The 60948-nt window shown below is 42.8% G+C and overlaps 4 protein-coding genes and 1 pseudogene across 6 annotated transcripts in view; 1 reads left to right on the top strand and 4 right to left on the bottom strand.

Annotated features, from left to right (window-relative positions):
- Positions 1 to 3643: 3643 nt before the first annotated feature.
- Positions 3644 to 7025, top strand: LOC110509406 (high choriolytic enzyme 1-like; annotated as a pseudogene). Its single transcript, XR_016493258.1, has 4 exons — positions 3644 to 3892; positions 4026 to 4228; positions 4349 to 4458; positions 4555 to 7025. The product of XR_016493258.1 is annotated as a high choriolytic enzyme 1-like (transcript).
- Positions 7026 to 7850: 825 nt separating this feature from the next.
- LOC110509976 (potassium channel subfamily K member 4) lies at positions 7851 to 20949 on the bottom strand. Its single transcript, XM_021591229.3, has 9 exons — positions 20713 to 20949; positions 18825 to 18951; positions 15914 to 16178; positions 11863 to 11980; positions 11606 to 11766; positions 11303 to 11489; positions 9725 to 9867; positions 8892 to 9524; positions 7851 to 8784 (listed from the first exon to the last, which is right to left on the bottom strand). Exons 3-8 carry the CDS (start codon positions 16100 to 16102, stop codon positions 8907 to 8909), a joined length of 1416 nt encoding a protein of 471 aa, XP_021446904.2. The 5' UTR covers positions 16103 to 16178; positions 18825 to 18951; positions 20713 to 20949; the 3' UTR covers positions 7851 to 8784; positions 8892 to 8906.
- A 7178-nt stretch (positions 20950 to 28127) lies between these two features.
- Positions 28128 to 36337, bottom strand: stx5al (syntaxin 5A, like). Of its 2 annotated transcripts, none has more exons than XM_021591235.3 (11): positions 36225 to 36337; positions 33434 to 33668; positions 31538 to 31608; positions 31342 to 31397; positions 31192 to 31262; positions 30921 to 31037; positions 30751 to 30807; positions 30529 to 30610; positions 30187 to 30287; positions 29840 to 29961; positions 28128 to 29644 (listed from the first exon to the last, which is right to left on the bottom strand). In XM_021591235.3, the coding sequence occupies exons 2-11, from the start codon at positions 33647 to 33649 to the stop codon at positions 29485 to 29487; spliced, it is 1053 nt and encodes a 350-aa protein (XP_021446910.3). In that variant the 5' UTR covers positions 33650 to 33668; positions 36225 to 36337; the 3' UTR covers positions 28128 to 29484. The 2 variants fall into 2 exon arrangements, with proteins under 2 accessions (XP_021446910.3, XP_021446909.3); XM_021591234.3 differs by having other exon boundaries at positions 33434 to 33671; positions 36225 to 36325.
- Positions 36338 to 37110: 773 nt separating this feature from the next.
- On the bottom strand, positions 37111 to 46058 carry LOC110509981 (adenylosuccinate synthetase isozyme 2). Its single transcript, XM_090226697.1, has 13 exons — positions 45263 to 46058; positions 44128 to 44230; positions 43966 to 44034; positions 43816 to 43866; positions 43654 to 43720; positions 43293 to 43400; positions 43079 to 43160; positions 39725 to 39851; positions 39470 to 39624; positions 39181 to 39305; positions 38908 to 39005; positions 38632 to 38781; positions 37111 to 38525 (listed from the first exon to the last, which is right to left on the bottom strand). The coding sequence occupies exons 1-13, from the start codon at positions 45485 to 45487 to the stop codon at positions 38473 to 38475; spliced, it is 1413 nt and encodes a 470-aa protein (XP_090082823.1). The 5' UTR covers positions 45488 to 46058; the 3' UTR covers positions 37111 to 38472.
- Positions 46059 to 55531: 9473 nt separating this feature from the next.
- LOC110509982 (EH domain-containing protein 1) overlaps positions 55532 to 60948 on the bottom strand; it is a 31792-nt gene continuing 26375 nt past the window's right edge. The window contains exons 3-5 of the mRNA XM_021591238.3: positions 56846 to 57258; positions 56520 to 56684; positions 55532 to 56364 (exon numbers count right to left, since the gene is read on the bottom strand). Of these exons, the coding sequence (XP_021446913.1) occupies positions 55843 to 56364; positions 56520 to 56684; positions 56846 to 57258 (1100 nt within the window). The 3' untranslated portion in view covers positions 55532 to 55842. The remainder of the gene's footprint in view (positions 56365 to 56519; positions 56685 to 56845; positions 57259 to 60948) is intronic.

Here is a 60948-nt window from a genome sequence, read left to right as displayed (position 1 = left end):
TATAAAGGGAGTTAATTATTTAGGGTGTCCTCAGCCTGTTCTTGTCCATCTAAGGTTAAGTAACCAAGAGTGAACTGAACAAATAGGGAAACGGGACATGGTCGAAATGAGAGAAGGGGTGAAAGAGAGACCCTCAGTGAAGTAAAAAGTAAGCCTTGTCATATCAGGAAATGTTCCACCAGCCAGCCGAACATTACATTCTAGTACTGCCATTCTTCCGTGGCATTGCATCTCTGAAAACCAACACCCTCTATATAGTAGACAACCCTATTCTGTCTGAATGGTGAAAGCATAGTGGGATCTTAATTTTACTCATCCAATAGCCAAACACACATAACTGTTAGGCCGCATGGCATGTCACATGACGTGTTAGTTATTGTGTTAGTTATTACTGGGTCATTGTGGAATAGGACACCTGTCACCTGTTAGCACTGGTTTTGAGTGGCAATATTTTAGCATACATAAATGGTATAGATTTAGAAAGAGGACAGACATATTTGATCAATATACATTTCTTTTTTAGCTTTTCAATGTTGGGAATCTGAATTGTCGCATTTCATTAGTTGTTGTATTGTAGCGCTCTCTAGTGGTGTTTTTATTACATTGCCAATTACAGTATGTGCCTGCCTGTCTGTGGTGACGTCTGCTTTCGTCTCCTCGAGCACAAGGTCACAGAGTCAACTGCGCATGCAGGCTTGATGGTTTATCAGAGCCATAGGTGTAGGCGACAGCCGATTGACTGATCTACAAATCACCTTACATCATAAATAAATACTCATTATTATTTGTAGATGAGTCAGTCAGTCACAATTTATCAATACAGTGCTTGACTTGGACTGGAATAGCTGCCAGTACTCATTTTGGGTGCCGGTATGCCTACTGTTTATATTTAGGTGCAGGAACACCACAATTCTTTTGAGCTAATATTCTATAAGAGGAACAGGAGCTCAAGCAGAAGAACATTTGAGGTGCTGGTACTCAGCTCTGGTGAGCTCCTGCCCAAGTCAAGCACTGGATATATCACAGTTTGATGCTCTCAAACTCGCCTGCACTGCAATGTAGAATAAGCTCATTGAGATCCTATTGAATTACTAGAGAGGCTATGTCATGACCCCTCAAAGTTCCAGAATGGTATGAACATAGCAACCATAGATGCGGTAAAGGAGTGTAGACTGTTCCATTGACCAGATTGGAGCACATTCCACACATCTGATGTAAAAATATTGGATATTCATCAAATCCGTCATGATTGATGTATTGTAACAGGCCCACAATGCGGTTACTAAAGTCTGATTTGGATATATTTGGCTGTACAAGTTGTCCCTTTTCAGGTTTAGAAGTGACTGCTAAATGCAAAGTCCTGTTTATGTAAAGTGGTTAGTATACAGAACTCGGTGGTGGTAGTCAGTCGCCTTTTACTGTAATGCAGTTGATTGAGAAAGGTGATAGTCAGTTGGACAACTGAATGCATTCAACCTAAATGCTTCTTCCGCATTTAAGCTCTGAGTCAGAGAGGTGTGGGGGGCGGCCTTAATCAACATCATTGGCACAGTTGTTGTTAACTGCCTTGCTCAAGGGCACAATGGCCAATTTTTCCACCTAGCCGGCTCAGGGATTCAAACAAGCAACCTTTTGGTTACTGGCCCAACGCTCTTAACCACTAGGCTACCTGCCACCCCAGAGGACGATGAACATGTGTTGGGGTTGACATCTATACAAGCATTATACTCAGCTTTTTACCGCAACATGTGAAATACACATATGAACAATAGCCTAAATGTAGGCACATTTTTCTGGAGGGCAATGAGGAGACTCAGGAACATTCCCCCACGGCCCTTTCTCCCATGCGATTCCATGGCAATTCCGTTGTTTTGGTCGAGTTTGATTAACCTCTCTACCTTATCTAAATGGCTGACCTATGATACCGTCATCCGGTGCATAGGAACAGGTGTGTGAGACTGTCAGAGACCCACATAGGGAGGTGCTACCAGTCAGGCTTCTGCTTTTTATCATCACTTTGGGTCAACATGCCTTTTAGCAGAGGGATTACTGCAGCAACCTCACCCAGTGTGTCAGATTACATGGTTATGGGATCAAAACTATTTTCTATATATGTTAAACAATGTAATACAATAAACTATAATTTAACTATAGTAAACTAACTATTATCTGTAGTTTATTATTTACTATTTATAAACAACTGTAGACTCTTTATAAATGGTACCTTTGAGGAATCTACTTTGAAGAATCTAAAATATATTTTGATTTGTTTAAAACTTTTTTGGTCACTACATGATTCCATATGTGTTATTTCATAGTTTTGATGTCTTCACTATTAATCTACAATGTAGAAAATAAAGAAAACCCTTGAATGAGTAGGTGTGTCCAAATTTTTGACAGGTACTGTATATATTTTTTGTACTTTTACCCCTTTTTTCTCCCCAATTTGGTGTTATTCTATAAATTTACTCTTTGAGTGATATTTTAATGTCTTAGTATGGGAGCTTTGCCAACTCCGTACTCCCATATGTCCAGCTTGACTTATACATTGTAGATGCCTAGGCCTACTATCTGTAATCAGATGAAGATTAATTAGAGCTAAGATTATTCATGAAAAACATAGCTATCACAACTCTACCTGCCCTTGTAGATGTATCATGAGTCAGTGACTGAATGGATGGGCGAGGTTACTGTACTAATCCCTCTTCTAAACACTTGTTTTAGGCTCCTCGTGTTGACATATGGCCTGGTGGTCCCTCCCTGTGTGGCTGTATAAAAACTATGCTCTGACTCACTCACACACCTGCTTCCACCTTGAGCATCTCCACCCGCTAAAGGAGCACGAGCCAGAGCCTCAACTTTGCCATATTCGCCTTGCTCCTGCTTGGTCTCTCCCAGGCCCACTCTCCGCTTGTAAAAGCTGGAGCCCTCGGCACGGCTGAGCTCCTATCTAAACTCTCAACTCACTGTAGTGTTCAGAATCACTCACGCAGTGATTGTCTCCTCTGCAAGAATGGCCTGTTGAGGATGGTAAGTTTTCACTTTAAATGCACAATACTGTGCAGTGCTATATAATAATCAAGTCTACTGTATATTGAAAAGGTACATATTATTTGTGCAATTTACAACACTAGCTAGAAACAATGCTGAACTAGCAAGAAACAAAGGTACATAAGATAGATTTATAAACTCACAAGTCAGTATCTGATTAACATAACATCTATAATCCATATCTTCGTTATGTGATCCACTTGACTCTGCACTAAGGGATGAGCCATCCACTTGACTGCACTAAGGAATGAGCCATCCACTTGACTCTTTGCACTTAGGGATGAGCCATCCACTTGACTCTTTGCACTAAGGAATGAGCCATCCACTTGACTCTTTGCACTAAGGGATGAGCCATCCACTTGACTCTTTGCACTAAGGGATGAGCCATCCACTTGACTCTTTGCACTAAAGGATGAGCCATCCACTTGACTCTTTGCACTTAGATATGAGCCATCCACTTGACTCTGCACTAAGGGATGAGCCATCCACTTGACTCTGCACTAAGGGATGAGCCATCCACTTGACTCTGCCCTAAGGGATGAGCCATCCACTTGACTGCACTAAGGAATGAGCCATCCACTTGACTCTTTGCACTTAGGGATAAGCCATCCACTTGACTCTGCACTAAGGGATGAGCCATCCACTTGACTCTGCCCTAAGGGATGAGCCATCCACTTGACTCTGCACTAAGGGATGAGCCAGATGCTGATGGAGGGAGATGTAGCTGTACTCAGGACCAGAAACGCCATGAAGTGTTGGGGCAACAGTAACTACTGCAGATGGACCAAATCCTCCTCTGGACTGGTGGAGGTGTTGTATCATAAGACAATTACTTCTGTAAGTGAAAATAATTATTTTATTTATAAATTGACATAGCACATTCATTATTTATTCTTAAGCCATGAACACATATAATCTGATGTTATGATGCGATAACGCAAGTGAGACAGAAGTCTTATTGGTCTTCATCACAGATGACTCCGAAAAGGCTATGATTGAGACGTCCATGAAATCGTTTCACACAAGAACCTGCATTCGATTTGGTCCCTGGAGTGGCCAGTCAGACTACATTGACATTCAGAGTAAAACTGGATGAGTTTTACTCACATGTCCACACACTGGGCATCTACCATGAGCACAACAGGAGTGACGGAGACCAGTATGTCAAGATCTATTGGTCAATTGGGGAAAACTATCCTCTCACTCATGGTCAAGTGCCCATATATCAAATCAAATTCATTGACACCTTTTAAGATTTGCGCTATCTTACCTCAACAAAATCAACAAGTATCAGAAGCACTTTCATATATACTCATATCCATCTATACTTCCAGAAACAGGACACCAACAATCCAAATACGCCATATGACAATTCATCTGTTATGCATTACCCAATTTGGATTTCAAGCTTTGTAAGACATGATGGCACACTTTTTAAGAGTCAACTGCCTACTGTTTTGATACTATTATTTTCTCATAAAATGTGTCCCTCTTCCATTTTAGGACCTGCCTTCTCAATTGAGAATGGGAAGGACACCATCACTCCTATTCCTAACCTGTCTGTGAAAATAGGATGTTGATGTTCAGAGGATCAAATCACATTTAATTCATCACATGCTTCATATACAACAAGTGTAGACTAACAGTAAAATGCTTGCTTGCAGGCCCTTCCCAACAATGCAGAGAGAAAGAAATGAGAGAAATAATAGAAAAGTAAAACACGTAATAATAAATACACAATGAGTAATGATAACTTAGCTATATACACGTGGTATCAGTCACGAGTGGATGTGCAGAGAAACGAGGTGATTGAGGTAGATATGTACATATAACTAGGAATAAAGGGACAGATAATAAACAGTAGCGGCAGCGTATGTGATGAGTCAAAACAGTTTGTGCAAAAAGGGTCAATGCAGATAGTCTACATAGCTATTTGTTTAACTATTTAGCAGTCTTATGGCTTGGGGGTAGAAGCTGTTCGGGGTCCTGTTGGTTATAGACTTGGTGCATCGGTGCCGCTTGCCGTGAGCTAGCAGAGAGAATAGTCTATGACTTGAGTGGCTGGAGTCTTTGAAAATGTTTAGGGCTTTTCTCTGACACCGACTGGAATAAAGGTCCTGGATGGCAGGGAGCTGTGATGTACTGGGCTGTACGCACTACCCTCTGTAGCGCCAAGCGGTCTTATGCCGAGCAGTTGTCATACAAAGCGGTGATGCAGCCAGTCAAGATGCTGTCAGTGGTGCAGCTGTAGAACTTTTTGAGGATCTGAGGGCCCATGCCAAATCCTTTCAGCATCCTGAGGGGGAAGAGGCATTGTAGTGCTCTCTTCATGACTGTGTTGGTGTGTGTGGACCAAGATAGATCCTTAGTGATGTGGACACCGAGGAACTTGAAGCTTTCGACCCACTCCACTATAGCCCTGTCGATGTGAATGGGGGCGTGCTCAGCCCTTCATTTCCTGTAGCCCACAATCAGTTCCTTTGTCTTGCTGATGTTGAAGGAGAAGTTGTTGTTCTGAAACCACACTGCCAGGTCTCTTACCTCCTCCCTATAGGCTGTCTCATCGTCGTCGGTGATCAGGCCTACCACTGTCGTGTTGTCAGCAAACTTAATGATGGTGTTGGAGTCGTGCATGGCCAGGCAGTCGTAGGTGAACAGGGAGTACAGTAGGGGACTAAGCACTAAGCATCCCTGAGGGCCCACCGTGTTGAGGGTCAGCAGTGGCGGATGTGTTGTTGCCTACCCTCAACACCTGGGGGAGGCCCGTCAGGAAGTCCAGGATTCAGTTGCAGAGGGAGGTGTTCAGTCCCAGGGTCCATAGCTTAGTGATGAGTTTTGAGGGCACTATGATGCTGTAGTCAATGAACAGCATTTTCACATTGGTGTTCCTTTTGTCCAGGTGGGTAAGGACATTGTGGAGTGCAATAGAGATTGTGTCATCTGTGGATCTGTTGGAGTGGTATGCAAATTGGAGTGGGTCCAGGGTGTTTGAGATGATGGTGTTGATGTGAGCCTTTCAAAAGCATTTCATGGCTACATACTGTATATGAGTGATATGGGGCAATAGTCATTTAGACAGGTTACTTTGGCGTTCTTGGGCCAGGGACTATGGTGGTCTGCTTGAAACATGTAGGTTTTACAGACTGGGTCAGGGAGAGGTTGAAAATGTCAGTGAAGACACTTCACAGACGCATGCTCTGAGTACGCATCCTGGTAATCTGTCTGGCCCTGCGCCTTGTGAATGTTAAACTGCTTAAAGGTCTTACGCACTTCGGCTACAGATAGCGTGATCTCACAGCCATCTGGAAAAGCTGGTGATCTCGTGGTTCAGTGTTGCTTGCCTCGAAGCGAGAAGGCATTTAGCTCGTTTGATAGTCTTGTGTAACTGGGCAGCTTGCGGCTGGGTTTCCCTTTGTAATCTGTGATAGTTTGGAAGTCCTGCCACAACCTACATGTTTCAAGAGGCCCCCGAATGGCGCAGCAGTCTAAGGCACTGCGTCTCAGTGCTAGAGGCGTTACTACAAACACCCTGGTTCGAATCCAGGCTGTATTACAACCAGCCATGATTGGAAGTCCCATAGGGAGGTGCACGATTGGCCCAACGTCGTCTGGTTTTGGCCGGTGTCGTCATTGTAAATAATAATTTGTTCTTAACTGACTCTATTGACTCTTTATCTGTTCGGAGAGCATAGTGGGATTTCTTATAAACGTCCGCATTAGTGTCCCACTCCTTGAAAGCGGCAGCCTTTAGCTCAGTGAGGATGTTGCCTGGCTTCTGGTTGTGATATGTAAGTACGGTCACTGTGGGGATGATGCCATCGATGCACTTATTAATACCACCCTGCATACCACTGCTGGCTTGCTTCTAAAGCTAAGCAGGGTTGGTCCTGGTCAGTCCCTGGATGGGAGACCAGATGCTACTGGAAGTGGTGTTGGAGGGCCAGTAGGAGGCACTCTTTCCTCTGGTCTAAAAAGTATCCCAATGCCCCAGGGTAGTGGTTGGGGACACTGCCCTGTGTAGGGTGCCGTCTTTCCGATGGGATGTTAAACGGGTGTCCTGACTTTCTGAGGTCATTAAAGATCCCATGGCACTTATTGTAAGAGTAGGGGTGTTAACCCTGGTGTCCTGGCTAAATTCCCAATCTGGCCCTCAAACCATCACAACCACCTAATAAACCCCTGTTTAAAATTGGCTCTTTCATCCCCCTCCTCTCCTCTGTAACTATTCCCCAGGTTGTTGCTGTAAATGAGAATGTGTTCTCAGTCAACTTACCTGGTAAAATAATGGATAAATGAAATCATGACTGATGTGGTAAACTCTATGCAATCGGATGAATCCTGGAACATAGTCCAGTCTGCGCTGGTGAAACAGTCTGACTACTTCCATAATGAGCGTGTCACTGGTACTTCCTGTTTGAGCATTTGCTTGTAAGCAAGAATCATGAGTATAGAGTTATGGTCAGATTTGCCAAATGATCAACAACCTGTGTCAGTGCAGTGAGTATGAACTTTTTTTACAATTTATTTCCCAATTTTAATTTCCTTAAGTGCAAAAGGTTGCAAAATGTGTTGATAAGACATATTACATGTTGTTTTTCTCATTTCAGGTATGTAGTTTGTTAATTGAAGAACTGAGAAAAGATGGTTGTATGCAATATAATTCTAAATGACTGTGTTATTCATTCTCAGTGTGCCACTGTATCTTCATTGTCCTTAATTTACTGACAGTCATCTTTCCGTTCCTCAGGAAAACACTGCAAATGCTGGAAAATCTCTCACACGCATGCACACACAAAATATTCGGATTATTTTAAAAATGTGTTGTTTATTTTACAGGACAGTTGTGTGTAATACATTCAAAGAATAATACTCAAAAATATATACAATGGCATATGCTGTACACAGTGCACACAGTAATGCTGTACACAGTGCACACAGTAATGCTGTACACAGTGCACACAGTAATGCTGTACACAGTGCACACAGTAATGCTGTACACAGTGCACACAGTAATGCTGTACACAGTGCACACAGTAAACCTGTACACAGTGCACACAGTAATGCTGTACACAGTGCACACAGTAATGCTGTACACAGTGCACACAGTAATGCTGTACACAGTGCACACAGTAATAACGTCACTAGTGTAATACTTAGGCTAAGGTCATGCAAGACCAGATGTGGTTATTGGCAGAGACTGGATTTACTCATGCCTTGAATTAGAACTTTCCTATTATATACACCAAAGCTTTGTTCTCTAAAGTTTGGGCTCTAGACGTTCAGGGACAAATTCATTATGGGAGAGTTATTGTCATAAGGCTTTTTTCCCCTAATGGCAAAAAAATCTAAATTGATTCAGAGTATTAAAAAAAATACAATGCATGTTGGTGTGCTTCACTGCTTATTATATCCAGAGAAAACAGGGCTTTGCAGTTTCATGATTGCCCAGTAGGGAGCGCTCACTCCATAAGCAAACATGGATAAATGGGGCACATAAGATTGTGTTCCTTATTAAAACACTACGAAGGCAACATCAGGTTAAAGAAGTGACATGGTTAAGTTTTGTTAGGATTATTTGAATAAGTCAATCTGCTATTACATCAAGGCTCACTCCCTATTTGAATCAGGCATACACACACTCAAACTATGTTTATGAAACATGAACAGTGTAGTGAATAAAACATAATCAATCAGGTTCAGTTCTTCCCACATAACTTCTTCTTCCCTTCACCCCTAAAAAGAGCAGAGTCAGGGGTTTTCTAGTTTGACAGTTTCATAATTTGTCTTTTTTTCCATATGTTTATCCATTTTCAACATGCTCTGAAAACATACAAACTCACCTTTGAGCATTTGGTTCATCTATCCTTCGGTGGCGGTGGATTTTCAGGGGGTTTTATGTCTCCATTGGGCTCTTTCTTCTCAGGCTTGGTAGGGCTAATTTTAGGGCTCTTCTCTGGGGGTGGCCTTCTGGGCCGTCTCCTCTTGGGCTTTCGTGAGCGTGTAGAGACGGGCTGTGTTGGATCCAACAGGGGATCCAAATGTAATTTTCCACTAACTGCATCTGAGGACTCATCAATGTATGCCAGGTTCTCTCCAAAGTAGTCCAGAGGCTGGGAATAAAGGGATTCTGGGAAGGCATTCTCCTTATCGACATCCTTCTCTTTTTCCTCTACTACTCGCTCATGCTGCGAGACCTCTGACCCTGACGCAGATCCAGACTCTGACTCGTTGGATGAGTAAGAGTATGAGGACGATCCAGTCTCTGATTGGCTGTTCAGCTGGCCATTCTCCATCACTCTGCCCCCCTTCCCAGGGGCCCCAGACACATGGCCTGCCCCATTGCCCCGGCTGCGAGGTCCATGTCGATGCTTTCGTCGTCGTCGTTTGAAGGGGTCGTCTGGCATGCGGAAGTCCACGGACATGTTCTGAATGTTCTGACCCCAGTCAGTGGTACGGGCTCTGAGCTCCTCCATCTGGGAAGAGAGCGGAAAGAGATCAAATCACTATTTAAAGAGAATCTATTGAAATCACAACACACTTGAGAGTTGATAAGAGAGGAAGGGAGGATCATTGAGAAATAGAACAGGTGGCTATAGGTGACAAAGTGTAGAGTGCAGCCCATTTGCTTGTAGGTTGTATTCTCCCATTTTGGGCCCAATCAGTTTTTACACACCTCAGCCCTGGTCTTCTTGGACAGGACCCGAAGCCAGTTTGCAACCATGGACAGGATGGAAGCAAAGTAGGCCAGGCCCAGCAGGATCCAGAACCACACCAGGGGCTTGTACCAGTGGTCTTTACCACCATCTCCACTATCACCTGACAGAGATAAGCAATATGATAGGTATAGATTTACAGGTGTAGACAATGGAGAATCAGCAACCTTACAGGTCTAAAGGTTGGTTTACACATGACAGATCTGCTGTTAAAACCCCCTAGAATCTAAGCCTGGGTGGGAACCAAATAGGGGTTTTCAAAGGGTTCTCCTATGGGGACAGCCAAATAACCATTTAAGGTTCTAGATAGCATCTTTTTTTCTAAGAGTGTACAGTCTAATTAGCATGAACCAATCACATCTCACTGGAGCAGACGAGCCTATTGCTGTTTTTTGGTGGCATCATGTTTTAAAATGATCATACCAAGGATAATTTAGCTATTTGATTTTGAATTTTAGGACCCCTTTAGGTATAAAAAAACATATTTGATGAAACATTGAATTTGGCCAATCTGTGATTAGCCCATAGAAACACATTGAATAACAGATTTATACATGGAAAAACAGTCTAATCTTTCCATAGCGGGGTCAATAGTTTGTAGGCCAAAACCGCTAAAGACGTTTTCGAGAGAAGACCGATTTTCGGGATGTCTCATGGTCTGCTCTGCCACCTTTCACTACAGATGCGGAAGGCCGACATCGGTGGATGAGGTGAATTAAGACGCAGCCCATGCAGAGAGATATCTCTAGATTAAACAGTTCTCCCGAGTGGCAGAGTGGTCTAAGGCATTGCAGTGTTAGAGGTGTCACTGCAGACCCTGGTTCGTTCCCAGGCTGTGCCACAACCAGCCGTGATTAGGGCGACGCACACATGGCCCAGCGTTGTCCGGGGTAGGGTTTGGCTGGGTAGGGTTTGAATGTGTTCTTAATTGACTTACCTGGTTAAATATCATATTTTATATGTTTTATTATGCTAATTCGATTTCAGCGGGGCGCAGACATCGACTCTAGGGGTTTATTAAATTAATCTCACATTAGTGAACATTACAGACTGAGCTGCCGGAAAACTCTATGGGGTTAATAATTAAACTTTCATTCAATGATTAAATTATTCACAAAGAGTAAAATAAATGTCCAGTTTAATGAGTGACTGTATTTTATCACTCAGGCCTCCTAAACTACATCAATCTGGAGTAGCAGGTGTTTGTGTCTGTTAATGTGTCTCAACACTGAAAGAGAGAGTTTCAACAATGAAAAGAGAGTTTCAACTAGGAAAAGAGAGTTTCAACTAGGAAAAGAGAGTTTCAACTAGGAAAAGAGAGTTTCAACAATGAAAAGAGAGTTTCAACTAGGAAAAGAGAGTTTCAACTAGGAAAATATCGTTTCAACTATGTAAAGAGAGTTTCAACTATGTAAAGAGAGTTTCAACCATGTAAAGAGAGTTTCAACCATGTAAAGAGAGTTTCAACAATGAAATGTGTGTTTTGACCTTTTGAGACAGATTCCTTGACCCAATCCTAAATGCAGTGGCGGAAGTACCTGCAACATAGTCTCCAAAACCCACTGTAGTCAGGGTGATGACAACAAAGTAGGACGCCTCCAGGAGAGTCCACTTCTCCACCTCCTGAAACACCAGCGTTGGCACTGCAACGAAGAGTGCTACCCCCAACAGGATGGAGAGTATGGCTGAGATGACTCGAACAATAGTAGGACTCACCTTCCATTTCTGAGAGGGAGACAGCAAAACATTAAAAAGAGGAAAGAAGGAAAGGGAGGGTCTGAAATACTGACTGGCCGAGAAAGACAGAGGAAACACATTAAACCAAATATTTAGTGTCTCACCGCTAAGAGAAATTCAATTTTGAGGATGGCCTTCCTCAGCCCGGTCCCCAGATGGTCTCCAACTCCAGCCAGCAGGATACCAAACAGAGGGATCCCCACCAGGGCATAAAAGATACAGAACAGCTGCCCCCCTTCTGTCTTTGGGGAGATGTTCCCAAAACCTGAGGATGATGGTTTGTAGAGCTTTAGGATTGGGATAGGTAGTGTCAGTGTGTAACAATGGATTAAACATTGGGGAGATCAGCCTGCTGATTTACCGATGGTGGTGACGATGGTCCCAGAGAAGAAAAAGGCGCTGGCCAGGTCCCATTGGCTGGTGAAGGTGGAGGAATTGCTGCTAGGATCCACACCCGCACCCACAGCATCTGCCACCTCCTGGGATGGGACAGTCAGAAAGTTAAAGTGATAAGAGAGAGAGACAAGAGAAACAGTGATTGTAGTGTTTGGACCTGAATATTTCTGTATTTGCATTGTACAACTTGTAGACTTGTTTACGTGCTGCTGTACGGTTGGTTGCTTACCTTACTTGCTACCTGCCAACTTTACGTTTCTTTATTTTGTATTACCATTTAGTTCCCTGAATTCCTATCGGACCTTGTAGTCATTGCAGATAATATTCTAATTTTTGGTGACTTTAATATTCACATGGAAAAGTCCACAGACCCACTCCAAAAGGTTTTCGGAGCCATCATCGACTCAGTGGGTTTTGGACAACATGTCTCCGGACCTACTCACTGCCACAGTCAAACACTATACCTAGTTTTACCCCGTGGAATAAATGTTGTGGATCTTAATGTTTTTCCTCATAATCCTGGACTATCGAACCACCATTTTATTACGTTTGCAATTGCAACAAATAATCTGCTCAGACCCCAACCAAGGATCATCAAAAGTCATGCTATAAATTCTCGTACAACCCAAAGATTCCTAGATGCCCTTCCAGACTCCCTCCACCTACCCAAGGACGTCAGAATACAAACATCAGTTAACCACCTAACTGAGGAACTTAATTTAACCTTGCGCAATACAATAGATGCAGTCGCACCCCAAAAAACATTTGTCATAAGTAACTAGCTCCCTGGTATACAGAAAATATCCGAGCTCTGAAGCAAGCTTCCAAAAATTGGAACGGAAATGGCGCTACACCAAACTGGAAGTCTTCCGACTAGTTTGGAAAGACAGTACCGTGCAGTATCGAAGAGCCCTCACTGCTCCTCGATCGTCCTATTTTTCCAACTTAATTGAGGAAAATAAGAACAATCCAAAATGTATTTTTGATACCGTCACAAAGCTAACTAAAAAGCAGCATTCCCCAAGAGAGGATGGCTTTCACTTCAGCAGTGATAAATTCATGAACTTTTTTGAGGAAAAAAAAAGATAATTAGAAAGCAAATGACGGACTCCTCTTTAAATCTGCACATTCCTCCACAGCTCAGTTGTCCTGAGTCTGCACAACTCTGCCAGGACATAGGATCAAGGGAGACACTCAAGTTTTTAGTACTATATCTCTTGACACATTGATGAAAATAATCATGACCTCTAAACCTTCAAGCTGCATACTGGACCCTATTCCAACTAAACTACTGAAAGAGCTACTTCCTGTGCTTGGCCCTCTTATGTTGAACATAATAAATGGCTCTCTATCCACCGGATGTGAACCAAACTCACTAAAAGTGGCAGTAATAAAACCTCTCTTGAAAAAGCCAAACCTTGACCCAGAAAATATAAAAAACTCCCATTCCTCTCAAATATGTTAGAAAAAGCTGTAGCGCAGCAACTCACTGCCTTCCTGAAGACAAACAATGTATACAAAACGCTTCAGTCTGGTTTTAGACCCCATCATAGCACTGACTGCACTTGTGAAGGTGATAAATTACCTTTTAATGGCGTCAGACCGAGGCACTGCATCTGTCCTCATGCTCCTAGACCTTCGTGCTGCTTTTGATACCATTGATCACCACATTCTTTTGGAGAGATTGGAAACCCAAATTGGTCTATAGGGACAAGTTCTGGCCTGGTTTAGATCTGTCAGAAAGATATCAGTTTCTCTCTGTGGATAATTTGTCCTCTGACAAATCAACTGTACATTTTGGTGTTCCTCAAGGCTCCGTTTTAGGACCACTATTGTTTTCACTATATATTTTACCTCTTGGTGATGTCATTCGGAAACAATGTTAACTTTCACTGCTATGCGGATGACACACAAGCTGTACATTTCGATGAAACATGGTTAAGCCCCAAAATTGCCCTCCCTGGAAGACTGTGTTTCAAACATCAGGAAGTAGATGTTGGCAAATGTTCTACTTTTAAACTCGGGCAAAACAGAGATGCTTGTTCTAGGTCCCAAGAAACAAAGAGATCTTATGTTGAATCTGACAATTATTCTTGATGGTTGTACAGTCGTCTCAAATAAAACTGTGAAGGACCTCGGGGTTACTCTGGATCTTGATCTCTCTTTTGACGAATATATCAAGACTGTTTCAAGGACAGTTTTTTTCCATCTACTTAACATTGCAAAAATCAGAAACTTTCTGTCCAAAAACGATGCAGAAAAATTAATTAATGCTTTTGTCACTTCTAGGTTAGACTACTGCAATGCTCTACTTTCCGGCTACCCAGATACAGCACTAAATAAATTTCAGTTAATGCTTAACATGGCTGCTAGAATCTTGACTAGAACCCAAAAAAACGATCATATTACTCCAGTGCTAGCCTCTCTACACTGGCTTCCTGTTAAGGCAAGGGCTAATTTCAAGTTTTTACTGCTAACATTACATGGGCTTGCTCCTACCTATCTTTCCGATTTGGTCCTGCCGTACATACCTACACGTACGCTACGGTCCCAAGACGCAGGCCTCCTTAAGGGAGCTGGAGGCAGGGCTTTCTTCTATAGAGCTCCATTTTTATGGAATGGTCTGTCTATCCATGTGAGAGACGCGGACTCGGTCTCAAACTTTAAGTCCTTTATTGAAGACTCATCTCTTCAGTAGGTCCTATGATTGAGTGTAGTCTGGCCCAGGAGTGTGAAAGTGAACGGAAAGGCACTGGAGTAACGAACCGCCCTTGCTGTCTCTGCCTGGCCGGTTCCCCTCTCTCCACTGGGATTCTCTGCCTCAAACCCTATTACAGGAGCTGAGTCACTGGCTTACTGGTACTCTTCCATGCTGTCCCTAGGAGAGGTGCGTCACTTGAATGGGTTGAGTCACTGATGTGATCTTCCTGTCTGGGTTGGCGCCCACCCTTGGGTTGTGCCGTGCTGGAGATCTTCGTGGGCTATTCTCGGCCTTGTCTCAGGATGGTAAGTTGGTGGTTGAAGATATCTCTCTAGTGGTGTGGGGGCTGTGTTTTGGCAAAGTGGGTGGGGTTATATCCTGCTTGTTTGGCCCTATCTGGACGGGGCCACAGTGTCTCCCGACAACTCCTGACTTAGCCTCCAGTGTTTATGCTGCAGTAGTTTATGTGTCAGGGGGCTAGGGTCAGTCTGTTATATCTGGAGTATTTATCCTGTCTTACCCGGTGTCCTGTGTGAATTTAAGTATACTCTCTAATTCTCTCTCTTTCTTTCTCTCTTTCTCGCCTTTCTTTCTTTCTCTCTCTCAGAGGACCTGAGCCCTAGGACCATGCCTCAGGACTACCTGGCCTGATGACTCCTTGCTGTCTCCAGTCCACCTGGCCGTGCTGCTGCTCCAGTTTCAACTGTTCTGCTTGGGGCTATGGAACCCTGACCTGTTCACCGGACGTGCTACCTGTCCCAGACCTGCTGTTTTCAACTCTCTAGAGACAGCAGGAGCGGTAGAGATACTCTGAATGATCGGCTATGAAAAGCCAACTGATATTTACTCCTGAGGTGCTGACCTGTTGCACCCTCGACAACCACTGTGATTATTATTATTATTATTATTTGACCCTGCTGGTCATCTATGAACATTTGAACATCTTGGCCATGTTCTGTTATAATCTCCACCTGGCACATCCAGAAGAGTACTGGCCACCCCTCATAGCCTGGTTCCTCTCTAGGTTTCATCCTAGGTTCTGGCCTTTCTAGGGAGTTTTTCCTAGCCACCGTGCTTCTACACCTGCATTGCTTGCTGTTTGGGGTTTTAGGCTGGGATTCCGTACAGCACTTTGTGACATCAGCTGAATTTAAATACATTTGATTGATTGATTGATTGTACTGCAACCCAACTATAGAGGTCTCATTGGATTTCATGACCGTTGCCTTGGACACCCCGAAAGTCTAATATCCCAGTCATTCAGTCATTTTAACCTGTTTGTTCTGTAGGTCTGTGTTTAGCCTATGTAGGGTACCTCTATGAGGGCCTGCAGGATGTCTGGGCTGACGCAGGTGTAGTTCTCCAGGAAGGCTCTGCGTGTGTCCTGCAGCTGTATGTGCTGGCCCTCCTCATGGGGAGCCTCCAGGGCCTGGAACACCACGGCCCCCAGCACTAGGTAGAGAAGCACCCCCGTCAGGATACACAGGAGGGTGGAGCAGCGCATGCTTGCACCTTCGTTAAGCCCCAAAGAAGCACGCTTCTTCCCCCCGCTGCCAGTGCTGGAGCGCTCTGGGGCCCAGCTGCAGAACAAACACACCAAACACAGACAGAAAGCCCATGAAAACAGATGTCACCCACATTAGCTAAACTGCAAGGTAATCATTAACCGGAAACTAAACGTAATACAGACTGTAGCCCCCACCATATTACTGACCGGAAACTAAACGTAATACAGACTGTAGCCCCCACCATATTACTGACTGGAAACTAAACGTAATACAGACTGTAGCCCCCACCATATTACTGACCGGAAACTAAACGTAATACAGACTGTAGCCCCCACCATATTACTGACCGGAAACTAAACGTAATACAGACTGTAGCCCCCACCATATTACTGACCGGAAACTAAACGTAATACAGACTGTAGCCCCCACCATATTACTGACCGGAAACTAAACGTAATACAGACTGTAGCCCCCACCATATTACTGACTGGAAACTAAACGTAATACAGACTGTAGCCCCCACCATATTACTGACTGGAAACTAAACGTAATGCAGACTGTAGCCCCCACCATATTACTGACTGGAAACTAAACGTAATACAGACTGTAGCCCCCACCATATTACTGACCGGAAACTAAACGTAATACAGACTGTAGCCCCCACCATATTACTGACTGGAAACTAAACGTAATACAGACTGTAGCCCCCACCATATTACTGACTGGAAACTAAACGTAATACAGACTGTAGCCCCCACCATATTACTGACTGGAAACTAAACGTAATACAGACTGTAGCCCCCACCATATTACTGACTGGAAACTAAACGTAATACAGACTGTAGCCCCCACCATATTACTGACTGGAAACTAAACGTAATACAGACTGTAGCCCCCACCATATTACTGACTGGAAACTAAACGTAATACAGACTGTAGCCCCCACCATATTACTGACTGGAAACTAAACGTAATACAGACTGTAGCCCCCACCATATTACTGACTGGAAACTAAACGTAATACAGACTGTAGCCCCCACCATATTACTGACTGGAAACTAAACGTAATGCAGACTGTAGCCCCCACCATATCACTGACCGGAAACTAAACGTAATACAGACTGTAGCCCCCACCATATTACTGACCGGAAACTAAACGTAATACAGACTGTAGCCCCCACCATATTACTGACTGGAAACTAAACGTAATACAGACTGTAGCCCCCACCATATTACTGACTGGAAACTAAACGTAATACAGACTGTAGCCCCCACCATATTACTGACTGGAAACTAAACGTAATACAGACTGTAGCCCCCACCATATTACTGACCGGAAACTAAACGTAATACAGACTGTAGCCCCCACCATATTACTGACCGGAAACTAAACGTAATACAGACTGTAGCCCCCACCATATTACTGACTGGAAACTAAACGTAATACAGACTGTAGCCCCCACCATATTACTGACCGGAAACTAAACGTAATACAGACTGTAGCCCCCACCATATTACTGACCAGAAACTAAACGTAATACAGACTGTAGCCCCCACCATATTACTGACCGGAAACTAAACGTAATACAGACTGTAGCCCCCACCATATTACTGACCGGAAACTAAACGTAATACAGACTGTAGCCCCCACCATATTACTGACCGGAAACTAAACGTAATACAGACTGTAGCCCCCACCATATTACTGACCTGAAACTAAACGTAATACAGACTGTAGCCCCCACCATATTACTGACCGGAAACTAAACGTAATACAGACTGTAGCCCCCACCATATTACTGACCGGAAACTAAACGTAATACAGACTGTAGCCCCCACCATATTACTGACCGGAAACTAAACGTAATACAGACTGTAGCCCCCACCATATTACTGACCGGAAACTAAACGTAATACAGACTGTAGCCCCCACCATATTACTGACCGGAAACTAAACGTAATACAGACTGTAGCCCCCACCATATTACTGACTGGAAACTAAACGTAATACAGACTGTAGCCCCCACCATATTACTGACCGGAAACTAAACGTAATACAGACTGTAGCCCCCACCATATTACTGACCGGAAACTAAACGTAATACAGACTGTAGCCCCCACCATATTACTGACTGGAAACTAAACGTAATACAGACTGTAGCCCCCACCATATTACTGACTGGAAACTAAACGTAATACAGACTGTAGCCCCCACCATATTACTGACTGGAAACTAAACGTAATACAGACTGTAGCCCCCACCATATTACTGACTGGAAACTAAACGTAATACAGACTGTAGCCCCCACCAGATTACTGACCGGAAACAGAAAACATGTTGCTGATGGTTACACTATATGTGTAGGCTGCACTCTTTTTAAAAAAATGGTTCCAAAGGGGTTATTCGGCTGTCCCCATAGGAGAACCCTTTTTGCTACCTGTAACCAAAAAGGGGTTTTCAAAGGGTTCTCCTATGGGGACAGCTGAAGAACCATGTAAGGTTCTAGACAGCATCTTTTTTCTAAGAGTGTACTGTATACAGTCTAATAAACATGAAGCAATCATGTCTCACAGGAGCAGACAAGCCTAGTGTTGTTTTTCGGTGGCATCATGGATGTGGTATGAGTTGAAACCAGGAATGGACTTGAATTCTACCAGAGATGTGTCTAAGTAAAGGATCATTACTATCTACCACACTACTCTTCATCACTTGGTTACCTCTCTCTCTCCTCTTCCTCCCTCTTCCTCCTCTTCCAGCTGCTCTTCCCTCTGCGGCTGAGGATGGAGATTCTGGACCCGTAGCTGCGGGGATGGCCGTCCTCCTCACAGCCCGAAGGTGGGGACACTGGGTGGGTTTTACCAAGACGTTGGTGTTGAACAAAATAACCATTGTTATTGGACCACTAGTTACTGGAGAGATTACTCATTAATGTTTGACAACATTACAAATATCATATTAAAGGTGAGTTATTATGTATGAGATCAATCAACTTTGAACACGACAATTCCCTGTTGTTCAGAATTATTTGTTGTTTGTTTTCCATTGATGAGAGTTTCCCTGTGTGACAATGAAACATGTGGTTCAGCACTGCTACATGACGCTTTTGATTGTAAACGTAACGTCACCAAAACGACAGAAAATGAGCTGTCAACCAAAATCCTGTGTGAGAGAGAGAACATACAACAGATGCACATCTCTAATGGATCACATTGGGGAGAGAAAAAAATCATCAAGGTGATATAATGGTGGATGGAGCAAGATACACAAACATACAGAATGCAGAGTCAATAAACATAAAAAAGGCTGTGTTCAAGACAACTCGCAAACTCTGAATCTCAGGTTAAAGTTAGATACGTTTTTGTGGCGTAGAGCTTCCTATTGGTTGACTCAGTTACTTTCCAAGTGGGAAATTATGACCTTATCTTTCTACAATGAACTTCCAAGTTCCGAGTCGTCTTGAACACGGCAATAGACAAATAGAGGTGTGCTTCAACCAGCAGAGTGGGTTAGAGCCCGAAAAAGGTGTGTGTGTGTATGTGTCTGCACGTGCATCCGGCCATGTCTGTCCATTAACACAGGGGAGAAACATTATTCTATACCAGATATACCACACTAGCAGGCTCGGCTGTGTGAAGAATTAATACCCCATGATTCTCAGGTCCCAGATGTGATGTGACTGAGCTGAATTACACATTCAGTGTAATGTCCTTTCCAAGCTGCTGAGTGATTGGGTAATTTAGTCCTTGACACAGCTTTAGATTTTTAGTCAGACCAGGTTCAAGACCCCAGGGACACACTAATGCTGTATATTTACATGTAGGTGTAATATTGTCTTCTGTCTGATTTTCTGTATTGATGTTGTGCAGTAGGCCTACACTGTATGTACTGTGAGTGTGTGACAGGTTACATCTGTGCTTTTTCTCACTCATCTAAGATATAACATTGCTTTTGCAGTCAGCAACTCCTCTGGGCCTGATTTAACCTGAGACCAATAACCTGTCACCCACACAGTGAAATTTACACTACCCAGCCAAACAACTTCAGCAGCTGCTCGGGATACACAAAAAAATGCATAGACAGACAAGCCTTTCATCCTAACGTGCAGCTATTTTGCACATGCTCTCAGATCAAAATAACTGCCCTTCAACCTCCCTTTTAGTCATGTGCATTAGCTGACATCAATCACTAGTGACAGTCAAGTTATGTTTTTATAAAATTACAAAAGCTGTCAAAAAGGCCTTTTCAGTGCCACCAAACAATAATTAGAAACTTTAACAAGGTTTAATTTGAATTGTTCTTAATTACAATCTCTCCACTGCACAGTTATAGAAAACCATGAACAGATTTAATTTAAACTGTCATATAAAGATGTCCTCCTTGAGATACCGATCACGCTCAAGTCATGGCCCTTCTAAGGTACAGATACTTCACACAACACAGTCAAAATGCCTGAGAATACATCCTTCGATTACACAGAATGAAGTTAATATGGGGTACTTTATCTGTAACAATGAAACAATTGCAATGTTCATTATCTCATCCAATGGAAGCAGGATTTGTGGTCTCTCTAACACACAGGGGGTGAAGCCTGTGGACATCTCTTACCTCAAAATGAACGATCTTAAAAATCCAGGATATCAGCAGCTATAGGAAGGGTCTCTTTCACACACTCACTCTAGACGCTAGGAGAGTAAACGTGCACGAGCGTGCATGTGCATGAGCGCGTGGGAGAGGCTGTTGCTGAGTGTCCAAGAAATGAAAAGCTACTCCATCAAATTGACTTTGAAGAGAGAGAGCTAGGGAGAGAGGTGGAATCAGAGGGAGAGGTGGAATGAGTGAGAGAAAGGGAGTGGGAGAGATGGAGGGAGGGGTCAATGCAGATACACTGAGCTAGAATTAGCTTATTGCTTTTTTTTTGTTTCCTCTACCCTGATTTGGATCACTCAGTTTCTCTAAGGCAATAAGTGGAGAGGAGGGTAGGGACTAACAGTGTCTCTTGTGGAAATCGGACACAGGCTTTTGGTGGCACCTTATTTGGGGAGGAAGGGCACCTGGAATAGGTGGAAAGGTATCAACAACATAAACCACATGGTTTCCATGTGTTTGATGCCGTTCCATTTGCTCCATTCCAGACATTATTATGAGCTGTCCTCCCCTCAGCAGCCTCCACTGGTATCGACATTGTGGTGTAGGCTATATCATGTATGTGTGATAGTGAGCAATTCCACTATTCAGACATACAGTGTAACACTTTTTCATACACCTACAATATACTGTAGTTGTGTAGCTCTCTCTATGGGTATGAGTAGCAGAGTATCAGTGTCTCAGTCTGACAGTGCCAGGATCAATTCCTCTAGTGGAGTTTACGAGGTCTGCTGGCGTTACACTGCCGACTCCGCAATGGGCAACAGGCTCCCCCTCCCTCTGCTACCCTCAGCAGAGCCCGTCAAAGAACCCAGCCGCACCCTGGAACTGCTGCTGCTGTGTGTGGTGTGTGGGCATTTGTGTGTGTGCAGCAGTAAGGTTGTGGTTATGCTTCCCAGGGCTATGCAGTTGATGGGAGTGAGCTCCCAGAATATCCCAATCAAAGATGTGATGGGGGGCAGGTAGCCTAGTGGTTAGAGAGGTGGGCCAGTAACAGGAGGATTGCCAGTTCAAATCCCAGGTCTGATGAAAAAAATCTGTTGAGAAGTGAGCTGGCAATTGCAGGGCACTTAACCCCACACAACAGCTCCCAATGTGGCAGCCCCCTGCACCTCTCCCAAAACCTTGATGTGTTTTTGGGTTAAAAGTGGAAGTTATATTTTGGTTGGACCTTATGTGCAATTGGCTAATAAAGTGATCTTAATGCTTACCACCCTCCTATCTTTCCTGTGTATATATCTTCTTCCATACTACTGATTTCCTTCCTCTCTTCCTCTCCAAACCAACTTGAGAAGTGCCAGTTTATTTCTGCATCCACAAAGCTAATGAAACATTTGAAATGTATGAGGTATGTATTTTGTACTACAGTTGGACTTTCTACACATACAGCTTCCAGGTAGCATATTAGGTATCTAGAATACCTTTAACTATTTTTCAGAACTATGCTGTATCAAATAGATGTTATTGCTATCGCAGCACCAAACAGAATGGGTGAAATTGGTTGGAATTTCACAACCACAAGGAGAGGGCATCAGGAATGGGACTGACACAATTTACCAAACCTACAGTGGCTTCATCAACTTTATACACTTCAAATATGGACTTCTACGCATGACCAATGCTGTTTTATTATTCATGACAATACCAGACTGTTTTGGCGTGACAGCAACAACAAGATCACCATTGACATGCACTTTAATCAGCATTAGCACTCTCTCTCTTTCTGTCTCTCTCTCACTGTTGGGTCAAATCAATGTCAATTAACTGACGATTGAATAAACAAAATGTATTTGACTAATGATGTGTTTAAACATTGAATTGGAATAAATGTTACTATATTTTGAGGGAATGAAAATTCAGTACTGTGGTCTCGTACACTCTTCAAAAAAAAGGTGTTATCTAGAACCTAAATAGGTTATTCGGCTGTCCCCATAGGAGAACCCTTTGAATAACACTTTTTTGTTCCAGGTAGAACCCCTTTGGGTTCCATGTAGAACCCTTTTCACAGAGGGTTCTACACGGAACCGAAAATTGTTCTACCTGGAACCGAAAAGGGTTCTCCTATGGGGACAGCTGGATAACTTTTGGAGCCCTTTTCTAAGAGTGTATGATTCAAATCCTAAATTCCCTAATGGACTCTTAGCTTGGTCTCACTAACCAAAAAGACCCCTCTGAGGAAATCTGCATGAAGCATGAGACACCTTCAGAGACTGTGTTCCTCAGAGTGGCCCTGTTTGTCAGAGAAGGAGTCTCTAAGATCAAAAAGCCCAGTTTGCAATTAACTGATGTACCTATACGCTGTTAATTCTGGGCCTATTGCCATCATTGTCAGTGAGTATGAAATATATTAGTCCCCTACTCAGTTAAACAAGGCTTTGACAGGAAAACATAAACTTTCTCCCTCTCTCACTGGCCAGATCAGCTTCCCGGGGCAGTCTCTTCCTTTGTCACTGCATATACTGTAGTCATTTAATCAATGTACACTATGTTCAATTCAACAGTTTTAAGGCAAAATAAGCATAAATATAATACTTGCATGCAAATGATAAGACGGTCTATCAAGAAAATTATTGGAAGTTATACCAATCTTTCTTCTATACTGTACTACTGGTGCACTGGCAGACAAGGATAATTTGATTAGCTATATACACCCACCAAAGGAACTTTGAGACACATTCAGCTTCGTCAATTCAATCTGTGAGAGAGCCTACAGATCCCCTTTGCTCACAAAAAAACTGAACTGAGTCCAACTGCTATGAAACAGGAGTCTTATTACTCAGAGGGCTGGGAGTCGGTAAATCAAGGCCAAGCACAGACAGAGGCATACAGGAGATATACTGCATATACTGAGAATCTTGAAGTAAACATAAAAGAGGAACTGATTACTCAGACAAGGAAACAGACAGGAATATACAATAATTAATAAAGTGCTGACAAGAATCAGAATATCTGGTCTGAGTGGAAACTGGACATTTGACGATGAAAGTACAGAAGAGGGAAGGGGTGAAACTAAAGTGTTAGAATTGTTAGAATTGCCTTGAGCCAACCGGTAGCCAGAAGACCATCAACCAATATAGACACCCTTCAATAAACTCTAGAGATTCAATGGTGTAGAAATAGTGATGTATTGCTGACAGATTTGTCACAGACCCTGATTCATTTCAAGACATCAGCATGGAAATAATAACTGAATTGGAAGATAATTTTTTTTTCAATTAATAAAAAATGATTCTCAAAATGTCAATACTGTCAAACACCATTTTTGTTGTCATCAACACCATTGCAACTTACCTTGTAATTTCTACGAGGAAAAGATAATAAAATGTAAAAGTCCTTACTTATGTTCCCTCAGAGATGACTGCAGGATTCAGATTCTCATTTGTTCTTCTCCTCCTTGGTTTCTTAGTATTCTCTGTCTTGACAAGATGTTTACCTAAACAAAGACAAGTGAGACAAAGCAGAAAGAATACAGAGAGAGAGATGAAGAGAGAGTTGATCAGAGAGATAAGGGGCAGATTTACAAGGGATGGGCAATGGAGTGAAAAACAAGCTTCATTGGGATGAAATGTCTACATTGATTTAACTGATGGCAAATTGACCGGCAATTACATGTGAAAAGGAGAGAGTGGGTGGTGGTGAGGGGAGAAACGAGGAAAGGGAGGGATATGAGAAGTAAAGAAGAGGTGGATGATGACTTGACTTCCATCATGAGCACTTTTTTCAATTAGGGCCTTTTTACATCTAAGCCCCCTTTCTGCCATTTTTGATGATGCATGGACTTCTGGGTCTGGAAATGGATTTGTTTGCAAGCGTCTGCAATTTTGTCCCATTTAGTGGAAGACGGGCTTGCCACAGTGCACTGATAACAAGAAGTCAAATATTGTTACAAGGCGGCTTAGCAAAAAAGTACCACAACGTAGTAACTGCCGTGTGGGTTGGTCGTCTCATATAACTTGTGATAATGTTCTCACACATGTTCTCACACTCAGAGACTTCATTTCACCATTTCTATAAAATTGAAGCTTGCCAGTGACAATTGATTTAAAAACATTACAGTCAGTATCCAATAAATACATTTTACTATGGTTTTCTCATATTCCTCCAGTCTATACAGTGTTCAGTGCATGACATTACAGAATTGTGGCCATGTATGGTAGCTGACTGAGGCTGAAAGACGTTTCCCCATAGGTCCAACACACCACCTGCAAACCACCAGCACACTCTTATACTGTAATCGATATGCCTAGGAACTTTACACTTTAATCTAATCGCATCTTGTCCAGAAAGGCTTTTAAACAAGGGTAAGAGGGAGAGAGAGAGAGAGAGAGAGAGAGAGAGAGAGAGAGAGAGAGAGAGAGAGAGAGGGAGAGAGAGAGGGAGAGAGAGAGAGAAAGAGAGAGAGAGGGAGAGAGAGAGAGAGAGAGAGAGAGAGAGAGAGAGGGAGAGAGAGTGAGAGAGAGAGAGAGCAAACGAGCCGGTGTTGAATCAATTTACAGCGGCCAAGGCAGAAACCATCTGTTTGCCACCATGTGTGAGAGGCTGGGTATGCACAAGATCGGTATGACGCCACTTCACCCACAAAGCAATGGTTTCGTGGAGGGTTTTAATAATCTCTGCCAAACACAGCGTGACTAGGAAAAACATCTGCCCATGGTTCTCATGGCGTGCTTCTCCGCTGTCCAGGATTCCACCTTCGCAAGCCTGTCCTACTCATGCCCTACTCATGCTACTTGGTCGGCCCCGTGACAGCCCTGCCGTCCCCCCGGGGCCGGGGTACGCCAGGAGACAGCCCTGCCGTCCCCCCGGGGCCGGGGTACGCCAGGAGACAGCCCTGCCGCCCCCCCCCCGGGGCCGGGGTACGCCAGGAGACAGCCCTGCCGTCCCCCCGGGGACGGGGTACGCCAGGAGACAGCCCACATCATCAGCAGAGAGAACAGCTGTTGAACGCACGTGTGAAGCAGAAAATGACCCATGATGTGCACACCCGGGGAAGGCACTTTGAGGCTGGGGAGCTGATCTGGGTCTTCAGCCCCCTAAGAAAGAAAGGACAATGCCCCAAGCTGGACAGTCACTGGTGGGGCCCTGCAGGTTCCTGGCGAGGATGGGAGAGGTGGTGTACTGGGTCCAGCTGTCTCCCGGGGGGAGAAAATTGGCACTGCACCTGGACAGGTTAGCCCCATACAGACGGGCCTCTAACCCCAGGAAGCCCCACAACCCCTCCCTCCACATACACGTCCAGGCCCCGCAGACAGGGCTCGAGGTGGCCCACTCACCCAGTCTCTCCTGTGCCACTGCATGGTTCCCTAGAGCCACAGACTGTATCCCCCGTGCCCACATCGTTTCCCTCCATTTCTCTGCCTTCATCTCGTGCATCAGAGGGACAGCCCCATACCACAGACTGAGCCCCCTGTGCCCACGAGTGGACACTCTGCCCCCATCACTCCTGCACAGACAAATGAGACCTCTGGTTCGCTTCCGAGACTTTGTGTGTTCTGTTGTTTTTAATGTAGTCATGATTTGGCCTTAACCCTGTACATGTGGTGGTTTGGCTACTAAAATGTTATTTATTTCTATTCTAAAATCCCCCTAATAAATAAACTGGAGATGGCGACTGTGCTTCTGCTCAGACGGTGGCAGTTATTTCCAAACTGAATCAAGGCACGTTAAGCTGCCAGTGACAGGGGAAATGCTGATCACATCAATAAGGGGCTCACACAGAGTTCGGATTAGAATTTAGACACACGCTTCTGTACTCACTTAATAGAGGCTATCACAGGATAAAGTATACTGTCATACATTGTCTCCCATTGGATCAGTCACTTATTCTTAGTTACTCCTGATTATTTATATTAATTTGACATTTTTATGGTAAGAACACTCACTTTAATTGGATCAACAAAATATAATGACTTGTTCCATCAACATAATTATGATTCAACTTATTTGTTTATAAATGTATTTCAAGATAGAACCATATTTTGATCTGTGGCCTTGTTGGTAAAATACATGTAATTTGGGTAAAACTGGTTGGACATTTTACCTGTTTTGTTCTCCTGGCAAACATACTCTATCTACTCTGAACTATCAGCACACTGTGTTCACTTAACACTCTCCTCTAGTTTGCAACCTTTCCCTTTCTCCTCAGATGTTCTGCTGGACATCTGTGTTCTCCTCCACAGAGCCCACCACAGTCCCAGCCCAGCACTCCCCAGAGGAGCTGGTCGCCCACACCCTGGTGCTGGAGTTTGGAGCCCTGCTGAAACACACTGACCGTCTCCACCAAGAGAGGTTGACAGAAATATGCAGACATTTACTACAGCTGACTAGGACCACACCCGAGGGAGACATACACTGTTACCCCCGGGAAACTAATGGAGCTCCAGGACCTTTGTCTGTAATGCAGTTATAAACAGTAATTAATGCAGAATGCAAAGCGCAATGTCTGCAGGAAACCATGCACAGCTCATCACCCATATAACACCATCTCTACCGTGAAGCTTTGTGGCAGCATCATGCTATGGGGATGCTTTTCAGCAGCAGGGACTGGGAGACTGGTAAGGATAGAGGGAACGAGGAATGGAGCCAAATAAGAGGTAAATCCTTGATGAGAACCTGCTTCAGAATGCAAACAACCTTGGACTGGGGTGAAGATTTACATTCCAACAGGATAATGACCCTAAGCATACAGCCAATGCAACGCTGGAATGGCATCAGAACAAGAATGTGAAGTCCTTGAGTGGCCCAGCCAGAGCCCAGACTTCAATTCCATTGAAAATCTGTGGAAAGACTTGAACATTGCTGTTGAACGCCACTCCCCAACTAACTTAAGAGAGCTTGAGAAAATCTGTAAGGAAGAATGGAGAAAATCCCCAAATCCAGATGTGCAAAGCCGATACAGACATGCCCAAGACGACTCAAAGCTGTAATCGCCGCCAAAGGTGCTTCTACAAAGTATTGACTCAGGGGTGTGAATACTTATATAAATGAGATATTTCTGTATTTCATTCTCAACAACATTTGGTAAAATGTCTGAAAACATGTTTTCAATTTGTCATTATGAGGTATTGTGTGTGTGTGGATGGCTGAGGGGAAAAAACTGTTGTATTCAGGTTGTAACATATCAAAATGTGGAATAAGTCAAGGGGTATGAATACTTCCTGAAGACACTGTATATGTTCTGTTTCTTAATGGAATATTTCATTATTCTGAAAAACAAGGCTATGTAAATAAACTGTTCAGCTTCCAAAGAATGCAAACAAACTGTTTGACTAATTTAGAATGAACCCTAAACTTGATAACAATAAACCTATGTGTCAGTGTTATGGTGGTGACTACACTAAAACAAACACATTCCTGTTGACAATGAAAAACAAAACTTTTAAAATTATTTTTAATTTTTGCTTACACATTTGCAGTTTCTACAACAAAAGCTTATGATAAAATACAGAAATTAGGGGTATCAATAAAATTAGCAGTGACCTACAATACTTCCTCCAAGATATCCAGAGACAGAGGAGAGCAAATGTGTGAAACAGTTTTAAAAAAAAGTCCATTCCAATATTTCTGGGTTCCAGAATATTAGCTTAGCAGATGAGTTTGTATATTTGAATATTTGTTTGGTGTCTCCAAGTCATTCTCTTGAACAAAAAGGAGAGACATAACAAATTTGAATTACAATTAAATTTACCTTTACAGATACATCAGAGACATAGATAAAACAGAGATTTAGTCCCCAAAAAATGTGTGAACATTGAACATTTATGAAGTGTGTGTATGTGTGTGTGTGTGTGAGTGTGTGTGTGGGGGGGGGGGGGGGGGGGGGTATTAGGGGGAGGCAGGGGGTGAAAAATGTAGAACATCTGTCTGTAAAACACCACTCATTTGGTGTTATGTGCAGACTCTGATTAAACATCATTTAAATACCAGTTTATTGAAAATAATGTATCTTAATTCAAAGATATTCTATGGTAGCTGTAAAAGGCAAAGCAGTTGTGCACATACAGTTCAGTATCTGACTAGAGAAAATAAAAGCACCAGAAGTACTGGCAATGCTTCACTTACACAGTACATTCATCTATCTCAGGTCAACCACGGCAAGTTGACTGTCATGATGGATGTCCTTTCATCAATGCATGTACAGTTTAGGTTAAGAGTGGCCAAACATTTCCTATCAGCTTTCCTAACCATCAAAGAAGAGATTGAAGGTCAGAGGTCATTCACATGGCCTTGTCAATCAGCCCTAACATCCTAACGGAGGTATTACTGCTGGCAGTGAGGTGCATTGTGAGGAGTAACGACCCTCAGAGATTCAGCATACAGGTCTTTTAAGGCCAAATGAATCTACCAGTTTCCTATTCCGACTCAATTTCTCTTTGGATTGACCCTGTCCTTCAAGAAGTAGGAATGTTTTCTACAAATTACAGAAAGAACGCATGAAGACAACAGAAGATAGTTTCAATCCAACTGCAATAGTCTTCTATCGTGCATCATAGATTTCATCTATTTACTCCATTTAATGGATGGTAATAAGAATAATCATATTTTTCAACTTCTTTCTACCATACAGCTATTCATTATCAACATAACCACATCTTAGCATATGCAGAATTGTGTGTTAGTAGTGGTATTTTCTTTAAACCACAAGGAGAGAAAGTATGAAACATAAAGGAGAAACTGCTCTCCTCCAGCACAATCCCTCCATCTCTCATCCTTAGCCAAGTGCCCCCCTGCTCCTCAAGCAAAGAAGACCACAAAGACGATGAAGAAGACTATGAGGACGAGGAAGATTTTGACCATGAGCCAGCGGTTGGATGAGACAGACTGAAAGTACTTGAGGATCTCGGAGTGTGCCATGTCCACATTGAGCTGGGTGTCCTCCACATTGGCATCAATTCTGCAGGAAAGAGGATGGGAAATGGGAGGTCAATGAGTGTCAGAGGTTTCATTAACAGGCTTACCACTGCATGCCCTGTCTGATCATTGCTGGATATGCAAACACAAAACATCAGAACAACAATGTAATATCAGGGGAAAAGCATCTTAACTAGTGGCTTGATCATCTCTGGCCCTCTCTTCATCTCTCCCTCACCTCTGCACTGTCTCCTCCTGCTCCTTCACCATGTGGGCCAGCTGCTGGAAGATGGAGCCCAGCTCTACGATGGTGGTCTCTATGTTCTGCATGGTGTCTGAACGGCTCTGGATGTACGAGTCCTATACAAACACACCATAAGAGTGACACCACTTAGAATGAATGCAAATTATTAAGCAACAAACAGTATTATTGATTGACACATGACTCCAGAAACAAGTCTCAGTCAATAAAAGCATTTGTATCGAAAGAGGACACTGCGTCAAAGTGTGTTTTAAATGTTATTTCACTGTTATTGTCACAATCATTATAATGCTTCTCATCATCAAGAGGATTGGAGGTAATACCTGTTCATTGACAAGCTGCAGCTGTTGGCTGGCACGGAAGTCCATGTCTATAGAGACTTCAGCTGTCCTTTTAGAGTCGTCCTGCATTAACAATGAGTTACCTGCAAAAGAGAGAGAGAGAGAGAGAGAGAGAGAGAGAGAGAGAGAGAGAGAGAGAGAGAGAGAGAGAGAGAGAGAGAGAGAGACAGAGAGACAGAGAGACAGAGAGAGAGAGAGAGAGAGAGAGAGAGAGATAGAGAGATAGAGAGAGAGAGAGAGAGAGAAGGGGGGGGGGAGAGAGAGGTCAGATTGTACTGTTTAGTGCTTGTTTTGTACTGTGGAGCTGATAATAGTTTATCTCACCGAAGTTGCTGGCATGTAGATGGGAGGAGGATGCTGGGGCTTGAGAAAATTGATCTCTTCTACTCTTCTGCTCTTTGAGGTTCTGCAGAGGGAAAAGAGTGTGGGGGAGTTGAGAAGAAAATCTGTATAAAACGGTTTATAAATCAACAAATATACATGGAACATCCAATCAAAACTAGTCTGGTCAAAATATTTACTGTGAAAGATGTGTGTTTGTCTTACCTCTGTCCTGACCTCCAGCACCGACTTGAAGTCGTTTGACATTGATGCCAGTTTGGACTAGAACAGAAAAGGGCTGTTATAAAATGAACGCTACATGGAAAAGTGACATGCACTATTCTTCATTGGATAAAACCAATGGACATATCAGAATGTCAGAGCCTGGAAGTTACCTGGAGGGAGACAACGATGGTGTTGGAATGTGTCTGTAGGTGTTTGCCATTCTGACTCTGTCTGGAGCGCACAAGACCCTGCAGCTGTGCTATCTGTTTATTCAGACTGTTTATGTCCTGGACAAAGAAAATAAAAAACAGACAACTTGCTTTTACTTTCACATCCCAACGGGCATCTAATAAAGTGTTCCTGAACAGCATCCTGTACGTATAAACTCTGTAGAGTAACAACAAAGTATAGCAGCTAAATCTACTATACATATCTCCTCACCTGTTTAACAATGTAGGTTAACTCCTCAATCTCCACAGCTTTGTCATCAAAAAGAGATTTCCTTTTGGCAACTAGACAAGATAAGAGTCAGTGAGTTCCAGATGCACAGCCACATTGTGGACGCAAAAACTAAAAGAGTTGCTTCCTTACGTATTGTGAGTTTTTCCAGTTTGGCGAAAGTGTTACTCAAGTCCTTCCCAATCCTCCTGTTAAATACAAAGAAACATAACGAACAGCTGAGTATAGGGATACCAATAGAAGGCTATACATAAAATGTATCCGTTCTCAAAATCATCTCCTATTCTCATTCAATAACATGTTAATAACACAGTGTAATGCTCCTAACTTTGCCATGAGTGTAAAGTCACTGCGCTGTCTGACTGCACTGAGGGCTGGCTTGCTGGACTGGACCGCATTCTGAAGAAAACAGGAAGAATAAGGAACAATCAACCAACATTGATCAGTGTGCAAATGTCAAGCACAACTATTTTGGTGTGCCTGAATGTTATGATTCGACAGTTGGTGCTCGTTCAAAACATACAGTACCAGTCAAAAGTTTGGACACACCTATCTATCAAGGGGATTTCTTTATTTGTACTATTTTATACACTGTAGAATAATAGTGAAGACATCAAAACTATGAAATAACACATATGGAATCATGTTGTTCACAAAAAAAGTGTTCAACAAATATTTTAAATTCTTCAAAGTAGCCACCCTTAGCCTGGATGATAGCTTTGCACACTCTTGGCATTCTCTCAACCAGCTTCACCTGGAATAGTTTTCCAACAGTCTTGAAGGAGTTCCCACATATGCTGAACACTTGTTGGCTGCTATTCCTTCACTCTGCTGTGAAGTAAAACTCATCACAAACCATCTCAATTTGTTTGAGGATGGATGATTTTGGAGGCCAGGTCATCTGATGCAACACTCCATCACTCTCCTTCTTGGTAAAATAACCCTTACACAGCCTGGACGTGTGTTGGATCATTGTCCTGTTGAAAAACAAATGATAGTCCCACTAAGCACAAACCAGACGGGATGGCATATCGCTGCAGAATGCTGCAGTAGCCATGCTGGTTAAGTGTGCCTTGAATTCTAAATAGATCACAGACAGTGTCACCAGCAAAGCACACCATCACACCGCCTCCTCCATGCTTCACGGTAGGAACCACACATGCGGAGAGCATCCGTTCACCTAATCTGCGTCTCACAAAGACGAGGCGGTTGGAACTAAAAAACTCAAATTTGGACTCATCGGACCAAAGGACAGATTTCCACCGGTCTAACATCCATTGCTCAAGTTTCTTGGCCCAAGCAAGACTATTCTTATTATTGGTGTCCTTTACTAGTGATTTCTTTGCCACAATTGGACCATGAAGGCCTGATTCACAGTCTCCTCTGAACAGTTGATGTTGAGACGTGTCTGTTACTTGAACTCTGTGAAGCATATATTTGGGCTGCAATTTCTGAGGCTGGTAACTCTAATGAACTTATTCTCTGCAGCAAAGGTAACTCTGGGTCTTCCTTTCCTGTGGCGGTCCTCATGAGAGCCAGTTTCATCATAGCACTTGATAGTTTTTGCGACTGCACTTTAAGAAACTTTCAAAATACTTGACATTTTCCAGATTAACTGACCTTCATGTCTTAAAGTAATGATGGACTGTCATTTCTCTTTGCTTATTTGACCTGTTCTTGTCATAATATGGACTTGGTATTTTACCAAATAGGGCTATCTTCTGTATACCCCCCTACCCTGTCACAACACAACTGATTGGCTCAAACACATTAAGAAGGAAAGAAATTCTACAAATTAACTTTTAACAAGGCACACCTGTTAATTGAAATGCATTCCAGGTGACTATACCTCATGAAGCTGGTTGAGAGAATGCCAAGAGTGTACAATGCTGTCATCAAGGCAAAGGCTGGCTACTTTGACAAATCTCAAATATATTTTGATTTGTTTAACACTTTTTTGGTTACTACAAAATTCCATGTGTGTTATTTCATAGTTTTGATGTCTTCACTATTATTCTACAAAGCAGAACATTGTAAAAATAAAGAAAAACCCTGGAAAGAGTAGTTATGTCCAAACTTTTGAGTGGAACTGTACATAACAATAATAAATAAACATCTCTCTATGGTGCTAATCTGTCACATCTATTTTGGTAAAGCTAGTTAATACTAATTGAGAACATACATGTTATTATTAAAAGACATACGGTCTCTCCATGTTGCTCACCTGTCTCCCCTGTAGTGACCTGCAGACTGACTGGAACTCATTGGTGCGGTCCCTGCCCGACATGTTGCTTATGTCCACCAGTGGAGCAGGTGGGGGTGGACTGGGGGCTGTGAGTTGTGGGTCCTGCAACTGGATCAGCGGTGACTGGGTCTGGGCAGGCCCTAGGTACACCCCTTCCTGGCTGTTCCTAGGACCGTGGCGACGACGCGTGTTCATGGATGCTCAGGCACATCACCTGCTGGAGGAAAAACTGAGTCAGATTTCAGTACGAATAATCTTAAAGATCCATCAAAAACACTTGTGTACTCAACATGACAAGCTCCTCAAAAACTGTCCCGGAAAGCCCTGGGTCTGAAATGAGACATTAGCTACTAGGCAGACAACAAGGAGATTGTTTCACTTGAGTTCTTGAGGATAGAATAAGCCCACAGACCAACTGGTGTGAATGTATACAGACACTCTGCAAAGAAAGCACAAGAGACACATCCTCTTCAAGAACTTTCTGGGTTTGAGAGTAGCAATCAATACACTGATAGACTAGTCTACTAGACTTTTCTCAACTTCTAGACTTTTCTTTGTGTTCTCTTTTTTACTAAAAGATAAGTAGTCGATGAAAAATGTGATAACCAATGTTTGGGGTAAATAACTGTTAGGTAAAACCGTTTTTTCTTAGCTACCACCAAATCCTGATTCCCAGAAAAAGCATAATGTACTGTTACATAATGTGCCCGATTGTAAACATGCTAATAGCTTGAATGACCCATAGCTAAATTCAATCACTACAATCAAGGGGTTTACTCACAACTCAACCAAGAATCTTCTGGTCAAGAAAAGTGTGCTTGCTTAAAAAATATACAAAACCCAGGATTGCAAAATGAACAATCCAACAAACCTATACTGGTTGAGGTACTAGCTGTTTATCCACTGAATGCCTTGCACGTGTTTGATTGTTAGTAAAAATGTTATTTAACCTTTATTTAACCAGGTAGGATAGTTGAGAACAAGTTCTCATCTACAACTGCAACCTGGCCAAGATAAAGCAAAGCAGTGCGACACAAACAACAACAAAGTTACACATGGAATAAACAAACATACAGTCAATAACACAATAGAAAAAGTCTATATACAGTGTGTGCAAATTAGGTAAGATAAGGCAAAAAAATAGGCCAAAGTGGCAAAATAATTACAATTGAGCAATTAAACACTGGAGTGATAGATGTGCAGAAGAAGAATGTGCAAGTAGAGATACTGGGGTGCAAAGGAGCTAAAAAATAATAATAATAAATAACAGTATGGGGATGAGGTAGTTGGATGGGCTATTTACAGATAGGCTATGCACAGGTGCAGTGACCTGTGAGCTGCTCTGACAGCTGGTGCTTAAAGTTAGTGAGGGAGATATGAGTCTCCAGCTTCAGTGATTTTTGCAATTCGTTCCAGTCATTGGCAGCAGAGAACTGTAGAGAGAACAGGATCACATTCATTGGGCACAAACAAGAGATAAGTGGACTAGCATCCCTAACCAGGAGGAATTGGTTTTGGGGATACCTGCTGGAGCGCGTGCTATGGGTGGGTGCTGCTATTGTGACCAGTGAGCTGAGAAAAGGCGTGGCTTTACCTAGCAAAGACTTCTAGATGACCTGGAGCCAGTGGGTCTGGCGACGAATATGTAGCGAGGGCCAGCCGACTAGAGCATACAGGTCACAGTGATGGGTGGTATATGGGGCTTTGGTGACAAAACAGATGCACATCTTCTTCTGCATCCAATTTGCTGAGTAGAGTGTTGGAGGCTATTTTGTAAATGACATCACCGAAGTCAAGGATCAGTAGGATAGTCAGTTTTACGAGGGTATGTTTGGCAGCATGAGTGAAGGAGGCTTTGTTACGAAATAGGAAGCCGATTCTAGATTTAATTTTGGATTGGAGATGCTTCATGTGAGTCTGGAAGGAGAGTTCTCAGTCTAATCAGACACCTAGGTATTTGTAGTTGTCCACATATTCTAAGTCGGAACCGTCCAGAGTAATGATGCGGGACGGGTGCTAATGTGTAATAATAAATAACTGTATGGGAATGAGCAGATGGGCTATGCACAGGTGCAGTGATCTGTGAGCTGCTCTGACAGCTGGTGCTTAAATCTAGTGAGGGAGATATGAGTCTCCAGCTTCAGTGATTGGCCAAACAGTCCAAAATAGCCCAGGCTACTCTCAGAATCCAGTAAAGTATTGTAATGAAACAAGCAGGGAGCGCGAACCCTCGACCTTCTAGCCCGAAGTCCAGCGCGCTATCGAATGTGCACCAAAAGTATGCTCAACTGGTAGAGTCGATATCCGCGCTTATAAACCCAGGGTCGTTACAGTATATTATATCGGACAAACGGCATCAATATTGATAAATAGTGTTATACATATGTAGGAGAATATAGGTAACACGCTAGCACTAACAGAAAATTGAAAGGTTTTGTGGATGATGAGTGAACGGCAAATGGGCTAGTTCATTTCACATGACCCGGTGCCCAGGGTGGGTGTAGATTTCACTTAAGGACCAATGGAATGGTTTAAAATGTTCCAACCCGCACACCCGAGGCAATCGGGCCATGCAAAACGAATACGCCCAATAGTCATAACAAGCCTGCTGCTATTAGTAGCTAGCGTTCTGTCTTCCAAAGCTGAATAAGCTTAACGTTAGCTATAAAATATTGGCACGACAAAAACAGAGTAGATACATGACTAAGCAAGTGTTATCAGGATATCTTTTCGAGACATAATCAAGTTTCAAATACCAACAATCTCTTACCGGTAAATAAATAATCTTTATTTGATCACTCCACTGCCTACGAAGGAACTGGTCCTTCCGCTAAACGCTGACGTCAGCGCCACGTATACGTCTAGTTTAGCGCATTACGTTGTAAGGGTGCCCAGTTGGACAAATTCAGACCAGTCCATTCATCATGCATGTCTTTGCTGTAGATCCCAAATAGAGAACAGAGAATAGCCCTTATGAGAATTCAACCTAAAATCATACATGTGATCAAATAATTCTGTACTAGTTTGGATATTTTTTTCACATTATCAAATGGATGTAACCAGGACCTTTGCAGCTTGAATGGCTCGGCTCATTTGTGTGAAATGTCAGTGTGATGTTGTCTGTGTATAGACTGGTCACAGGTCGAAGAGGTGATTAACACCAGAGAAAAAGGGGCCGAAATAAGGCTTGTTCGACATTGCAGGCAACAGCCAATTGACTGGTCTACAAATCACATTGCATCATAAATAACTACTTATTGTATTCACATTTTATTGATCACATACACATTTAACAGATGTTATTGCGGGTGTCGCGAAATGCTTGTGTTTCAAGCTACAACAGATTTGTCGCTCAGTCAGTCACCATTTACCCACAATGCATCATGGATTTGATGGTCAAGAACACGGCTAGTCTTGAAAATGGACTTGTTCCACATTGCAGACAACTGCCGACTGACCTACAAAGAACCTTGAATCATAAATAGCTGCTCATAATTTGATCAATAAGTCAGTCAATTTATGAACAACATTACGCTTATGATCCTCTTGAACAGGGCCATTGACAAAGAGGGAAGGGAAATTACCGCTTTTATTGGACAGCAGACCAAATACTCCAGAGAAGAATATGCACATGATAATAATCAACAAAACAGCAATGACACTTAGAATTTTATTGATAATTGTAGGGGAGTAGAAGCATATTGTTTACTTCATTACACCGAAAGAAATGGAAAACATTTGTAGTTTGTATATACATTAAAAGTTGAGTTCCACCCAGGTTCTAAACATCAGCAGGTGTGTTTGTGTGCAATCACAAGTTCTTGATCTTAAAAGAGGTTAAGGATCAGCCCCCTTTTTTTCTATTTTCGCCTAAAATGACATACCCAAATCTAACTGCCTGTAGCAAGGATATGCATTTTCTTGGTACCATTTGAAAGGAAACATAGAAGTTTGTGGAAATGTGAAAGGAATGTAGGAGAAAAACACATTAGAGCTGGTAAAATACAATATATTTTATATACTGTATTTTTCTGTACCATCATCTTTGAAGATGCAAGAGAAAGGCCATAATTTAACCAGCCCAGGTGTAATCTGGATATTGGCCACTAGATGGCAGTGTATGTGCAAAGTTTTAGTCTGATTCAATGAACCATTGCATTTCTGTTCAAAATTTTATATCAAGACTGCCCAAATGTGCCTAATATGTTTATTAATAACTATGTTCAAAACTGTGCAATCGCCTCAGACAATAGCATGGTATTCTTTCACTGAAATAGCTACTGTAAATTGGACAGTGCAGTTAGATTAACAAGAATTTAAGCTTTCTGCCAATATCAGATATGTCTATGTCCTGGGAAATGTTTGTTACTTACAACCTCATGCTAATCGCATTAGCCTACGTTAGCTCAACCGTCCCGCAGGGGACCCACCAATCCTGAAGAAGTTTTAATGGTCAATAGAAAATCAAGGCATTCAGACAGCATCCCTTTAGAATCTAAAATCCTGACAATAATTCCTTCGTACAACAGGCCAGCTCATCCAAAGACCTAATTATGAGGCCTCCTTAAAAACATTAGCCTAGTATCGCAACCCTTAAGCAAAGATAATGTAAAAAATAACTGCAAGGTGAAGTAATTTTAAAATCTTGTTTTAAAAGAAAGCAAACAAAACAACCCAAACAGTTGTAAAAACATTACTACTTCAATGAAATGGTTGATGAAAGCCTGGTATGGTTACCACAGTTGTTTAAGATTTAATACCTGTCTGTCCATTACACACAGAGGATGAACATAATGGTCAATATATTGTCTTGTCACATCAGAAGAAAAGAAAGCTATAGAATGCAGGTTATACATTTCACTAATAACGTTGCTGGTGAAGTTTTTGCTTTTCTGCAGAACAGACTTTGGGAATTTAGCCCAAGGTTTATGGTCATCCAAGTATTCATCAACATCATTCTTCTCCCAATCAGCTGATGTAATGGCAAGAAAACCAAAAGATATCAGTTCCCAAACTGATCAGAACAGCTTGATCATGCTTTCTCTGGATTTCCCAACTCCAACCCATTTCACTGCAAATAAAATCAAATTCATGGTGAATATATCATCAATTATCAAAACAAGGTTGGTTTTCAGTAAGGCTGCATAATCACCATAAATACTTGTTTCTTGACTAACCTGGCACTTGCAAGAAGTCCTCGATGAAGCGGATGTAGCTCTGTGCCTGAGGGGGCAGCTCCTCAAAGCACCGCACATCCTCAGTGCTGCAGCACCATCCAGGTAGCGTCTCGTACTTCACTGACACCCGCATCAGCATGTCCATATTGGCTACAGAGGGAAAGACAGGGAATAAGATGGGAGTCAGCATGCAGGGCAAGCCAAATCAAATGTGTAAGGGTAAAGTGAACAGAGCAACTGTATAAAATAAGTACCCCTAGACAGGGAGAAACTTACCAGGAAAACTGGGAAGGGATTCGTCATCTACAGTGTAGGACACACCCACTTTGATCTCTGGCAGCGTGTCGAGGACGTCAAGCTTGGTCAGAGCAATGCTGTCGGAGAGAAACAGTGGCGTCAAACAGTTTTGCAATAAATAGACAGCAACTGAACATAGCGGAGGCATACACAAGTACAACAGACTGAACACGGTGATCTAATAATTACAATGCATACAGTATGGAACACATCCAGAAAGAAGGACAAGCAGGAGGCGAGACCGAGCCTTACGCAGTGAAGCCGTTGACCATGTGGGCATATCTGACAAGGATCAAGTCAAGCCAGCCACAGCGGCGCCGCCGGCCCGTCGTCACACCAAACTCCCTCCCTCTGGACTGCAACAAGTTGCCAATCTCCTGGACCACAATCAACACAGCAGTCAGATCTGGGATTCACTTTAAACTGAATGTAAATATTAAGTACTAGAAGAGACGGTTCCTAGACAGTAAGTTTACACCCCTAGAAATTCATACTGTATGACTTAAGACAATTCTGCAAAACACAAACACTATCCACTCACATTGTCCTGCTCAGTGGGGAAAGCTCCAACACCCACCCGGGTGGTGTAGGCCTTGACCACACCATACACTCTCCCCACATAGGACGGGGGCACACCCAGGCCAGTGCACACCCCCCCAGCAGTGCAGTTAGAGGATGTCACAAACGGGTAGGTGCCTGAAAAATACAAATTGTTTGATTTCCTTCAAATTATATTCCAATGGCCATCACTAAATAGCATAATAATTTACCCCCCCTCAAACCCTTCTGTTCTCACCAAAGTCAATATCCAAGAGGGCTGCATTGGCTCCCTCCACCAGAATCTTCTTACTGGGACCAGTGAGGGCCTTGTGCATGAAGTACACCCCATCGGTGACAAGGGGCCGCAACCTCTCAGCATACACCTGGAAAAGAGGGAGAGAAAAAAAAAAAAAAAAAAAAATCAGTAACCACCTACCTACATAGAGAAACATCTCAGTATCTTACGTTTTCTAGCTCCCCTTGAAAGACTAACAAGAGCTGTTCTGCATGGAATCAGCTCAATTGAGACAGAAATTGCCTGTAGAGAGAACAGGATCACATTCATTGGGCACAAACAAGAGATAAGTGGACTAGCATCCCTAACCAGAAGCAGACAAGAAAATACTCATCCAGAAGCGGCGCTCCAAATGGTCAGGGACGTCATCCGCAGGCAAACTTAAATCTGTTTGATCTAACTTCTACCAGCATATCACGTGTCACAAACATTTAAAAAAATAATAACTCTAGACCACGTTTACTCCACACACAGATGCATAAAGCTCTCCCTCCATTTGGCAAATCTGACCATAATTATATCCTCCTGATTCCTGCTAACAAGCAAAGGTAGGAAGTACCAGCGACTAACTCAATACCAAAGTGGTCAGATGACACGGACGCTACAGGACTGTTTTGCTAGCAGACTGGAATATGTTCCGGGATTCATCCAATGGCATTGAGGAGTATACCACAGTCACTGGCTTCATCAATAAGTGCATCGACGATGTACTTACTGTCACTGTGGGGACGACATATCCCAACCAGAAGTAATGGATTTACAGGCAACATCCGTACCGAGCTAAAGTTGCCGCTTTCAAGGAGCGGGACACTTATCCAGACACTTAAAATAAATCCTGCTATGCCCTCATACAAACCATCAAACAGGCAAACCGTCAATAGAGGACTAAGATTGAATCCTACTACACCGGCTGACGCTCGCCAGATGTGGCAGGGCTTGCAAACTATTATGGCATACAAAGGGAAACCTAGCCGCAAGCTTCCCAGTGACGCGAGCCAACCACACAAGCTATATTCATTTTATGCATTACCAGGGTGTGTACTCACAGCAACTATCTCCCTGACCAAAGCTAAAAACCTACATGTTTCAAGCAGACCACCATAGTCCATGTCACCAAGAATGCAAAGGTAACCTGCCGAAATGACTACCGCCCCGTAGAACTCACGTCGGTCACCATGAAGTGCTCTGAAAGGCTGGTCATGGCTCACATCAACACCATCATCCCAGAAACCCTAGACCCACACCAATTTGCATACCGCCTAAACCAATCCACAGACGACGCAATCTCAATCGCACTCCACACTGCCCATTCCCACCTGGACAAAAGGAACACCTGTGTGAGAATGCTGTTCATTGACTACAGCTCAGTGTTCAACACCATAGTGCCCACAAAGCTCATCACTAAGCTAAGGACCCAGGGACTAAACAGGAGGTCAAGAGAGCTGGCAGTGTGGTGCCCGGACAACAACCTCTCCCTCAACGTGATCCAGACAAAGGAGATGATTGTGGACTACAGGAAAAGGAGGGTCATGTCCACATCACCAACAAACTACCATGGTCCAAACACACCAAGACAGTCATGTTGTCGCGCCATCTTCACCTTTTCTCCCCTTATGAGACTGAAAATATTTGGCATGGATCCTCAAAAAGTCCTACAACTGCACCATCAAGAGCATCCTGACCAGTTGCATCATCCCCTCATACGGCAACTGCTCGGCATCCGATGGTAAGACGCTAGAGTTTAGTGCGTATGGACCAATACATCACTGGGGCCAAGCTTCCTGCCATCCAGGACCTATACACTAGGCGGTGTCAGAGGAAGGCACAATTTTTTGGGTCAAAGACTCCAGCCACCGCAGTCATAGACTGTTCTCTTTGCTACCACACAGCAAGCTGTACCGGAATGCCAAGTCTAGGTCCAAAAGGCCCATTAACAGCATCTACCTCCAAGCCATTAGACTGCTGAACAATGAATAAAACGGCCACCTGGACTATTTACATTGACCCCCCGCCCCTTTGTTTTAACACTGCTGCTTCTCGCTGTTTATCTATGCATAGTCACTTTACCCCTACCTACATATTACCTTGACTAACCTGCACATTGACTTGGTACCCCCTGCATATAGCCTCGTAATTATGTCATCTTAAATGTTACTTTCAACTCTAGTTTATTTAGCAATATTTTCTTAACTATTTCTTGAACTGCATTGTTGGTTAAGGGCTTGTAAGCAAGCATTTCACATTAACATTTGATTTGACTGCAACCTGGGCAGGTGATTATGGCTCAGAACAAAGATTTTTATTTTTATGAAGCTAGCTATAATATACACTACCGTTCAAAAGTTTGGGGTCACGTAGAAATGTCCTCGTTTTTGAAAGAAAAGCTTTTTTTCCCCCATTAAAATAACATCAACTTGATCAGAAACACAGTGTAGACATTGTTAATGTTGTAAGTGACTATTGTAGCTGGAAACAGCCACATTTTTTTTTTTATCAGCAACCATCACTTCTGTGTTCCAATGGCAAGTTGTGTTAGCTAATCCAAGTGTATCATTTTAAAAGGCTACTTGATCATTAGAAAACCTTTTACAATTATGTTAGCACAGCTGAAAGGCCAGCATCCCGGAGTCGCATCTTCACTGTTGAAGTTGAGACTGGTACTATTTAATGAAGCTGCCAGTTGAGGACTTGAGGCGTCCGTTTCTCAAATTAGACACTCTAGTGTACTTGTCCTCTTGCTCAGTTGTGCACCAGGGCCTCCCACTACTCCTCTTTCTATTCTGGTTAAAGCCAGTTTGCGCGCTTCTGTGAAGGGAGTAGTACGAGATCTTCAGTTTCTAGCATGGAATAGCCTTCATTTCTCAGAACAAGAATAGACTGACGATTTTCAGAAAAAAAGGCTTTGTTTCTGGCTATTTTGAGCCTGTAATCGAACCCAGGACAGTTTTATTGCTTCTTTAATCAGAACAAGTTTTCAGCTGTGCTAACATAATTGCAAAAGGGTTTTCTGATAATCAAATAGCCTTTTAAAATGATACACTTGGATTAGCTAACAACGTGCCATTGGAACACAGGAGTGATGGTTGCTGATAATGGGCCTCTAAGCCTACGTAGATATTCCATAAAAATCAGCCGTTTCCAGTTACAATAGTCATTTACAACATTAACAATGTCTACCCTGTATTTCTGATCAATTTGATGTTATTTTAATGGACAACTTTTTTCCTTTTCTTTAAAAAACAAGGTAATTTCTAAGTGACCCCAAACCTTTGAATCATAGTGTATATTGGGACATTAAAGCAGTGTTCTTTTCACCTTCAGTTGTTGCAGCTCATTGTCAATATCAACATTTAGGTCGGGGTACATAGTCAGGAATTGCCCTGCCAACACACGGAACCTGTGGACGAAGAAATGCCATCAGCTACCAATCAACATCAACTTTTTTAGTGATCGTTAAAATCATTAAGGTTCAAAAGTGTATTTCAGGTAACTTACATGCATTCTTACAAACAATAATTTTGGTACTAACTTCTCCGCAAAGACAGTGAAATCAGACACAAGGTCACAGACTCGCAGTCCATTGCGAGCAGCTTTGGAAGAATAGGCAGGTCCAATGCCCTTTTTGGTGGTTCCCAAACTGGAAAACAATCCATCAAAATCAGAAGAATGGACATTCAGGAATGCCACAGCATTAATGAACACTGCCTTTGCAGTAGCCCTAAAAGGCTACCATGACTTCAATATTTTGTCGTTGTTGCTACAACCACTTTCACCACATAGTAAAATGAAGAACAGGGCGTCGTCTTCAAAGAGTCTCAGATAAGCACTCCAAATCGGAGACGCTTTATGAACAGTCACCATCACTTCCTCATACAATAAAACCCACGCACTTGTTTCCCGCCTGTAGCTGTCTCTGTTGTTCCTGGATCCCATCAACAGCTTGGTGGAAGTTGAACACTAAAAGCAGATACACACACACAAAAAAAATCATAAATTCATAGAATTGCAAGACACTAAACCAAAGACTTATAAATCAAACAGCCATGTCTTACCAATGTGTGCACGGTCAGATATCTTTAACCGCGTCTCCCATCCTTGCAGTCCTGGACAATAACAAATAGCAGGTCAAGTGTTATCAGTGGAATCCACTTCCTTCATCACCATCATCTTTCCTGCAGGCCTCTTCAATTGCCAATACTCACCGTTGCCTTTCTGCAGGTTCTTTTCAGCCTCCTCGAAGAGGCCAGGCAGGTGTATCACAACCCCGTTCCCTGCGGATGAGCAGTTCAGTTACGGATGGTTTGAATAGGAAACCAAACCAATGAAACCATCGTGGAGGCTGAAGTGTAAGAGGGTCAACTCACCAATAAATGAGACAGCCTTCTTGTTGAGCACTCCACTGGGCAGCAAGTGGAAGTCGTACTCCACAGAGTCCACCACCACTGTGTGGCCTGCGTTGTTGCCTCCCTGAAAGAGACAACATTTACACAAACAACAAGAGAAGGAGCAGAAATTGAGTACAGCCAAACATTGAACGAACGTGTAAGTACCAGTTAACTGGCAACATATTTTTGCACCATTGTTTACCAACCTTCAGGAAAAAGGCATTGAAAGTACAAAGCATGAATTTGTTTCACCCCACGGTGATAAGTTCATTCACGTTTTTTTTATTACAACTACATCACAGAGCACAGACAAATGTGAATAAGTGTTACCTGTTAACTGGAAAAGCTTTGTTTCAACAGCTATAAAACTCCAGTTTAGTACAAAATGCGGACACGTGTTTGTGTAGTTAACGGTTTATTACTCACCAGTCAAAACTAGCCGAATGAAACCAATGTAGGCAGTATTTTACCAGGGAAGCCGACAAAAGACATTTAGTGAACTGCAATTGTTACTGTAGGGTGGGCATGATTTGTGGAACTTTCCAACAGGAATCTGTCCAAAACTTAAATAACAAGGATGCCAACAAAGTAGGATGATCAATTCACCTAGCTAAATAGCTGCCGAATAGGCATCAACTACCCACATAGTTTATGCTTAAAGCTTGTCCATAGGCTACCAGAGTGATACGTTTTTCAATCACCACGTTTTATTCGGAAAAATGTAACAAATTTACCCACTCCCTACCCGGTATCTTATTCTGCCCACTATACAACTTTATATGCGTTGTTTTTTGGCAACCTTATTATTTACAAAGTGTTTGGAACAGATTCCGGTTGAAACGTCCCAAACTATACCCACTCGTTACTGTAGCTAGATAACCCATTTGTTGTTGTGGGTTGTTACCCACTACCACCAGATAACATGCTTAGCTAGCAATGCTAACGTTCGCATGATAACTTTAGCTATTTAGCAATTTATCTAGTAAGCACATTTCCTAAATATTATATACACTAACTAGAATTGGTTTTGCCTAGCCAACGCAGCAGAACGACTGGCGTACTTTTGTCAAGTTCAAAATGCATTGTTTGCTAGCTAGTTAGAGTAGCTACGTACCTGACACCTGCAGACTAAATCCGCGTCCAGTGCTAGCAGGTCAACCACTTTCCCCTTTCCCTCGTCTCCCCATTGCGCACCGAGGACCACGGTTACTTTATTCCGAGGTTCCTTCGGAATCCGCAGGGACTCGACCTGTCCACTCTCCCGATGTCGCTTGAAAGATGGCTCTCCGTTCATCGAGGCCGTTTCTTGGCCATTACACATTGTGCTATCTGCTGCCATGAGCCTTGCTTAAATCCGGAAGATAAAAATAGCGGGAAACAAGGTTGCCAGGTTTGGTTAAAAAAAGATGCCTATTGTCCATACAAAACCCACCAACAAGCCCTGAAAACTAGCCCCTTTCTCGTAGTAATAGAGGAGTTTGACACATTAAACCTAATAAACCCCTTTTCCATAACATAATACAGCGAATTAAGAATTAATATCTACTTAACTTGTAACGACGAAATTATCAAAATTCAGTTTTCCATCAAAATAATATTGCGAGCTAGCGTGACATAATACATTAATTTGAATATGTTGCAAGACAAAATATAATTCGCCTTTATTAAACTCGCCAGATAAATCGACATGTATTGATGTCAAATGAACGCTGTTATTATAAATAAATCAATTTTGGCATGTACATAACTACATCAGATTTACAGGTAACATTGCTTTTGTTGCTGGAATTTCAATCACCGAACGAATATTTATAACATGGATATGAACTGAATATTCTTGGGAAAAAAATGGTTTTGTTTTACCGTCGATCTAATGTATTCTAACAACAAGCTGGCAATTGCGATAGAGCTGTGACTATGATCACGAAAGATAACTTACAATTGTTTTAACTAAACAAACAGTCATTAATAGTTGGCACAAATTGATTTGCAATGACTCCAGAGATAACACCATTTCAACATATGTATTGTGGCAAATGGTAGGATAAGGCTACATTAGCATATAAATTAATAGGCTAGGCTACTTGTAGGCCAACATATAAAATCACATTTTGGCACATGCGCAGAACACAACAGGTGTAGGCAGACCTTACATTGAAATGCTTACTTACAAGCCTTTAACCAACAATGCAATAACAAAAAAAATACCTACAAAAAGTAAGAATAATAAATAAAAGTTACAAATGACTAAAGAGTGGCAGTAAAATAACAATAGAGAGGCTATGTACAGGGGGTACAGGTACAGAGTTAATGTGCAGGGGCACCGGTTAGTTGAGGTAATATGTACATGTAGATAGAGTTATTAAAGTGACAGCGTAAAAGGGGTGGGGTGGGGCAATGCAAATAGTCTGGGTAGCCATTTGACTAGATGTTCAGGAGTCTTATGGCTTGGGGGTAGAAGCTGTTTTAGAAGGCTCTTGGACCTAGACTTGGCACTCCGGTACCGCTTGCCATGTGGTAGCAAAGAGAACAGTCTATGACTAATGTGGCTGGAGTCTTTGACAATTTTTAGGGCCTTCTTCTGACACGCCTAGTATAGAGGTCCAGGATGGCAGGAAGCTTGGCCCCAGTGATGTACTGGGCCGTACGCACTACCCTCTGTAGTGCCTTGCGGTCGGAGGCCGAGCAATTGCCATACCAGGCACTGATACAGCCAGTCAGGATGCTCTCGATGGTGCAGCTGTGGAACCTTTTGAGGATTTGAAGGCCCATGCCAAATCTTTTCAGTCTCCTGAGGGGGAATAGGTTTTGTCGTGCCCTCTTCATGACGGTCTTGGTGTGCTTGAACCATGTTAGTTTGTTGGTGATCTGGGCACCAAGGAACTTGAAGCACTCAACCTGCTCCACTACAGCCCTGTTGATGAGAATGGGGTGGTGCTCGGTCCTCCTTTTTCTGCAGTCCACAATCATCTCCATTGTCTTGATCACATTGAGGGAGAGGTTGTTGTCCTGGCACCACACTGCCAGGTCTCTGACCTCCCTGTAGGCTGTCTCATCGTGATCGGTGATCAGGTTGTTGTGTCATCAGCAAATTTAATGGTGTTGGAGTCGTGCCTGGCCGTGCAGTCATGTGTGAACAGGGAGTACAGGCGAGGACTGAGCATGCACCCCTGAGGGGGTTGAGGATCAGCGTTGCAGATGTGTTGGTACCTACCCTTACCACCTGGGGGCGGCCTGTCAGGAAGTCCAGGATCCAGTTGCAGAGGGACGTGTTTAGTCCCAGGGTCCTTAGCTTAGTGATGAGCTTTGAGGGCACTATAGTGTTGAACGCTGAGCTGTAGTCAATGAATAGCATTCTCACATAGGTGTTCCTTTTGTCCAGGTGGGAAAGGGCAGTGTGAAGTGCAATAGAGATTGCATCATCTGTGGATCTGGTAGGGCAGTATGCAAATTGGAGTGGGTCTAGGGTTTCTTGGATAATGGTGTTGATGTGAGCCATGACCAGCCTTTCAAAGCACTTCAAGGCGACAGACGTGAGTGCTCTAACGCACATGTATCATACTCCACATTTAATGTCAGTTTCATTGTGGACTTTTCTCCACAACAGAAGCATGCGAGGGAGTTCCATAACTTCCATTTCAAATGTCCACTTGCGCAGCGCTAGAACAGAGCATGCGTAAAACCCATCGCTTGGTACGATTTTCCATAAGTAAATTCGACATTAGAATGCAAATCACCTCCGACCGAATTCATCTAATGCGCTTACATTTGTATTCCAGTAATGTCAGCGTTATTTCTTGATTGTGTTTATGGGAAAAGGTTTGGAAATAGGTGTCTCCATAATGTCAATCTAAATAACTTACCTTCGCGTGCTTTATTGTTGTCTCAACCTTGTTGCCCTATGTGCTGTTCTCTGTGCCCAATAATGTTTGTGCTGCTGTCATGTTGTGTTGCTACCATGTTATTTAAGTTGTTGTTGTTTATGTAGTGGTGTCTGTCTTGTCGTAATGTGTGTTTTGTTTGGAATCCCAGCCCCCATCCCCGCAGGAGGCCTTTTGGTAGGCCGTCATTGTAAATAAGAAATTGTTCTTAACTGACTTGCATAGATAAATACATCAAATAAAACCTACAACTGGTAAAACTTTTTCACGACGACGTGCAAGCAAGCGTGCTTCTGTCTTCAGCTGCCTGCTGTAGCGCTCTCTTAACACCACACCCCTCCGGACCTCTGAGGTCATGGCTAAAAGGCTTCGGCCCTCCTCACTCAATCAGAAACTGCCTGACAGTCAGCAGCAGCAGATCATATTGAAATACGTTTTTTTGAAATGCCATGGCGACCGCGGTGTAACCTAGAAGGAGCCCAAAACAGCGCAACCTATACAGACCAATTTTCTGGAACCCGCCTATATGGCAACTCTGGCGGGAAAGGAAGTGAAACAGGCACTTGTCTAGTGGTGCACGGGTCAACTGTTTGTTCACCCGCACCCGCCTGCAATTGCTTATAATAACCCAGCCCCAACCGCTTTATTCCTAAAAAAAAATGTTTTTTTAAATCCTCAGCAATGTACACACAATACCTCACAATGACAAAGCGAATAAAGGGTCTTTAGAAATATTTACAACAGTTTTTTTAAACGTTTGCAAAAAACATACCTTAGTATTCAGACCATTTGCCATACGATTCAGGTGCATCCTGTTTCTATTGATTATTTTTGAGATGTTTCTACAACTTGATTGGAGTCAACCTGTGAAACATTCAATTGGTTGGACATGATTTGGAAAGGTACAAACCTGTCTATATGAAGTTGAAGGAATTGGCCGTAGAGCTCCGAGACAGGAGTTTGTCGAGGCATAGATCTGGGGAAGTGTACCAAAAAACATCTGTAGCATTGAAGGTCCCCAAGAACACAGTGGCCTCCATCATTCCTAAATGGAAGTTTGGAACCACCAAGACTATTCCTAGAGCTGACCACCCGGCCAAACTGAGCAATCAGGGGAGAAGGGCTTTGGTCAGGGAGGTGACCAGGAACCTGATGGTCACTCTGAGAGAGCTCTAGAGTTCCTCTGTGGAGATGGGATAACCTTCCAGAAGGACAACCATCTCTGCAGCACTCCACCAATCAGGCCTTTATGGTAGAGTGGCCAGATGGAAGGCACTCCTCAGTAAAAGGCACATGATAGCCAGCTTAGAGTTTGTCAAAAGGCATCTAAAGACTCTCAGACCATGAGAAACAAGATTTTCTGGTCTGATGAAACCAAGATTCTACTCTTTGGCCTGAATGCCAAGCGTCACGTCTGGAGGAAACCTGGCACCATTCCTATGGTGAAGCATGGTGGTGGCAGCATCATGCTGAGGGGGTGTTTTTCAGTGGCAGGAACTGGGAGACTGGATCGACGCAAAGAGGAACGTCCTTGATGAAAACCTGCTCCAGAGCACACTGGACCTCGACCCTAAGCACACAGCCAAGACAACACAGGAGTGGCTTCGAGACAAGTCTCTGAATGTCCTTGAGTGGTCCAGCCAGAGCCTGGACTTGAACCTGATCAAACATCTCTGGAGAGATCTGAAAATAGCAGTGCAGCGACGCTCCCCATCCAACCTGACAGAGCTTGAGAGGATCTGCAGAGAAGAATGGGAGAAACTCAAACCCAAATACAGGTGTGCCAAGCTTGTAGCGTCATACCCAAGAAGACTCGAGGCTGTAATCCCTGCTAAACGCTGTGTCTCAGCGTGGTAGCATAGTAACGACGACCCCACGGCTTCCCTGTTCCATCTATTGCTGTTCACTGGACCTTATGATCACTTGGCTACATAGCTGATGCCTGCTGGACTGTTCACTAATAACGGTACTCCATTTTGTTTATTTTTTGTTTATCTGTCGGCCCCAGCCTCGAACTCAGGCTCTGTTTGTAGTTAACCGACCCTCTCTGCCCATTCATCGCCATTTGACCTGTTATTGTTGTCTTAGCTGATTAGCTGTTGTTGTCTTACCCGTTGTTGCCTTAGCTAACTCTCCCAATACACACCTGTGATTGCTTTATGCCTCGCTTTATGTCTCTCTCAAATGTCAATATGCCTTGTACACTGTTTTTTAGGATAGTTATAAATGTTTTAGTTTACTGCGGAGCCCCTAATCCCACTTTGCAATCCCTGAGATACCTCCTTTTCCCACCTCCCACACATGCGGTGACCTCACCCAGCATAACTAGCCCGTTCAGAGATGCAACCTCTCTTATAACTCGGTGCCTGGGTTTACCTCCACTGTACCTGCACCCCACCATACCCCTGTTTGTACATTATGCCCTGAATCTATTCTACCACGCCCAGAAATCTGCTCCTTTTATTCTCTGTCCCCAACGCACTAGACAACCAGTTTTGATAGCCTTAGCTGTACACTCATCCTACTGTGGAGGTTAACCCAGGCCCTGTGTGTCCCCAGGCACTCTCATTTGTTGACTTCTGTAACCGAAAAAGTCTTGGTTTCATGCATGTTAACATCAGAAGCCTCCTCCCCAAATTTGTTTTACTCACTGCTTTAGCACACTCCGCCAACCCTGATGCCCTTGCCTTGTCTGAATCCTGGCTTAGGAAGGCCACCAAAAATTTGGAGATTTCCATACCCAACTAGAACATTTTCCATCAAGATATATAACTGCCAAAGGGGGAGGAAGCCTGCAAAGTTCTCATACTTTCCAGGTCTATGCCCAAACAGTTCAAGCTTTCAATTTTATAAATTAATCTCTCCAGAAATAAGTCTCTCACTGTTGCCGCCTGCTATCGACCCCCCTCCGCTGCCAGCTGTGACCTGGACACCATTTGTGAATCTAGCTTCAGAGTTCGTTCTGTTAAGTGACCTAAACTGGGATATGCTTAACACCCCGGCCGTCCTACAATCTAAGCTAGATGTCCTCAATCTCACACAAATCATCAAGGAACCCACTAGGTACAACCCTTAATCAGTAAACATGGGCACCCACATAGACATTATCCTGATCAACTTGCCCTCCAAATACACCTCCTCTGTTTTCAGTGCCTGTATCCGCTATGGGTCCGCGGTCAAACGACCACCCCTCATCACTGTCAAACGCTCCCTAAAACACTTCTGCGAGCAGGCCTTTCTAATCGACCTGGCCCGGGTATCCTGGAAGGATATTGACCTCATCCCATCAGTCAAGGATGCCTGGTCGTTCTTTAAAAGTAATTTCCTCACCATCTTAAATAAGCATGCCCCTTTCAAAAAATGTAGAACTAATAACAGATATAGCCCTTGGTTCACTCCAGACCTGACTGCCCTCGACCAGCACAAAAACATCCTGTGGCGGACTGCGCTGGCATCGAATAGTCCCCGCGATATGCAACTTTTCAAGGAAGAAAGGAACCAATACACAGTCAATCAGGAAAGCAAAGGCTAGCTTTTTCAAACAGAAATTTGCATCCTGTAGCGCTAACTCCAAAAAGTTTTGGCACACTATAAAGTCCATGGAGAATAATAGCACCTCCTCCCAGCTGCTCACTGCACTGAGTCTAGGTAACACTGTCACCACTGATAAATCCACAATAATCGAGAATTTCAATAAGCATTTCTCGAACGGCTGGCCATGCTTTCCTCCTGGCTACCCCAACCCCCGCCAACAGCTCCGCACCCCCCGCAGCTACTTGCCCAAGCCTCCCCAGCTTCTCCTTCACCCAAATCTGGATAGCAGATGTTCTGAAAGAGCTGCAAAACTTGTACCTGTAAAAATCAGCTGGGCAAGACAATCTGGACCCTCTCTTTCTAAATAAATGTCCCTCAACCATTCGAGACCATTTCTAGGGTCAATTTTAGATCAATGCTATGCATTTTCAGCCATTCCTGAACCTGAGACCAGAAACAGGCTACCTGAGGGCAATACCAAAATAAATGGTCTATTGATTCTGTATCCTCACAACAAAATCTGCAGAGCTTCGATGATTTTATGCCCCAAATATTCAACATTTTGTTGGTGGTAAGAATTCAATATAATAATTTTAGCTGAAAAGCACGGTCTTGAATCTTGCGTTGTTTTATGGCAGCGCCATAAGTAAGTGAGTAAACTGAGATACCTCTAAGGTTGCAGGATCTTGTCTATTTTTACAAGTTATCTATTGAAATTCATTGTGGAGAGCTTATTTATATATTTTGTGATATGAATACTGAGTATGCCTACTTCACCATCAGCCCATTTTATAGGTAAGCTGCAGGGTAATGTAAAAGTTGTATTGGATCCTTAAAAACACGTAATATTGTACACTTATCATAATTAGATTTTAGTCCAGAGAGTACAGAAAAGTTTAGATCTTTAATAAGACATTGCAAGGATCTAGCTTGCGGACTTAACATAAAACTTGAGTCATCGGCATACATGGACTCCTTGCCTTGGATTTCTAATCCTCCGTTGTTATTGGATCTGATTTTAATAACTAGCATTTCGATGGCCATAATGAATAGATATGGTGACAGTGGACACCCTTGTTTAACTCCTCTTGACAATTCAAAACTCTCTGAGAAGTATCCGGTATTTACTATTTTACACCTGGGGTTGCTATACATGATTTTTACCCATTTTATAAGGGAATTGCCGAAATTGAAAAAAATCCAGGCATTTATAAGTAAAATCCAGTCTTACTTTATCAAATGCCTTTTCAAAGTCCGCTATAAATACCATTCCTGGCTTCTTATGTTTCATGATGTTCTATTATTTCTAGTAGTGGTCGTATATTATCTCCAATGTATCGTCCATGTAAAAAAACTGATCAGGATGAACAATACCTGGTAAAACTCTTTTAATTCTGAGTGCTATGCATTTTGCTAGTATTTTTGCATCACAACATTGAAGTGTAAGGGGCCTCCAGTTTTTTAGATAGACTGAGTCTTTATGTTTGCCATCTGGGTCTTGTTCTAATACTAGAGAAATCAGACCTTCCTGCAGAGTACTTGTCAGACTACCTTTTCTATGAGTAGTTAAAGCGCCTGCCAAAGTTGTTATAGCTGGAGTCTCGTTATAGATGACTAGTACATTATTCAGAAAATCCCAGGTGTGGTCAATGCACCTTATGGTAAATGGAAGAAAGGAGAAGCGCCTATAGATACTGTTTGAGGAAACCACCTGAACGGAGACGATGTGTTCAAACCACTAGTGTGGGAATTGTAAAATATATGGTCACGTGTGAAATGTTTGCAGACGGCAGAAGTATGGTATTGAAGAATCTTTGAATAGAACATGTTGCCACTGTGGTGGGGTTCATACTCTGGGAAGTCTTGAGTGCCCTGTTAGAGTGAAAGGGGTTGAGGTGTCAAGGATCAGGGCTGTACAGCAGATCTTCAATGTGGAGACGGTGAAGAGTTGAAAGGGCAAGAGGCCACAGTGTTGAAGAAGATATGGCGGTGGATGCATTGCAACCAGTTGCTGATGTTTTAAATCAATCAAGTGAAGTGTCTAAGAAGTCCAAGAAAGTGGACAGATCTGCAGCCGATACGTTTTTGGTGCTCCAAGACTTCACAGCAGAAGCACTGCAAGGACTATTGTCGCTAGGAAATGTTCCGCCCTCACAGGAGACTTCTGAGCATGTGTAGGATCTGATTAGAAATGTTGTTTTTTTTTACAAAAAAGCAGGTCGATTTTGTTAATTTAAAATACATTTGTATATTTACACCCCCCCCCCAACACTATTTCCTTTTTGGAATCCTTATTATCCACCCGCACAGTAGGTTGTGGATTGCACATCCAATTATTTGCAAATGCCATTATACTATAGAAGAGACAACACATCTTCGTGCACATTTTTCATTAAAATACAGCACCAAACATCTTAGTTTGATGTAAAATTGAATAACTAAGACATCTTCCAAATTAGTAACAGATTTCAGTTACCTTGAGGAAGTGTATTCTGGCTACAGAGTATCAAAATGGACAAACTGTACTATTGTAGCTTTTTTTTAAAGTTAAGGTCAAGGGAGTATGCAAACAAACCTGTTCGGTTAGCCGCCAGCTGAACTGAAGCATGCTGACGCTGTCAAACCGTGCATCACTACAACAAGCTAACATTGGCTGCATGAGCTCACATGTTCCCACTGTGAACATTTGGCAAAATTAAAGCATATTTATACAAAGTGTATTTTAATAATGCATTTGAACAGTTAGTACATTTTCAAATAGTTAATTATAAGGACTACTGCACTGGAATGAACAAGGACAATTTTAGCAATGTTTTATCCAGTCATTTCAAAACAGACAAAGTCTATGAAAAACTAATGTATTATAATACAATTTTATTTCAAAATAGACTAAAAACAATGTACATATGAACATTTAAGAGCTGTAAAGTTGAGGCACTTCTACAAAAACGTCTACAGCGACTGTCATTAAAGGCTAACCAAAGATGTGACTGCCAGGGATCAAACTGGGATTTTGAAGCTAGTCTGTCCCCTAAAATCAGTTAATTGGTTTTCCATAAATATATTTGATCAGACATTTTGTTAATGCATACTGTATGCCCAACTAGATCGGTACAATATCAGAAAAAAAAATCCATATGATAAATTGACTGAAATGGCAAAATGTAGCTTAAATGTCACATATTTCATAATTTGACAAAATATGGTTTACAGGAGACAGCTGTTAAAGACACCAGGAGCTAGGCCATGTTGTCCAAGACAAACGTTTGTCTGTGATCTAATACATCTACAAGTCCGTGACAATATGAGGCACAACAATCTGAACTTATTATTCAATAATGAGAAGTTCAGATAATGTAAGGTTGATGTACCATCTGCATGTCAGTTGAGTCTACACAAGAGAACAAAGCAGAAGTGTTTGGCATGCTGGGAAGAACACTAATACCTTGTCTATTGTTATCATTCATTATGGGGTGACCAATATTTGCCCTGCTAACAGGTAGCCCTATATTTGTACTTCTGCAACGCTTGTTTTCAGACTCAAAGAACACTTTGCTTTATAATGGCTTTAGAAAAGCTAAACATACACATTGTTTTGATTAGAAATTATATCATATTTTGATTAAATGTTTGTAAGTAGAATAAATTGACTAAACTCAGACAAATCATATCAAACTTAATGGAAGACAAGGATTAAATATAATTTCCCCCAGCATATATTTGTTATGAGCGTCCCTTATTTCTTTCATCGTTTGATTTGTTGAGTGACCTGTATAAGTATACAAACCCTCTTATACGAGACATTTTTTAATCAAAGGAATAAATTGAATTCACTTTTGGACATGGCCCAATGAGGAAAATTTAAATGCGATTGTACTGTGAGCATGTACTGTGAGCACAAATGACATCAAAGGCCTTATGATAATGATGAGAAATATAAGTAATAATAAAGATCAGGGATTCACAGGTGATGAATAAGTTAAACATATTTATTTATCTTTTTCTATTTTTGAATGGACTATGCCAATTGTCATATACAGGCTAACATTACTTTAACCCCAACACCACAATTTGTGTCACATTCCCATACCCCACAACACCTTATCTAGGCGGTTTGCTATTGAACACCCACTTAACAGTCACATTTACCCTGGCCAAAAATACTAACCCTTTACCTTTTAGCTCATCCCATCCACCCACCCAGCTCTCCCAAACACCTCTAAGCACCATTCTACTTGTTCAGGCCTATTCCAATGCCATATATGACAGATTTCCAATTCTACAGTCCCCTTTTGGAGGGGGGGATAAGGTGTTCTGGCAGGTCAGTGGGAAGCTCGTGACCCTCAAGCTTCACCTTGATCAAGTGATTGGCAAGGGAAAACTCTTCGTCGTCCAGGAAACCGTCCTTGTCTACGTCGGCCAGCTTCCAGATCTTCCCCAGCACTGTGTTGGGCAGCTTGGACTTCACCATTTCCTTCTTGGCCATGGCACCAGACACTTTGCCGTTGACAGGAGACAGGGTGTAGAAGATCTCATCGTAGGTGGGTTTGTCTCGTGCCACTACCCACTCCAGCTCATCAATGCCCTCGCCTGCACCCTCGCCGTAGCCATGGCCGAAGGGCCCATTCATGGTGCCCTCGAAGGCACCACCTTGGACTGACTGGCTGGGCATGGCTGCCTCCTCCTGGCGGACGAGGGTCATGAGTTTGGCGATGTCATTGGCTAGCATGTCCTCAACGGCCTCCAGCAGCTTGGGCTTCACCACCTGGAACTTACTGAAGTCCTGGTTTGCCAAGATCTCCTGTGTGTTCATAAAGTTGAAGAGGTCAGGGGAATTCTAGTCAAGTAAAAAGGTATCTGCAATGCTCATCACTACTACCACTATCATTACTTACATGGCCACTTTGGTTAACAGAAGTACTACCTCCACTAGAAAAATAATGTATATTTATGTACCTGCATCTTAGCTAGTTTGGGGAAGTCTCCAGGTGAGATCTGGTGCTCTTTCTCAATCCTCGTGTAGATCTCCCCCAGGTTGGCGATCAGCTCCTTCTTCTTATTATCCTTCCCAAACATATTGGGCATCTCCTTCTTTAGAGAGCTGATAATGTAAGCGTGGACCTGGAGGGAGAGAAGACTAAATCACATCTGGACCTAAACAGCTACCCACTGATCAATTGATTTCAGCACAATGAGGGTGATACAATAATGCAGTAGAGTAATTGCTTTCTGAGATTAATGTTACTGTTAACAAGCCCCAACATTTGAGACCTAGGTCTTACCTTGGCGAGGCGAGCCCGCTTGATGAGGTCATTGAGCTTCCTCAGAGCAGCATTCCGAGGCAGCCCCTGAATATCCTTGAAAAGGTCCTGTTCCTCAGCCTCAAAAAGCTTCCGGTTGTCTGGGACCAGGAGCGGCTGAGCCCAAAAAGAACCGATATACACCCGGATCACCTCTGGAGTGCCAACAATTTTACCAAGAGACCACATGAGGGCGCCATAGACCCTCATCAGCTGCTGCGTGCCAATCTGGTCAGCCTTGTTCAGAACCACCCGCATCTTATCCTCATGGTTCTTCAGGGCGCGGATCACCTCAGAGAATTCATCTGAGATGTCCAGCTTGTGGGCGTCGAAGAGCAGGATGATGCGGTCAACGCGTTCTGCAAACCACTCCAGCACTGCAGCAAAGTCATAACCTGAAAAGAGGAAAGAGAATTGTTCAAATAAAAAAGGGGTGTGAAATCTTCAAAACATCAACGTGAATTAAATCCTTTTATCAAAAAGGTTAAGATTTAAATCATATGAAACTTGTGTGAGACGCGTTCAAACAAATTCCAGTCCAATAAGTTTATGGCATCTGATTATGTAAGGAGTGGAAATATTCACATAAATTTGATTTCCAATTTGATTTCAATTGGTGTGAGCTGCTCCTAGTAGTCCATGGGCCACCCACCAAAAAAAGGCTTCAGAAAAGGCATTCTGTGACCCAGGAAACATCATTACGTAGATCAAACTTGTAAGTTTAACATCAATAGTTTTAGATCTTTAATCAAAATTATGATCCAAGGAACTATGTTAACCATATACAGTGATTTTCTGAACAACATTTTTGGTGGGTGACCGTTAGACTAGACCATAGTAAGAGTGTGGTTGTTTCTCTATGCAAATCAAACTCAGATTCCAGCTTATCCTGTCTCCATGGTCTCTCTCCACACAGCAACAGACACCCCCCAGCTACAGAGCCAAAAACAGGTATATTTCACAATGAGACACAAAATGTGTTTTTCCTGTGCCAGGAAAACCTTAACCAAACACCCTCCTCCATCTTCCTCCCTCTTCTCAGTGTGACACCGACACTGACCCTTCACCCATGACCTCCTGAGCATAGAAATGGATAAAGCAGAATCCAGTTCATTGTACGTGACACACCTAGTAAAGCCTTATGAAATTGTGTGATGATGCAAGCGAATTTGGGGCTCACATGTCACCCTCATGTTCTAAAAGATAAGCGCCAGGTCTTATTCATAGTTGTTTTCTGGAGCACAATGTTGAACACTAGGTCTAGCCTACATAAAACACAACAAAAATATAAAACATGCAACAATTTAGATTTACAGTTCATAAGGAAATTAGTCAATTGAAATGCATTAGGCCCCAATCTATGGATTTCACATGACCGGGAATGCAGATATGCATTGGTTGGTTGATTGTGGCATGTGTAATGCTATCCCACTCCTCTTCAATGGCTGTGCGAAGTTGTTGGATATTCGTGGGAACTGGAACAGGTTGTCGTACACGTCAATCCAGAGCATACCAAACATGCTCAACGGATGACATCGGGTGAGTATGCAGGCCATGGCAGAGTTGGGACGACTTCAGCTTCCAGGAATTGTGAGAAGATCCTTGTGACATGGGGCCGTATATTACTATGCTGAAATATGAGTTGATGGCGGCAGATGGATGGCACAACAATGGGCCTCAGGATCTCATCATGGTATCTCTGTGCATTCAAATTGCCATCGATAAAACGCAATCGTGTTCATTGTCCGTAGCTAATGCCTGCCCATACCATAATCCCACCCTGGGGAACTCTGTTCACAACGTTGACATCAGAAAACCGCTCTCCCACACAACGCCATACACAGCTCTGATGGACATTCCTGCAGTCAGTACGCCAATCGCGCACACACACTCAAAACACGAGACATCGGTGGCATTGTTGTGTGTGACAAAACTGCACATTTTAGTGTCCTTTGTCCCCAGCACAAGGTACACCTATGTAATGTGGTTTAATCATCTGCCACACCTGTCAGGTGGATGGATTATCTTGGCAAAGGAGAAATGCTCTCTAACAGGGATGTGAACATTTGAGATAAGCTTTTTGTGCATATGGAAAGATTCTGGGATATTATTTCAGCTCATGAAACCAACACATTACATGTTGCATTTATATTTTTATTAAGTGTGTAATTAATATACATCTCACTCCAAAATAGAACATGTTTAAGCATTTGTTTACGATCAACATTCAAAAGGAAATCAGAATAAATTATTGGTTCTGAATGAGAACAGACTCTTTATACATTAAAATTTCTCCCATCAAACTTGACATTCACACTTATCTTTTAAATGAACGAAAGTCCATTCTATTCACTCCATTTCTACGACAGGATTGACTTCGCCCCACACAATATCCTCCCCTGAATGACAAACAGGAAAGAGCCTTTGGCGCATTAATTGTGCAGCGGGGAGACACTGGGACCACAAAGAGACCTCTTCCTCACCTCTGTTTAGAACAGTTATTTATTTGTTAATTCTGAATTGAACTAGAGGGCAGCAGGGCACTGACTCTGCCTTGGCACGCTGTGCTGGAGACTAAAAAAAAAAACTGTTTAAAGGGAAAGGCCACAATTACTATCAACGTCCACAGTTTTTAAAATGTGCTTGGGAAGTACAATGCAGAGAACAGTCTGACTCAGCGTTCCATTTGAGCAGCGAGAAACAGCTGTCTTCATCCGATCTCATCATTTCTCTCGCACACACATTAAAGAGATCCATTATAAAATGGTGCAGAGCTGTTCTTCTATATGCAATAGCTAGGCTACTTACTTAAAGCCTAGTAAAAAGTAATTTATTTATTAAATCACATTTCTGCTGATTAAACCAGAAGAGAAGCCTGAAAGGCGTCGACCTGTGTGTACGTAGAGCCCGATCTTCCACTGTCGAAGGATTGGTGCTCGACTAATATCACTTTACGTAATTGGTGTCTATAGATTTGTTCAATGTTGTGTTAGTATGTATGTACAGTTGAAGTCGAAGTCTACACACACACACACACACACAAAGTAGCCAAATACATGTAAACTCCGTTTCACAATTGCTGACATTTAATCCTAGTAAATATTCCCCATCTTAGGTCAGTTAGGATCACCACATTATTTTAAGAATGTGAAATGTCAGAATAAGAGAGAATGATTAGTTTCAGCTTTTATTTCTTTCATGACATTCCCAGTGGGTTAGAAGTTTACATACACTCAATTAGTATTTGGTAGCATTGCCTTTAAATTGTTTAACTTAGGTCAAACCTTTCAGGTAGACTTCCACAAGCTTCCCACAATAAGTTGGGTGACTTTTGGCCCATTTCTCCTGACAGAGCCAGTTGTAACAGAGTGTGGTTTGTAGGCCTCCTTGCACACACACACACACACACACACCACACACACACACACACACGTTTTCAGTTCTGCCCACAGATTTTCTATGGGATTGAGGTCAGGGCTTTGTGATGGCCACTCCAATACCTAGACTGTTGTCCTTAAGCCATTTTTCCACAACTTTAAAAGTATGCTTGGGGTCATTGTTCCTTTGGAAGACTCATTTGCAACCAAGCTTTAACTTCCTGACTGATGTCTGGAGATGTTGCATCAAAATATCCACAATTTTCCTGCCTCATGATGCCATCTATTTTGTGAAGTGCACCAGTCCCTCCTGCAGCAAAGCACCCCCACAACATGACATTGTACTTGTACCGTGAAGCACGGGGGTGGCCATCTTTGTCCCCATGTGCAGTTGCAAACCGTAATATGGCGTTTTTGGAGCAGTGGCTTCTTCCTTGCTGAGCGGCCTTTCAGGTTATGTCGCTATAGGACTCGTTTTGCTGTGGATATAGATACTTTTGTTCCTGTTTCCTCCAGCATCTTCACAAGGTCCTTTGCTGTTGTTCTAGGATTGATTTGCACTTTTCGCACCAAAGTACATTCATCTGTAGGAGACAGAACGCGTCTCCTTCCTGAGCAGTATGACGGCTGTGTGGTCCCATGGTGTTTATACTTCCGCACTATTGTTTGTACAGATGAATGTGGTACCTTCAGGCATTTGGAAATTGC

Source organism: Oncorhynchus mykiss, chromosome 29 (genome assembly GCF_057628025.1).
Source record: "Oncorhynchus mykiss isolate SJ-2025 chromosome 29, ASM5762802v1, whole genome shotgun sequence".
Taxonomy (NCBI): Eukaryota; Metazoa; Chordata; class Actinopteri; order Salmoniformes; family Salmonidae; genus Oncorhynchus; species Oncorhynchus mykiss.
This window is presented reverse-complemented; position numbering and strand designations above follow the sequence as displayed.

Coding starts and splice junctions, on each gene's coding strand:
- LOC110509976 (XM_021591229.3), bottom strand. CDS start 16,102: ATGCGCTGCTCCACCCTCCTGTGTATCCTGACGGGGGTGCTTCTCTAC. Junction 11,767..11,862: donor GACCATCGTCACCACCATCG/GTAAATCAGCAG, acceptor CATCATCCTCAG/GTTTTGGGAACATCTCCCCA. Junction 9,868..11,302: donor TTTTGGAGACTATGTTGCAG/GTACTTCCGCCA, acceptor TATCTCTGTCAG/GTGATAGTGGAGATGGTGGT.
- stx5al (XM_021591235.3), bottom strand. CDS start 33,649: ATGAACACGCGTCGTCGCCACGGTCCTAGGAACAGCCAGGAAGGGGTG. Junction 31,038..31,191: donor TAACCTACATTGTTAAACAG/GTGAGGAGATAT, acceptor TTCTTTGTCCAG/GACATAAACAGTCTGAATAA. Junction 30,288..30,528: donor TCTACATGCCAGCAACTTCG/GTGAGATAAACT, acceptor TCTCTTTTGCAG/GTAACTCATTGTTAATGCAG.
- LOC110509981 (XM_090226697.1), bottom strand. CDS start 45,487: ATGGCAGCAGATAGCACAATGTGTAATGGCCAAGAAACGGCCTCGATG. Junction 43,867..43,965: donor GAACCTGCAGAAAGGCAACG/GTGAGTATTGGC, acceptor GTTATTGTCCAG/GACTGCAAGGATGGGAGACG. Junction 43,401..43,653: donor CAGCTACAGGCGGGAAACAA/GTGCGTGGGTTT, acceptor ATTGTTTTCCAG/TTTGGGAACCACCAAAAAGG.